Genomic DNA, 71,302 nt, shown 5'->3' on the forward strand with positions numbered 1-71,302 from the left:
TACAACGTGAGGCAGCCAGATTACTAACGGGTGCTGGGCACAGGGAGCACACCACTCCGCTGTTACACCAGCTCCAGTGGCTGCCAATTAGCTTCTGAGCACAATTCAAAGTGCTGGTGTTAACCTATAAAGCTCTAAACAACTCCGGCCCGGTTTACCTCTCCGAACATATTCTCCCCTACGAACCATCAAGATTACTAAGATCGTCTGGAGGGGCCCTGCTCTCAGTCCCGCCGGCCTCACAAGCGCGGCTGGTGGGGACGAGGGACAGGGCCTTCTCGGTAGTGGCCCTGCGACTCTGGAACTCTCTCCCACAAGAGGTCAGAACCGCCCCAACAATCCTGACATTCAGGAAACAGGTGAAGTCGTGGTTATGGAGACAGGCTTTTGAAGAATGAGACAATGATCTGGATGGAAGACGGTGTATATTCAATTTTAGTATGACGACTGACCACTGTAGTTTTAAATATATGTGCTTTTTAAATGTTTTATTGTAATGTGTATTTTGATATTTTACCGATTATATGTGTTTTTATGGTTGGAAACCGGGCTGAGTCCCTCTTATAAGGTGAAAAGCTCGGTATATAAAACTTTGAAATAAATAAATAAATAAATAAATAAAAGGCAATTAAGGTTTTCCCAGCATTCGAAAGGTAAACAAAAGGATGTCAACTATTAGACTGATAGCGTCTCCATGAGAATGGATTCGGTTTCTTAAGTTAGCCTCTTGAGTTGTTCAGTGTGAGAGCAACGTTGAAGTTTCTTCTTTAAAAAAATTATACATAACCATAATCACCATACTTTTTTCCTTTTTCATTCGCTTCTCCCTCCCCACACCCACCCCTCTCCCTTCCATTTTGATAACTTAGAGCAGTAGACAGCTGCTTTATTGTGGAAACTTCTGCAATAAAAGGGGGCTGTCCAGACAACGTTTTGGGCAACCTGCAATTAATTCTCTACAAACCAGGAAAACCCTGGTTTGTGGCAAATTAGTTTGATAGTGGGTTTATTCTGTGCCTTCTTGGAATACTGCAGTCTAGACAGTATTCCCACAGTTTTCCCGGCTAAATTAGCCCAAAAAAACTGTGGGAATACCAACCCCTTCCCCCAAAGCCAAACTGAGTAAAAAAGGAAAAGAACTCATCCGGCCTCCTTAGGAGGGGAAATCGCTCCTGTCCCTCCTTCTCCTGTCACGTCATTTGTACATGCCAGGAGATCTCCGGCAGCCATCCCATGGAAGCCAAGTGAGTTCTTTTCCTTCTTTACTCAGTTTAGGGAGGCTTTATGGGAGGCGGTTAAGTGTCCCAGTGTTGTACTGGGAAGTCCCAGTACAACATCAGCACACCCACCCCAGAAAGCGCATGCTTTTTGGGGTGAGTGTACATGGGCCCCCAGGAACATCCGTGTTTCTTAAATGCAGATGCTCTTGGGATAACGGCCCGTCTGGAAAGGCCCTTCTTCCTTTTGTTTCCCGTTACATGAGTCTTCCTTCCATTCTATCCATTTTTTTCCTTCCAGCTTTCATCATTTGGGTTAACAACCTGTAACCATTTGTTAAATGGAGTCCACGTTTCTTTCGTTTTCTTCTGTTTGTCTGACCATGTTTTTTTTTTTTTGCTGCTTCTAATATTCTTAATATCCAGTTGTATTTGTACCCACACGTCTTCATACCATTTTTCAAGTGTCCATTTATTTTTATCTTTCTACTTCAAGCATATTACTATGTGTGTTGCTCTAAATATCATTATTAATTCTTGATCTTGGTCCTTAATTCTTCTATCATCATATATCCTTTTAACAAAATTTGCATATTTATATCAAATTTTATTTCAATATGTAATTCAATCTGGTTTAGAATTTGATTCCAGAATTTTTATCTCTTCACACTCCCACCATAGATGTGAATACCATGCTTCCCAACTCCCTCAATGCCAACATTTGGGATTTAATTCCAGAATCATTTATGTCTGCTGAATTGGTGTTTGTAATGATTCCTACCTCTTAGGCCGCAACTGAAGCCTCCGAAGTCAGTAAGCCAGCCTCTATGTTAGTAAGGAAATACTGTGTGGCAGACATATTAGGAGAGGCAGATCAGTAGAGGGGAGGAGTCCAGCTATCTCCTGATTGGTTAAGACCCGGTGGGAGGAGCTATCATTATTCCATATATTTTATTGTCCTTTTTTGCCTCTAAATCTCTCTTCTAATATCTTGTCTATTATATTTTATCTCTTACTACTTTCTTACTTTTTAATTTGTTCCCAAATTCCTCTTGGTGTTAACCAATTTATCCCGCCCTCTAATGTTTCCGACTGTTTCCATTCCATTAATTCCTTGTTTTCATTATATAAATCTTTAATTTTACTATATCTTTTAAATTTCAATTTTTAATGATGCTCTTATCCTCATTTCGTAAACTACCTATCAGAGCCTTCTTTGATAAATCTATTTCTCTTTCCATTTCTCCCATCTTTCCATTTCTCCCATATTTTTAATGCTGTTTTCTTTGGGCCTATTTTTTTCTATTCCCTCTTTTAAATTATTTGTAAATATTCCATAGTCTCCTTGATCTTTATTTGCTTCATTCTCTGTTCTTGTCCACTTCTCTTGCTTCTTCTCTACCACTTCCAAAATTGCTTTCAATTGAAATGCTTCATAATATTTGTGTAACTTTGGTATTTCCTTTCCTATTTTTTTTATTTGACATATATAGTTCTTTTTTTACTTATTACTTGACTTTTCCCCTCCAAATATCCACTTCCTTATTTCTCCATCCCAATTTTTAATTTTTTGTTGTGTAATCTCTAGTGGTAGAGTTTGAAACAGATACAATAATTTAGGAAGTATGCACATTTTAATTGATCTAATTCTCATTGAAGTACTTAAATTCTTATCCTTCCAATTATTCATTTGTACCTGTATCCTTTCCCATGTTTTGTTATAGTTATAATCCCAGTACCTCATTGGCTTATTAGTTAAGTAAAATCCCAAATATTTAATTTTATTTTTTACTAGCTTGGGGACCCGGCGGTGCCCGGGTTATTTGAAAAAGGCATTGTTTGTCTGTGTTGCAGTTTTAGTCTAGATCCAATGTCATCTGGGTTCAGTGGGTGTGGGTGAACTACAATTCCCATATGCAAGTCCCATCTTCCATGGTCTATCCTCCTCCAAACTGCACCAGGATGTGGTGTGAGTCATGGGGGCTCTGTATGCCAAGTCTGGTTTTGATCAGTCATTGCATGTGGGTTGCAGTGGTCTCAGGAAATGAGTGAAGGTACTGCAAGTCCCATCATCCATGGTCTGCCCCCTTCCAAACTGCACCAGGATGTAGAGTAGGTCATGGGGGCTCTTTGTGCCAAGTTTGGTGTTTATCGGTCACTGGATGAGGATGGTAGTGGTCTCAGGAAGTGAGTGAAGGTACTTCAAGTCCCATCATCCATGGTCCATCCTCCTTCAAACTGCACCAGGATGTAGAGTGGGTCTTGGAGGCTCTGTGTGCCAAAAGCTGACTTTTTTGGGTCAATGTTGAAAAGGGAAGATGCCATCCTATTTTGGGGCCTAGCAGTGGCCTATGAATGTGGTAGCCAATCAGAAAAACCCTCACTCCTCTGCCTCCCTCGGCCAATCACCTCCCATATGCAAATTTCCCCTCTACCTCACAATCCCCCCTTGGCAAATTTTGCATATTTCCCTACCTCCCAGGGGCCCCTCCTTCCTCCCTCTCCTTTGGCCAATCACCTCCCATATGCAAATTTTCCCTCTACCTCACAATCCCCCCTGCCAAACTTTGCATATCCCCCCTCCCTCCCAGGGGCCCCTCCTTCCTCCCTCTCCTTCGGCCAATCACCTCCCATATGCAAATTTCCCCTTACCTCACAATCCCCCCTTGCCAAATTTTGCATATCTCCCTCCCTCCCAGGGGCCCCTCCCTCCTCTCTCTCCCTCGGCCAATCACCTCCCATATGCAAATGTCCCCTCACCTCACATTCCCCCCTTGCCAAACTTTGCATATCCCCCTCCCTCCCAGGGGCCCCTCCTTCCTCCCTCTCCTTTGGCCAATCACCTCCCATATGCAAATTTCCCCTCACCTCACAATCCCCCCTTGCCAAACTTTGCATATCCTCCTACCTCCCAGGGGCCCTTCCCTCTTCTGCCTCCCTTGGCCAATCACCTCCCATATGCAAATTACCCCTCTACCTCACAATCCCCCCTGCCAAACGTTGCATATCTCCCTCCCTCCCAGGGGCCCCTCCTTCCTCCCTCTCCTTTGGCCAATCACCTCCCATATGCAAATTTCCCCTCTAACTCACAATCCCCCCTTGTCAAATTTTGCATATCCCCTTACCTCCCAGGGGCCCCTCCTTCCTCCCTCTCCTTTGGCCAATCACCTCCCATATGCAAATTTCCCCTCTACCTCACAATCCCCCCTGCCAAACTTTTCATATCTCCCTCTCTCCCAGGGGCCCCTCCTTCCTCCCTCTCCTTTGGCCAATCACCTCCCATATGAAAATTTCCCATCACCTCACAATCCCCCCTTGCCAAACTTTGCATATCCTCCTACCTCCCAGGGGCCCTTCCCTCTTCTGCCTCCCTTGGCCAATAACCTCCCATATGCAAATTTCCCCTCACCTCACAATCCCCCGTTGCCAAATTTTGCATATCTCCCTCCCTCCCAGGGGCCCCTCCCTCCTCTCTCTCTCTCGGCCAATCACCTCGCATATGCAAATTTTCCCTCTACCTCACAATCCCCCCTTGGCAAATTTTGCATATCTCCCTGCCTCCCAGGGGCCCCTCCTTCCTCCCTCTCCTTTGGCCAATCACCTCCCATATGCAAATTTCCCCTCACCTCACAATCCCCCATTGTCCAATTTTACATATCTCCCTCCCTCCCAGGGGCCCCTCCTTCCTCCCTCTCCTTTGGCCAATCACCTCCCATATGCAAATTTCCCCTCTAACTCACAATCCCCCCTAGCCAAACTTTGCATATCTCCCTCCCTCCCAGCGGCCCCTCCTTCCTCCCTCTCCTTTGGCCAATCACCTCCCATATGCAAATTTCCCCTCTACCTCACAATCCCACCTTGTCAAATTTTGCATATCTCCCTCCCTCCCAGGGGCCCCTCCTTCCTCCCTCTCCTTTGGCCAATCACCTCCCATATGCAAATTTCCCCTCTACCTCACAATCCCCCCTGCCAAACTTTGCATATCTCCCTCTCTCCCAGGGGCCCCTCCTTCCTCCCTGTCCTTTGGCCAATCACCTCCCATATGCAAATTTCCCCTCTACCTTACAATCCCACCTTGTCAAATTTTGCATATCTCCCTCCCTCCCAGGGGCCCCTCCTTCCTCCCTCTCCTTTGGCCAATCACCTCCCATATGCAAATTTCCCCTCTACCTCACAATCCCCCCTGCCAAACTTTGCATATCTCCCTCCCTCCCAGGGGCCCCTCCTTCCTCCCTCTCCTTTGGCCAATCACCTCCCATATGCAAATTTCCCCTCTACCTCACAATCCCCCCTTGCCAAACTTTGCATATCTCCCTCCCTCCCAGCGGCCCCTCCTTCCTCCCTCTCCTTTGGCCAATCACCTCCCATATGCAAATTTCCCCTCTACCTCACAATCCCCCCTGCCAAACTTTGCATATCTCCCTCCCTCCCAGGGGCCCCTCCTTCCTCCCTCTCCTTTGGCCAATCACCTCCCATATGCAAATTTCCCCTCTACCTCACAATCCCCCCTTGCCAAACTTTGCATATCTCCCTCCCTTCCAGCGGCCCCTCCTTCCTCCCTCTCCTTTGGCCAATCACCTCCCATATGCAAATTTCCCCTCTAACTCACAATCCCCCCTAGCCAAACTTTGCATATCTCCCTCCCTCCCAGCGGCCCCTCCTTCCTCCCTCTCCTTTGGCCAATCACCTCCCATATGCAAATTTCCCCTATACCTCACAATCCCCCCTTGTCAAACTTTGCATATCTCCCTCCCTCCCAGGGGCCCCTCCTTCCTCCCTCTCCTTTGGCCAATCACCTCCCATATGCAAATTGCCCCTCTACCTCACAATCCCCCCTTGTCAAATTTTGCATTTCTCCCTCCCTCCCATGGGCCCCTCCTTCCTCCCTCTCCTTTGGCCAATCACCTCTCATATGCAAATTTCCCCTCTACCTCACAATCCCCCCTTGCCAAACTTTGCATATCTCCCTCTCTCCCAGGGGCCCCTCCTTCCTCCCTCTCCTTTGGCCAATCACCTCCCATATGCAAATTTCCCCTCTACCTCACAATCCCCCCTTGCCAAACTTTGCATATCTCCCTCCCTCCCAGGGGCCCCTCCTTCCTCCCTCTCCTTTGGCCAATCACCTCCCATATGCAAATTTCCCCTCTACCTCACAATCCCACCTTGTCAAATTTTGCATATCTCCCTCCCTCCCAGGGGCCCCTCCTTCCTCCCTCTCCTTTGGCCAATCACCTCCCATATGCAAATTTCCCCTCTACCTCACAATCCCCCCTGCCAAACTTTGCATATCTCCCTCCCTCCCAGGGGCCCCTCCTTCCTCCCTCTCCTTTGGCCAATCACCTCCCATATGCAAATTTCCCCTCTACCTCACAATCCCCCCTGCCAAACTTTGCATATCTCCCTCCCTCCCAGGGGCCCTTCCTTCCTCCCTCTCCTTTGGCAAATCACCTCCCATATGCAAATTTCCCCTCTAACTCACAATCCCCCCTAGCCAAACTTTGCATATCTCCCTCCCTCCCAGCGGCCCCTCCTTCCTCCCTCTCCTTTGGCCAATCACCTCCCATATGCCAATTTCCCCTATACCTCACAATCCCCCCTTGTCAAATTATGCATATCCCCCTACCTCCCAGGGGCCCCTCCTTCCTCCCTCTCCTTTGGCCAATCACCTCCCATATGCAAATTTCCCCTCTACCTCACAATCCCCCCTGCCAAACTTTGCATATCTCCCTCCCTCCCAGGGGCCCCTCCTTCCTCCCTCTCCTTTGGCCAATCACCTCCCATATGCAAATTTCCCCTCTACCTCACAATCCCCCCTTGCCAAACTTTGCATATCTCCCTCCCTCCCAGCGGCCCCTCCTTCCTCCCTCTCCTTTGGCCAATCACCTCCCATATGCAAATTTCCCCTCTACCTCACAATCCCCCCTGCCAAACTTTGCATATCTCCCTCCCTCCCAGGGGCCCCTCCTTCCTCCCTCTCCTTTGGCCAATCACCTCCCATATGCAAATTTCCCCTCTACCTCACAATCCCCCCTTGCCAAACTTTGCATATCTCCCTTCCTTCCAGCGGCCCCTCCTTCCTCCCTCTCCTTTGGCCAATCACCTCCCATATGCAAATTTCCCCTCTACCTCACAATCCCCCCTGCCAAACTTTGCATATCTCCCTCCCTCCCAGGGGCCCCTCCTTCCTCCCTCTCCTTTGGCCAATCACCTCCCATATGCAAATTTCCCCTCTACCTCACAATCCCCCCTGCCAAACTTTGCATATCTCCCTCCTTCCCAGGGGCCCCTCCTTCCTCCCTCTCCTTTGGCCAATCACCTCCCATATGCAAATTTCCCCTCTAACTCACAATCCCCCTTAGCCAAACTTTGCATATCTCCCTCCCTCCCAGCGGCCCCTCCTTCCTCCCTCTCCTTTGGCCAATCACCTCCCATATGCAAATTTCCCCTCTACCTCACAATCCCCCCTTGTCAAATTTTGCATATCTCCCTCCCTCCCAGGGGCCCCTCCTTCCTCCCTCTCCTTTGGCCAATCACCTCCCATATGCAAATTTCCCCTCTACCTCACAATCCCCACTTGTCAAATTTTGTATATCTCCCTCCCTCCCAGAGGCCCCTCCTTCCTCCCTCTCCTTTGGCCAATCACCTCCCATATGCAAATTTCCCCTCTACCTCACAATCCCCCCTGCCAAACTTTGCATATCTCCCTCCCTCCCAGGGGCCCCTCCTTCCTCCCTCTCCTTTGGCCAATCACCTCCCATATGCAAATTTCCCCTCTACCTCACAATCCCCCCTGCCAAACTTTGCATATCTCCCTCCCTCCCAGGGGCCCCTCCTTCCTCCCCCTCCTTTGGCCAATCACCTCCCATATGCAAATTTCCCCTCTACCTCACAATCCCCCCTTGCCAAACTTTGCATATCTCCCTCCCTCCCAGCGGCCCCTCCTTCCTCCCTCTCCTTTGGCCAATCACCTCCCATATGCAAATTTCCCCTCTACCTCACAATCCCCCCTGCCAAACTTTGCATATCTCCCTCCCTCCCAGGGGCCCCTCCTTCCTCCCTCTCCTTTGGCCAATCACCTCCCATATGCAAATTTCCCCTCTACCTCACAATCCCCCCTTGCCAAACTTTGCATATCTCCCTCCCTTCCAGCGGCCCCTCCTTCCTCCCTCTCCTTTGGCCAATCACCTCCCATATGCAAATTTCCCCTCTACCTCACAATCCCCCCTGCCAAACTTTGCATATCTCCCTCCCTCCCAGGGGCCCCTCCTTCCTCCCTCTCCTTTGGCCAATCACCTCCCATATGCAAATTTCCCCTCTACCTCACAATCCCCCCTGCCAAACTTTGCATATCTCCCTCCTTCCCAGGGGCCCCTCCTTCCTCCCTCTCCTTTGGCCAATCACCTCCCATATGCAAATTTCCCCTCTAACTCACAATCCCCCCTAGCCAAACTTTGCATATCTCCCTCCCTCCCAGCGGCCCCTCCTTCCTCCCTCTCCTTTGGCCAATCACCTCCCATATGCAAATTTCCCCTCTACCTCACAATCCCCCCTGCCAAACTTTGCATATCTCCCTCCCTCCCAGCGGCCCCTCCTTCCTCCCTCTCCTTTCGCCAATCACCTCCCATATGCAAATTTCCCCTCTACCTCACAATCCCCCCTTGTCAAATTTTGCATTTCTCCCTCCCTCCCAGGGGCCCCTCCTTCCTCCCTCTCCTTTGGCCAATCAACTCCCATATGCAAATTTCCCCTCTACCTCACAATCCCCCCTGCCAAACTTTGCATATCTCCCTCCTTCCCAGGGGCCCCTCTTTCCTCCCTCTCCTTTGGCCAATCACCTCCCATATGCAAATTTCCCCTCTACCTCACAATCCCCCCTGCCAAACTTTGCATATCTCCCTCCCTCCCAGGGGCCCCTCCTTCCTCCCTCTCCTTTGGCCAATCACCTCCCATATGCAAATTTCCCCTCTACCTCACAATCCCCCCTGCCAAACTTTGCATATCTCCCTCCCTCCCAGGGGCCCCTCCTTCCTCCCTCTCCTTTCGCCAATCACCTCCCATATGCAAATTTCCCCTATACCTCACAATCCCCCCTTGTCAAATTTTGCATATCTCCCTCCCTCCCAGGGGCCCCTCCTTCTTCTCCCTCCCTTGGCCAATCACCTCCCATATGCAAATTTCCACTCACCTCACAATCTCTCCTTGCCAAATTTTGCATATCTCCCTCCCTCCCAGGGGCCCCTCCCTCCTCTCCCACCCTTAGCCAATCACCTCCCATATGCAAATTTCCACTCACCTCACAATCTCTCCTTGCCAAATTTTGCATATCTCCCCTCCCGCCCAGGGGCCCCTCCCTCCTCTCCTTCCCCTGGCCAATCCCCACCCACATACCAATTCTCTCTACCCGCAAAGGGACTCCCTGAGAGTGGACTTGGGACCCAAAGGGAGAAGGCAGGCTGCTCCTCTCCTGGGGACCCTTTCCCTCTTGGGCCAGGTCTTCTCTTGGGGGGAGAGAGGGGGACCCCTGGAGGGAATTGGGCGCCCAGGGCTTACCTTGGAGGAGCCACAGGAACATCCTCTGTGTTTTCGGGGCCCACACGGCGATGTGGGTGCCTCGTCCTGACCCTCTGCAAAAGCAAAGGGAGGCCATGAAGGGGGCCCTTGGCGCCAGAACAGGGCTGTCCCCAAAGGGGCCCCAAGGGGTGCGGGAGGGGAGTGTGGCCCTTACCCTGAACCATGACGTGTGCGAGGCCATCCTGAGGGGGGCGCGCGGAGGGTCCTGGGCTGGAGCGTCCTCTGTGGGGGGCGGCCCCTGCTGGAGCTGCCTGGAGAGCCCTCTGCCCATCTTGGCGTCCAGGAAGGCAATGGCAGGGCCAACTGACGTGAGGTCCCTTCAAACCCCTGGTCTCCATGGCAACCAGGTAAACAATTCCGACCTGGAACCTGGAACCTTTTCAAATGAAAACAACCACCAGCCTGGAGCAGGAAGGAAGGAAGGAAGGAAGGAAGGAAGGAAGGAAGGGAGGGAGGGAGGGAGGGAGGAAGGAAGGCAGGCAGGGAGGGAGGGAGGAAGGAAAGAAGGAAGGAGGGAAGGAAGGAAGGAAGGAAGGAAAGAAAGAAGGAAGGAGGGAAGGAAGGAAAGAAGGAAGGAGGGAAGGAAGGAAAGAAGGAAGGAAGGAAGGAAGGAAGGAAGGAAGGAAGGAAGAAAGGAAGGGTGGCCCTGCACGTCTTCCCTTTTCCGCTCCTCCGCCTTGGAAGGCCGGACTCAGGGGCCACGGGGCCCTCTAACCTTCCTAATGCCGTGACCCCTTAATACAGTTCACAACATGTTGTGGGGACCCCCAAACATAACATTATTTGTGTTGCTACTTCATAACTGTAATTTGGCTACTGTTATGAAACATAATGAAAATATCTGCTCTGCAGGATATCACTGGACCAAATTGGGCACAAATACCCGATACACCCAAAGTTGAATACTGGGGTTGATTTTGTCATTTGGGAGTTGCAGTTGCTGGGAATTATAGTATAGCTACAATCAAAGAGCACCCTGAACTACAATAACGATGGAATTGACCCAAACTTGGCACACAGAACTCCCACGACCAAAAGAAAATAGTGGATGGGTTTGGTGGGCTTTGACCCTGAGTTTTGGAGTTGTAGTTCACCTACATCCAAAGAACACTGTGTACTCAAACAATGATAGATCTGGACCAAACTTGACATTTGGGAGTTGCAGTTACTGGGATTTATAGTTCACCTACACTCAAAGAGCATTCTGAACCCCACCAAAGATAGGATTGGGACAAACTTCCCACACAGGACCCTCATGCCTTGAAGGGACTTGCTGATGCGAGCCTCCCTCCTGCCTCACACGCTCTCCCACACATGCACACCGCGCTGCCATGTGCCAAGCATGCCTGCTCTCCCCTCCCCTGCTTGAAATCTCAGAAACAGCCCTCCCTTTGGCTGAGAAGCTGGACAACCACAGTGGAGGAGGGCCTTTGGTGGGAGGATTCGTGGACAACAATTTAAACATGAGCCAACAATGTGATGTGGCGGCAAAAAAAGCCAATGGGATGTTGGCCTGCATCAATAGGAGCATAGTGTCTAGATCTAGGGAAGTAATGCTACCCCTCTATTCTGCTTTGGTTAGACCACATCTGGAATATTGTGTCCAATTCTGGGCACCACAATTCAAGAGAGATATTGACAAGCTGGAATGTGTCCAGAGGAGGGCGACTAAAATGATCAAGGGTCTGGAGAACAAGCCCTATGAGGAGCGGCTTAGGGAACTGGGCATGTTTAGCCTGAAGAAGAGAAGGCTGAGAGGAGATGTGATAGCCATGTATAAATATGTGAGAGGAAGCCACAGGGAGGAGGGAGCAAGCTTGTTTTCTGCTTCCTTGGAGACTAGGACGCGGAACAATGGCTTCAAACTACAAGAGAGGAGATTCCATCTGAACATTAGGAAGAACTTCCTGACTGTGAGAGTCGTTCAGCAGTGGAACTCTCTGCCCCAGAGTGTGGTGGAGGCTCCTTCTTTGGAAGCTTTTAAGCAGAGGCTGGGTGGCCATTTGTCAGGGGTGATTTGAATGCAATATTCCTGCTTCTTGGCAGGGGGTTGGACTGGATGGCCCATGAGGTCTCTTCCAACTCTTTGATTCTATGATTCTATGATTCTATGATTAAATGTCCTTTGACCTTTGACCACTTGGAGTGCCTCTGGTGTTGCTGCAAGAAGGTCCTCCATTGTGCATGTGGCAGGGCTCAGGTTGCATCGCAGCAGGTGGTCAGTGGTTTGCTCCTCTCCACACTCGAATGTTGAGGATTCGACTTTGTAGCCCCATTTCTGAAGGTTGGCTCTGCATCTCGTGGTGTCAGAGCGCAGTCTGTTCAGCGCCTTCCAAGTCGCCCAGTCCTCTGTGTTCCAGGGGGGAGTCTCTCATTTGGTATCATCAGTTGGTTGAGGTTTTGGGTTTGAGCCTGCCACTTTTGGACTCTTGATTGCTGAGGTGTTCCAGCGAGTGTCTCTGTACATCTTAGAAAACTATTTCTAGATTTAAGTCGTTGACGTGCTGGCTGATACCCAAACAGTGGATGAGCTGGAGATGTCTCTGCCTTGGTCCTTTCACTATTGGCTGCTACTTCCCGGCAGATGTCAGGTGGTGCAATACCGGCTAAGCAGTGTAATTTCTCCAGTGGTGTAGGGCGCAGACATACATGTATAGCAACTATAAATGACTAGTTGGTTTTAAAATGTGGTCCTCTATGATGCTATTTATTTATCGTGTCAGGAGCAAGCCAAACAGTTGTATTGCATTTTTTAACAAACAAACAAACAAACCACAAAGTTTGCAAGCTTGGTAGTTGATTAAATGTTCTTTGACCAGTAGCGGGCCACTTGGAATGCCTCTGGTGTTGCTGCAAGAAGGTTCTCCATTGTGAGAGTTGAAGTAGGAAAACCATTTCCTCTGTTTCACTGATTATTCCCCCTTCCCACTTCCCATATCATAAACTAGGGTTGTTTCCAGGACGGGGACATGGATGGGGAAAAACACAGGGAAATGGTTTCCACCTTCCACTCACTTCCACCCCCACAAAATGGACTATTCTTCTCTCTCTAGTGTCCCCAGTGGCCTCTGCTCGAATAATGAAACAGAGCTGCAGGCTTATTCTCAGCTGCCTCGGGGAGTAGGACCAGGTCTAATGGTGTTAAGTTACAGGAGGATAGGTTTTGATCAAATATTAGAAGGGCAATCTTAACAGTAGCAATGGAACCACTCACCTAGAGAGGTGGCCCGGGGCTCCTTTGGACGTCAACTGAAAGAGAGAGACATCCACCTGTTGGGGATGTTCCTGCTGGAGATTCAGCTGGGGGCTCAACTCAATGGTCCATAAGGCCCTCTTCCAACTCTTATGTTCCAGAAAGTACTGAAAATCAGCAGTTTTTTAAATAAAGCATGTAATAAAGCATGGAAGGGGATGGGTCTCTGCAATAAAGAGACCCATCCCCTCAATTAAAAACAATAGAAACAGGCATCCAGAAACTTCCAGGTGTGACTTTCTTCCTATTTCACCCATTTCATAGAATCATAGAGTTGGAAGAGACCTCATGGGCCATCCAGTCCAACCCCCTGCCAAGAAGCAGGAATATTGCATTCAAAGCACCCCTGACAGATGGCCATCCAGCCTCTGTTTCAAAGCTTCCAAAGAAGGAACCTCCGCCACACTCCGGGGCAGAGAGTTCCACTGCTGAACAGATTTCACAGGAAGTTCTTCCTAATGTTCAGATGGAATCACCTTTCTTGTAGTTTGAAGCCATTGTTCCAGGGAAGCAGAAAACAAGCTTGCTCCCTCCTCCCTGTGACTGCCTCTCACATATTTATACATGGCTATCATATCTCCTCTCAGCCTTCTCTTCTTGAGGCTAAACATGTCCAGCTCCTTAAGCCGCTCGTCATAGGACTTGTTCTCCAAACCCTTGATCATTTTAATCGCCCTCCTCTGGACACATTCCAGCTTGTCAATATCTCCCTTCAATTGTGGTGCCCAGAATTGGACACAATATTCCAGGTGTGGTCTAACCAAAGCGGAATAGAGGGGTAGCATTACTTCCCTAGATCTAGACACTAGGCTCCTATTGATGCAGGCCAAAATCCCATTGGCTTTTTTGCCGCTACATGACATTGTTGTCTCATGTTTAACTTGTTTACGAGGACTCCAAGATCTTTTTCACACGTACTGCTCTCGAGCCAGGCGTCCCCCATTCTGTATCTGCATTTTGTTTTTTCTGACTTAAGTGGAGTATCTTGCATTTTGAGTTATGGTGTAGCTTAGGGTGAGCACCGAAGGTAGAAGCATGTGGCCTCAGATCTACCAGAATTACTCCTGAAATATGGCACTCATCTCACTTATTGTTGAAGGTACAAAGTGCTTAGGAGGAAAAAGTTACTTGTATAAAGCATGTATGTATGGGAGAAGAAGCACTACCTACTTACTACTCAACAGAAACACATGAGTAATTTTGATGTAAGGAACTGGCTTATATAATTGCACATGATCACAAGCAATAGGCACTGGTATAGCATTTATGTACAGTGATTACACTATATCAATAGTAATTATACGAGTATGCCCAGCAATGCCAATCAGTATATGTCCAAACTTCCTGTTGTGTTTCCTTAACAGTCAAAGTGCCAAAATCTACTGGTGGGCAGTAGGTTGGTCACAAAATCAAGAAGTGATAATCACGTTGTGACGGCGCGTGTGGCGCCACATATATTTAGAACTGTTAGTTGCAGGATTTTAAACTGCCATTTTATTTCTGTCTACCTTGTACATGTATAGTTAAATTTCATTGGTTACTATAGCTGTCAATTTATTGTTGTTGTACGCCAATTGGCTTGTTTCCCCAGTTCAGTTGTTTAGGCTCCGCCCCTTCCAAGGGAGAAAGGGAAGGTTTCTCCCTCACCTTTTTTACCTCAGAAAAAGACTCATTGGATGGACGTGTCCAAAAGCTTGGCCCAAAAGCCCCTGGTCAAGGCATTTCTTACTACCAGTTCTTAGGTTTTGACCCCTGAGTCTTATTCTTTATGTTCAAACCTCCTGAACGAAATTGTGAAGACCTCAGGCGCCTTCATTCCAGTTCTTTGGCACCATAGGAAGGTCTTGTCCTTCAATTTAGGCCACTGAACTGGGGTTGTGGTTTGCTCCGGCATCCATAGCCATTGAGAGAGAGGGAACAGGAAAAGCTTCTCAGCTTATTACTCCTAGGACCCTGGGCTTTAGAGTTTAGAAAGTGTTTTTCCCTGTTGAAACATAAAGTGTGTGCCTAAGAAAGAAAACAAATTATCATCAATAAACACCACTTTGAGTCAATTGTTGTGTTCTGGTCCTTGGGAGTTCCAGTTTCCCTAAAGGAGGGCAAGAAGCAATCCCCTGGGGAAAGCAGTCACGTCCATGCCTCTTTCTCGATAGCCCCAGGCGCGACGGCATACACGTTTCTCAGAAACTTTTCACGGGATGTGTTGAAAAGGAAAGAAGTTGGGAATTTGTATTTAGCCACTCTTTAAATGAAGCAAACGGAGGGCTATTAGGGACATGAAACAACATCTGGAGGTGTTTCCTCAACATTTCTAAGGTCCCCAGCTCCTTTTATCCTGGACCTTTCTCCACACAGGCTCATATGACACAGTCCCAACATCTGGAAGGTTACAGCTTCCCCATCCCTGCTTCACACATTCAAATTGAACCCGGCATCTGTCTCATTCCTCCAGGACACATATTTGGGAATATGTTGCTTTCACATGAATACAAATCACTGTTCTAAAGAAGAAGAGGTTCTGAAACTCTTGTTGCTTGTACCTTATGTGTATTTTTTCTGGAGTGGGATGTTTAGACACTCAGCATTATTCAGATTAACTGTATTTGTATAAATATTCAGCAAATTTTGGGAATGCAATCCATTCCTATTCATTTTTGCAGTGCTTGGTAAGTCATCTTGGCAGCCACCTCTCCACCAAAGTCAACATTGACACTAAAATACAACACCGCCTGAGCTCTGCGAGCGCAGCATTTTTCCGAATGAAGCAGAGAGTGTTTGAGGACCGGGACATCCGTAGGGATACCAAGGTGCTTGTTTATAGAGCTATTGTCCTCCCAACCCTGCTATACGCCTGTGAGACGTGGACTGTCTACAGACGTCACATGCAACTCCTGGAACGATTCCATCAGCGCTGCCTCCGGAAAATCCTGCAAATCTCTTGGGAAGACAGGCGGACAAACGTCAGCGTGCTGGAAGAAGCAACGACCACTAGCATTGAAGCAATGGTCCTCCGCCACCAGCTCCGCTGGACCAGCCACGTTGTCCGGATGCCCGACCACCGTCTCCCAAAGCAGTTGCTCTACTCCGAACTCAAGAACGGAAAACGGAATGTTGATGGGCAGGAAATGAGATTTAAAGATGGGCTCAAAGCCAACCTTAAAAACTCTGGCATAGACACTGAGAACTGGGAAGGCCTGGCCCTTGAGTGCTCCAGCTAGAGGTCAGCTGTGACCAGCAGTGCTGCAGAATTTGAAGAGACACGAATTGAGGGCGAAAGGGAGAAATGTGCCAAGAGGAAGGCGCGTCAAGCCAACCCCAACCGAGACCGCCTTCCACCTGGAAACCAATGCCCTCACTGCGAGAGAAGATGCAGAGCAAGAATAGGGCTCCACAGCCACATACGGACCCACAAGATTATTGGAAGACAATCATCCTCGTCCAACGAGGGATCGCCTAAGTAAAGTAAGTCATCTGGCATGGTATTGAAAAAAGTAACTTGCTTTGCTTGTTCTTTTAACAGAGAGAAAAAACAATAAGAGAATGCATGGAAAATTGAAAAAAAAACTGTTAAAATGCCTTTAAATACTGTTGAGATATAAATAGAAAATAGTACTTGTTAAACTAAAAAGTACTTTTCCTTTTAAGTTTTCTCCTATTTCCAAAGTGTGACTTTGAAGCATTTTAATTATATTTTCTGAATTTTAGACTTTTTTCTAATACTATATTTTTCAACAGAAAATTTTCCATAACATATATACAGAGAGAGAGAAAGTGTGCACGATGTATCCATAGTTGTCTGGGCTGTTGTGCCACAATCAATAAATATAAATATAAATTAGAGTCAGCTAGTTCTTCTAAGGAAAAAAGCTTTGACAGACCTTGGAGCTCAGAGGAATGAATGAATGAATGAATGGACACACCACAAAGTGTGTTTTTATTTTGCAAAATCTCTCAGTCACAAGTACATCAAGATGTTTACCGCAGACTTACATCATCCTTTCTTGAGACTGAATATTTAACTAGTACAGAAATAGTTTCTCCCAACTTGAAACGGAAATGAGAAGTAGAGCAGAACAAGTGAATGCAGGTCATACAGTTTTATTTCAATACAAGAATGTTGAGCTATTGATATAAGGTAAGCAGTATTAAATGGGACACATTTTCAGTGAAAATGCAAATAATAAACAATAATAACGCAATTACATAAAACAAAGACAACATAGCAATATAAAATTGCAATAATCACAATCACAATAACATGGGCGAGCTACATGTAATGGATAAAAGAAAGCTGGGTAGAAACCCAGGCGAGATAAACACGAGATAAACAAGGACAGATGATTTGCAGAGGAGAGCTCGTCTTAATGGCGGTCGCGAAGCAAAGCTTTCCTATAGGGGTGAATGCACTCCAGTAACAGAAACCGTTAAAACTAAGCACTAGTATGAGGATGTAAATCCAGGCATGTAGCCGGGGAAGGGGGGGGGGGCTCGGCGGGCTTCAGCCCCCCCCGAAATTTTCATGGTGGTTCGCGAAAAGGCCTTACTGGTGCATTATTTAAACTGTTATGTTTATTCATATCATGATCTGATCACCATACTCGATATATCCCATATGCATGGGGGTATTGGGGTAATGATACAAAAGGTTTGCTAGGCTAGACCCTCTTTCACTCAGACTCAGCCCCCCCCCCGAAACTCAGCCCCCCCGAAACCCCCCCTGAAAATCTTTTTAGCCCCCCCCCCCCCCGAAACGAAATCCTGGCTACGGGCCTGTGTAAATCTATTCATCAAATGCGCAGCGGAAGAGCCAGGTTTTGAGGTTCTTTTTAAAGGTTTCTAGGGTAGGGGCTTTCCTAATCTCTCCAGGAAGTGAGTTCCAGAGTCGGGGAGCCTCAGAGGAAAAAGCTCTCTCCCTTGTATTCACCAGACGAGTCTGGGAGACTGGCAGGGGCGAGAGAAGGGCCTCCCCAGAAGAATGGAGGGCCCGAGATGGTTCATGGAGAGAGATATGGTCACGAAGGTAGGCGGGTCCCAAACCGTTTAGGGCTTTATAGGTGATAACCCGCACCTTGAATTGGGACCGGAAAATAAATGGCAGCCAGTGGAGTTCCTTAAACAGGGGGGTTGACCGCTCCCTGTAGGTTGCCCCAATTATTAGTCTGGCTGCTGAACGTTGGACAAGTTGTAATTTCCGGGCCGTCTTCAAGGGTAGCCCCACGTAGAGAACATTACAGTAGTCCAATCTAGAGGTAACTAAGGCATGGACCACCATGGTCAAGTCAGACTTCATGAGGTACGGTTGCAGTTGGCGCACAAGTTTTAATTGCGCAAAGGCCCTCCTGGCCACCGCCGACACCTGCGCATCAAGCATCAGCGCTGAGTCTAGGAGGACCCCCAAACTGCGTGCCTGTGATTTCAGGGGGAGTGCAACCCCATCCAGCACAGGTTGCCACCCAATACCCTGGTCAGCCAAACGACTGACCTGGAGGACCTCTTGTCTTGTCAGGATTGATCCTCAGCTTGTTCTTCCTCATCCAGGTCACCACAGCAGTCAGGCACTGGTCCAGTATCCTCGGGGCTTCACTGGAGTCAGATGGAAAAAAGTAGTGGAGCTGGGTGTCATCTGCGTAGAGATGGCACTGTACTCCAAAACTCCGGATGACCTCTCCCAGCAGTTTCATGTAGATGTTAAGTAGCATGGGGGACAGAATAGAACCTTGCAGGACCCCACAGGTCAATGGCCAGGGGTCCGAGCAGGAGTCCCCCAGCTTCACCCTCTGGGAACGGCCCTCCAGGAAGGACCAGAGCCACAGTAAAACTCTGCCCCCGAATCCCATCCCAGAAAGCCTCCCCAGAAGGATACCATGGTCGATGGTATCGAAAGCCGCTGAGATATCCAAGAGAACCAGCAGGGTCACACTCCCCCTGTCAAGCTCTCTTCGGAGGTCATCGGTACTGTGCCCAGGCCTAAAGCCAGACTGCGAGCGATCCAGAAAATCGGTGTCATCGAGGAATCCCTGAAGCTGCGAGGCAACCACCCGCTCCAGGACCTTGCCCAGAAATGGGAGGTTGGAGATTGGTCTGTAGTTGTTGCATACAGTTGGGTCAAGGGAGGTCTTCTTTATCAAAGGTTTTACCACCGCTTGCAGGTCGGGAATTTACCCTGGCCCAGTGAGGCATTTATTATTGCCACAAACCATTCCAACAACCCATCTCTGGCCAGCTTCACTAGCCAGGAAGGACAAGGATCCGGAGTGCAAGTGGTCGCCCTCAGAGTCCCAAGAAATTGTTTATATCACACTTGGATCCCAAAAGGTGTGCTTATGTAGAGCTTTCTACAAGATATTTGAGGCTTTGTGGGAATTGGAAGGTCTACCTATGTGGGCCATGAGCGAAGTGCGCGCAGCAGCCAATAGATGATACAAAAGGAGCAGTCAGGTGATGTTCCCTTGGGATAAACATCTATTTGCCAATTACACTGATGAACTGAATTAGTAGGAAGGGAATGTCTGAACTAGGTAGGACTATACACATTCTAATTCTCAAAGTGAGGTCGAATTTAGGACTGCGGATACGGAGGGTCTGTGCCTGGCGAGTGTTTATACTAAAGCCAAAAGTTCCCCAGTTGAAGAACACAACAGGTGAAGACAGCCACAGATTGCATATTAGCAATCTGGCCAGAAACGATGCCAAGTATGGCGAATGCCAAAAATGTACAAGCATGCATGAAATACAGAGGCATGAGGATTTATACAGCTGCCAGCCATTCAAACTTCCCGCTCTGCCTGCTCTCTCCTGATTGGAGACCGCATTTCTGTCTACGAACCTACATGATCTCTTCGATCTTCTGGAGAGGCCCTTCTCTCGCTCCCGTCCCCATCGCAAGAGCAAGTTGTGGGGACGAAGGAGAGGGCCTTCTCTGTAGTGCCCCCCCCCCCCCCGGCTCTGTGTTTACTCCCCAATGCAGTCGCCTCCTGAAACACACTTTCCAAAGGAAGCATCCTATTCCTCTGTTGAGCGGCTCTTACTGCCAATCATTTTCTCTGATTCTTCAGGTGGAATCTCTTTTCCTGCCATTTGAATCCCTTGCTCTGTTGTGTCCCAGTCTCCTCAGTGGGGCCTCCCTTAGTATGTTGAAACATGGCTCCAATGACCCTTCTCTCGGCCTCCTCTTCTTCATCGGCTCCTCAGAGGGATTCATGACTTCTGGACCTTTGACCCTTTTGGTGGCCCTTCCTTCTCTGGACCCTTCCGCCTGTCCCTCTCCTTCTTGGATTGTGGTCTCCAGAAATGGACACAGGATAATCCCATGTGAGTTTCTGACCAAAGCGGGACAGAAGGAGGCTGTGACTCCCCTCCATCGAGACACCAGACTGTGACTGATGCAACCTAGAATCACATTGGCCTCTTTTGCTGCAGCTTCACACTCTTGACACATTTTCCGCTTGCAGACTACTAAGAACAGGGTTCGCTACTATCCACACTTTTGGATTTCCACAAGGAGCAGATCCCCCAGGAAAGCATTTGAAAACACACAAACACACACTCACACAAATAGTTGTTCTTGAAGAAATATAACAAATTTTATTGTCACAGCCATGCCATCATAGTCACAATATGATCTTAACTAGACACACACATTTGCACCAACTATGGTCCCTTCCACACTGCCCCTTATCCTAGGATATGATCCCAGATTATCTTCTTATCCTGGATTATCTGGCAGTGTAGACTCATATAATCCAGTTTTTAAAGCAGAAAATCTGGGACCAGATCCTGGGATAGAGGGCAGTGTAGATCCAGTCTACATGGCAGCATTGTCACCATCTCTCACTTCTTCCTCTTAGGCCCCGTCTACACTGCCACAGAATCCATTTTGAAGTGCAGTTAATCAGAATTCTGGAACTGGATTATATGGCAGTGCAAAGGAGGTTTATGGCTCCATCTCACACTGCCCATTTCATGCCGTTTGAACTGGATTATATGGTCAGTGCAGAGAAATGTGGATGAGCCTGCACTCACCATACAATGTAGTTCTACCTGCACAAAAGGATCCGTGCGGATGATGCCTGAGTTGCGGGTCCTGGGCGGTTTGGGTCTCCCTCCCCAAAGGAATGCAAGGAAAGCGCCAAATTCAAATGAAAGGGGGACATTTATTCTAAACACAGATGTTTAAACCTGTAGAGCCGATATTATACACTTGGTTACAAAACAGACTATAGAAGAATACAATATGAAATCACAATTTACATCAGTGTTGCCCAACACGACAACCCTGGTTTAAAAGCCTATACAACAGAGAGGACTATGGCTCCATCTACACTGCCATAGAATCTAGTTTGAACCACAGTTAAAATGCATTCTGAAACTGGATTATATGGCAGTGTAATACATACTTCATCACACTAGAGAATGAATCCACTTTAAATCTGGTTGCTGCCTCCTGCAGAATTCTGGGCTTTGTAGTTTAGAGAGAAGACTTTAACAGCCTCACTAAACTATAAACCCCAGAATTTTGTAGGAGGCAAAAACTGGATTTTAAGTGGATTCATTCTCTAGTGTGACGAGGATAGCCTGATCTACACTGTGCATTTCATGCAGGTTGAACTGTATTATGTGATCAATGCAGACCTGTGTTGGATCTACATTGCCAGATTATCTGGCTGTGTAGACGCATATAATCCATTTTGAGGAAGATAATCCGGGATCAGATCCTGGAATAGAGGCCAGTGTAGACCCAGCCTCCATGGCAGCATTATCATCTTCTCCCACTTCTTCCTCTTAGGCCTCGTCTACACTGTCATATAATCCAGTATGAATCCCAGTTAATATGGGATGGAGGGCAGGATAGACCCAGCCTCATCTGCAGTTCAACCTGCACGAAAGGGTCAGTGTGGATGAGGCCTGAGTGGCAAGCCCTGGGTGGCTTGGGTCTCCCTCCCCAAAGGAATCCAAGGAAAGCGGCCAATTAAAAATAAAGAGGTACATTTATTCTAATCAGATATTATTAAACAAGACCATTTTGGATTAGACAATTATATCATATTAAATTACAATAAACTGAGAGTGGGGGGGCTTCTCCAATCGCACTGTTCAAGGGCGGTTCTTCCCCTCCGGCACTAGGCTGTGGGTCCTGGGGTTTGCAGAGGAGGGAGGGGGCCCTTGGAAACCCCCCATCCGCCAGAGTGGCCTGGGCCTCCCTCCACGGCCAGCCCCGGATCCACAGGAGGCAGCCAGAGCAGCCAAAGGGGAAGAGCAGCGCTTTCACAGTGGAGTGGGATCCTCTCCTGCACAACAACACAATTACAATATACGAAATAACAACAAAGCAAAAAAACCCCAAATCTATGGAAGTCCTGTCTTCTCTCTCCTATTCTTGCAGGTGCCAGTCAGGGTCTCTCGAGGTTAATGTCCCTCGGTGGTCAGGTTCCTTCACTCTTAAGCGTCCTTTGCCGGTCAGGGTCCCTCGGTGGTCAAGCTCCCTTGAGGTTAATGTCCCTCGATGGTCAGGGTCCTTCGTCCTTAAGGGTCCCTCGGCGGTCAGGGTCCCTCGGTGGTCACTGTCCCTCGGATCCTCCATCCAGAGCGGCCCTGCAAGAACGGCAGAGCAGCGTCAGTGGGGAGCGCTGCCCCTCTTCCTCCTCTTCCTCCTCCGTGGCCCCAGCAGCCAGGCCTCCGTCAAGATGAGCCCAGGTGAGGGAGGGGGCAGGTGGGGGGGCAAGGGTCCCCAAGGAGGCCCTTGGCCCATTGCCAGGGGGGGAGGAATGGCCACCTGCTTCATAGGTTTGTAAAGGCCACTGACAGCCGCAAAGGGACAGAGGGAGGGATGATGGAGATGTTGGGGGGGGGCAGGAGGAGGGAGGCGTGGCAGTGCCTGGAGGGGGAGGGGGAGGAGAGGAGGGGCAGGACCCCTGGGTGGGCAAGAGGGAGGGAGGTGCCCTTGTGGAGATGCCACCTTGGGGACGAGGAGGCGGTGGTGGCATCCCAGGCCGAAAGGGAGGGGTCGGGGGAGGGGGCAGAAGTCAAAGGAGGCGGAGCCCAGCCCAAGTGGAGGAAGGAAGGCCCAGGGAGCAGGTGGTGGTCCCTCCCCTCCAGGCCCCCAAATCCCCCACAGAACAGAACAGAGCACAACGTTGAGCGATATTCGAGAAGACAAAAACCCGAAAGGAACAAAAATTAAAAAGAACATTTTAAAACAGAAGCTCTTGCTGATGATCTTATTTGCCCAATTGAAGACTTTGTGGAAAATATCCGAAAAAGGATCTAACAATGTTTATTTGGCAAGGAAAGAGAGCGAGGATTAAATGTATGAACTTAACGGGTGAAAAGAACAGAGGAGGCTTAGGACTCCCTGGTGTAAAATCATATTATGAGCCATGTGTATGAGTTTGGAGAAAGGATTGGACGACTCTCCAAAAAGCAAGAATCCTGACACTAGAGGGATTCGACCTCAGGCAAGGCTGGCACGCATGGAATGGATGAATGGGAGGATTATAAACTGAAATACACTTATTCATACGAATTAAAAGAATATCGGTAAAAAATGATGTACCAGCAATACATCACCCCCGACAAACTAGAAAAATGTTATAAAAATTTAGACACAAAGTGCTGGAAATGGGAATCAGAACAAGGCACCTTCTTCCACATGTGGTGGAATTGCAAAAAAACAAAAGAAAATTCTGGAAAGCAATTCACGCCAGAAGATATTACAGGAACAAATTAAACTTAGGTTGTTGTAGGTTTTTTCGGGCCATATGTCCATGTTCTAGAGGCATTCTCTCCTGACGTTTCACCTGCATCTATGGCAATCATCCTCAGAGGTGATAGATGCAGGCGAAACGTCAGGAGAGAATGCCTCTAGAACATGGTCATATAGCCCGAAAAAACCTACAACAACCCAGTAATTCTGGCCATGAAAGCCTTCGACAAGAAATTAAACTTAAATTGGAACACTTTTTATTGGGAATTACAGATGAAAAATTAGAGAAGAATAAAGATGTCTTCTTTAACTATCTAATTTTCCCCAGCCCTTGCCTTCCCTCACTCCTTCTCCTTCTCCCCACTTCCCCACACCTCACGCAGTTCCCCCACCACATCCCTAACTACTTTCCCTTTCTTCCCTGTTTTACCTAATTGGGAAATTTCCATAAAAATTGATGTTAGCAATGAAACCAGAGAGGGGCCAGAGGGGCCCAGGCAGTCTTCCTGCTCTGCTCTGTCCTGCTCTGCTCTGTTCCCAGGGCCCCTGGTGGCAATGGGGCCCAGAGCGGGGGCGGGGCTTCTGCAGGGGGCGGGGCTTCCCTGGGCCAGGGCTGGGCAGACTCCCGCCCACTGGACGCTACTTCCCTTTGGGGCTGCGGCACAGCTGGAGCGCAGGTCTTCCTGCTGGGCGCGCACGCGGGGGATCGTGGTGTTCCTGCAAAGGGCAGAGAAAGCAGGTCTTGGGTCTCCTTCCATGGGGGCCTCTCTTAGGGCCTGCGCTGAAGGAGACCCCAAGGCGGACCCTCCTCGGCTGACGTGGACCCCTCGCTTGTCTCCTCGTCTGCTCTTTCTGCCCTGTGACTCCAACCGCCTGGGGTTCTCTGTGTGCTTGGAGGGAGTCTCTACGCTCTGGAACTGATCAGGCTAACCACTGTTGTTTTGTTTTCCTTCCATCCCAAAGCTCTTTACAAACCTCCCTCCCTCCTTCCCTTTCTCCCTCCCTCCTTCTTGCCTTCTCTCTCTTTTCTACCCCTTCTTCCCTTCCTCCTTCTCATCTTCCTTCCTTCCACCTCCCTCGCTTCCTCACTCAGCCCTCCCTCCCTTCCCTCCCTTCTTCTTTTCGCTCCTTCCCTCCCCTCCTTCTCCCCCCCTATTCCTCTTTCAACCCTTCTTGCCTACTCCCTCCCTCCTATCTTCCATCCCTTCCTCCTTCCCTCCTCCCTCTATCCTTCCTTGCTTTGTCTTTTCCCTCTCTCCCTCCATTTCCTCCCTCCTTTCTCCTGGTTCTCATCTTCCTCCCTCCCTAGCTTCCTCCTTTCCATTTCTCCTTTCCTCACTCAGTCCTCCTTCCCCCTCCCATCTTCCATCCCTTCCTCCTTCCCTCCCTCCCTCCCTCACTTCTTCCTTTCCCTTCCTCCCTTCCTCTCTCAGTTCTCCCATCTTCCACCCCTTATTTCTTCCCTCCTCCCTTCCTCCCTCTATCCTTCCTTGCTTTCTCTTTTCCCTGCCTCCATTTCCTCCCTTCCTCCCTCTCATCTTCCTCCCTCCCTCCCACCTCCCTCACTTCCTGCTTTCCCTTTCTACATTCCTCTCTCAGTCCTCCTTCCCCCCATCTTCCATCCCTTCCTCCTCCCCTCCCTCCCCTCCCTTCCTTCTTCTTTTCCCTCCCTCCCTCCCTCCCTTCTCCCCCTCTATTCCTCCTTCAAGCCTTCTTGCCTACTCCCTCCCTCCCATCTTCCATCCCTTCCTCCTTTACCTCCTTCCCCCCTCCCTCCCTCTTATCCTCCCTTGCTTTCTTTTCCCCTCCCTTCTTTCTTTCTTCCTCCTCCCTCTTTTCTCCCTCCCACCTCCCTCACTTCCTGCTTTCCCTTTCTACATTCCTCTCAATCCTCCTTCCTCCCCATCTTCCATCCCTTCCTCCTTTACCTCCTCCCTCCTTCCCTCTATCATCCCTTGCTTTCTTTTTCCCCTCCCTTCTTCCTTTCTTCCTCCTCCCTCTTTTCCCCCTCCCTTCCTCCCTCCCTCTCATATTCCTCCCTCCCTCCCTCCCTCACTTCCTGCTTTTCCTTTCTACATTCCTCTCTGTCCTTCCCCTTTCCCCCTTCCCTCCCTCCCTTTGTCCCTCCCTCCCTTTCCTCCCTCGCTTCTTAATTTCCCTTCCTCCCTTCCTCTCTCAGTTCTCCCTTCCCACCTTCCATCCCTTCCTCCTTTCCCTCCTTCCTCCCTTCACCCCTCCCTTGCTCTCTCTTCGCTTCCTTTCTCTTTTCCTTCCCTCTTCCTTTTCCTCCTGCCTCCCTCCATTTCTTCCTCCTTACTTTCCTCCCTCTATCCTTTCTTTCCTCCTCCTCCTTTTCCTCCCTCTTTTCTCCCTCCCTCCCACCTCCCTCACTTCCTCCTTTCCCTTTCTCCCTTCCCTTCTCAGTCCTCCTTTCCCCCTCCCATCTTCCTCTCAGTTCTCCCTTCCCTCCCATCTTCCATCCCTTCCTCCTTTCCCTCCTTCGTCCCTCCTTCGCTCTCTCTTCACTTCCTTTCTCTTTTCCCTCCCTCTTCCCTTTCTTCCTCCCTCCCCCCATTTCTTCCTCCCTCCTTTCCTCCCTCTATCCTTTCTTCCTCCCTCTTTTTCTCCTTCCCTCCCCCCTCCCTCCCTCTTTCTTTCCTCCTCCCTCCCTTCCTCCCTCCCTCCCTTCCTTACCTGTCCATCAGATGGGTGGGTCCTTGGCGTACTCTGGCGGGTACCTCTGTCGCCTGCTGGCCGCCACCAAGCGCCGAAGAGCAGCTTGCAGTCCGTGCCGGGAGTGGAGGGCGGAGGTCCTGGCGAGGATGGCCTTGGTCTCCCAGCCAACTCGCCTGACTTCAGGGTCATGGTCGGCAAGGAGGAAGATCAGCCCTGGAAGGGAGAGAGGGAGGGAGGAGAAAAGGTGAGGGAGGGCACACGGACTCCCCAGGGAGCCTCTCCCCCCAGGCCCAGGCCCTCTCAGGCCCCACTTACAGGCCTCGAAGGTGCAGACGTTACTCTGGGTCGCGATGCTGCCGATCTTGTGAAGCAGGTGACCTGGAAGGGAAGGCAGGCAACAAAGAAGAGAGGGATGATCTCCTTGAGCAAAGAGTGCCCTGGAGTTCCCCAGGAGGGGCTCCAAGGACTGTTCTGCAATGGGGCTGGGGGGGTCCCTCTGGGGAAAAGGCCCCTCCTGCTGCCCCAATGGCTGACCTGGAAGCCAGGGGTGGGCACGAAGGGGGCCAAGACCCTCCCGGTCCCTTACCCAGCAACATGGCTGCCGTCTTCTTTGCTGATGGATGTTGGCTCTTAAAGAAAAGCAGGAAGCCATACACCTTCTCCTCCAACTCCCACCTGGAGCTGCAGTGCTGGATCTGGAGGAGAGAGCGGGGTCAAAAGAGGCCAGGCAGAAGGGCCCTTGACTGCCAGGCCTTAGGGCGACCACTGACCAGGCGCTTGCAGATCTTGTGCAGCAGCTCCTGCAGGCTGAAGGTGTCCCGCGCCAGAACGCTCTCCTCCAGGTGCCATCCGAGGACCTTCGCCGGCTCCCGGAGGGTCTCCCTCGCAGCCTTCCAAGAGGAGAAGGAAGAGGGAAGCTGAGCCAGGGTCCCCTGGAGGGCAAGGGCCCCCTCCCTCCTCCGTGAGCCCCAAGGCCTTGTGGGGCCAGAGCTGGGCTTCCCTCCTACCTTGGCAACCTCCTCATCCTCATCTTCCACATGCACCAGCACCGCCAGGAGGCCATGGATGGTCTGGCGCTCCTGATTGGGATCTTCTGGGCGCCAGAGTATATGTTGGAAGCATTCCAGGGCTGCCTTCCGGATCTTGGCCGCCTCCTAAAAGGGGGAGTGAAAAGAAAGCCATCTTTCCCCCGTTTCCTTCCCTGAAGGCCCTTCTCAGGGCATGGGGAGAGGGAAAAGCCAGCTCCCTCCCTCCCTCCCCAAGGAGGAGGCCCAGGGGCCAAGACTCACGTGGTGGAAGAGAAGGCGGTAGACGGCAGCCAGGTGAACCTTCGCGGGGCCCCGGTCTTCTTCCTCAAGCAAGGGCTCCAGCCGGCCAGCCAGGTCCAGGAACTCCAAGGTGACGTTGTGGTGGGGGGATTGCAGCCCCGCAGTGACCCCGACCAGGAGCTCCTTAAGGCCCATGGTCTGCAAAGAGAGAGGAAGGAGGGCCAAGTCAAAGCGCAGCCCTGCGTAAGATGTACCCTGCAGAGGATGCCGGACCACAGGCCTCCCCCCTTCCTTGAGAAAGGAACCTTCCAGGATCTTCTTGCTACGACCTCAAGAGCAAGGCCTGCTGCGTGGAGCCTGGGCTGTGCTTGACTTACCTCCCTGTAGGTCTTGCAGAGCAGGAGAAGGCCCTGCCTGCTCTGATGTTGGACAGCCAGGCTGCGATGTTGGAGCCAGGCTGTGAGCAGCGTCCAGGTCTTCTCCGGGGAGTGAGGGCGCTGGCCGATGTGCAGTAGCTGAAAGAGAAGAGGAGAAGCGTGAGGGGCTAGAGCCAGGAAGGGAAGCACTGCCTCTCCTCGCCTCGCCAGCCCTGCCCTAAGGCCCTTTCCAACCCCAAAACCCAGGCCGACCAACCCTCCTCACCTGAATATAGAAGGCCACCACGCCGGCTGAATGCTCCAGCGGCGCTTCTTCCTCCCAGGTGGAACTCAGGTGCCGGAGAAGGGAAGAAGAGGACTTGAGGAGGCTCCTGCAAGACAAAAGAGACCCCCTGAGGAAACCCAGCCAGAGAGAACAAGCCGGGCCTCCTCCCTGAACCTCCTCCAGCCCTTGCTCCTTACTGTAACTGGAGGGCCATCCCCTCGGGGCAGACGCTGGGATCTTCGAACATCTTTTCGGAGGTCTCGTTGTGGGACACCCAGGCCACCCTCTTCACTAGCACGGAGACGATCTTCGCCAATTCTCTGCAGAAGAAAAAGGAAAGAAAAAGGCTTACTTCCCAGTGGAGGGTCTGAGTCCCCCATCAGGCCCCCCAAAAGGGTTGGGAGTCCCGCTGACCCTTCCTCCCCACCCTCTCCTTACCCTGGAGGAATGTAGCCACTGCTCCGGTTCCTGCTGGGTGCCTCCAACCCAGGCCTTGTGACCTCGATGAAGTTGGTCACCAAGGCGAGCAGAAGCTCCAGGAACCACCCCTCCAGGCGACAGCTCTCCTTGATGTGCTTCACGATCCCGCCGATGGCCCGCGTCGCTCTTGCCTGTGGAGAGAAAGGAGGAGGTTTGAACCTCAACAGAAGGAGGGCTCCTGGTCAAGGCTGGGAAAGAGGGGGTCCCATTCTCCTTCCCCTTACCGTGGCCGCATCCCAAGCAGGGCCGCCCTGTTCCTCGCCCTCCTGGGCCAGCCAAGGGCCCTCCTTCACCTTGGCCAGGAACAGGTCCAGCGCCGCCTCCAGGCAACAATACTGTGAATTTAGTACGGCGCATACTAATTCACCACAAGGCCTGTGAATGAAGAGAGGGAAGAGGGAGCCATGGTCAGGGCCAGCCTTGTCTCCGACCCCATGGGGAGACCGCTAGGGCCCCATTGGGACAGGGATGGGGCACCCCCAGGCCCAGCTCTCTTACCTCCCATTGGACTCCAGAAAGTGGTCCGTGGCCATCTTGAGGTGTTTTCGGGCCACGTAGTCCACTGCTTGCATGGCCTCTGCAGAGGAGGGACTGCAGACAAGCATGCAAAGACGATGCAGGTGTTCTTTCGCCTGAAAGCAAAGAAAGGAGGGAAGAAACAATGGCACCCGGCAGCCATAGAAAGGCCCCTGGGGCCAAAAGTGGAGGGAGAGAGTTGACAGGTGAAGTGTGGAGAATGCCTGCTGAGGGTAACTGGGTATTGGGCTCCCAACATACCTTTCCAGTGGCCAGAGAGACCACCAGGTGACGAACGGGAGCCGAGAAGAGCAGCCTACCTGAAGGCCGGATTTCTCTGAGACGAACCTGTCATCCGGAAGGTCTCTGCAGGAGGCCCCTCTTCATCTCCTGAAGAAGGCATTGGGCGATGCCTCTTGGGTGGTGGTCCCAGGCCTGGCCGGGGGGAACTCTGGGCCTTACCTGCTCTGGGTCCAGGGAGGACCACCTCCGAGGATGAAGGGCCATGTCTACGGCTTCCTCGTGGCTCAGGGAACTGGAAGAGAGAGAGGCACAAGGAGGTGAGGCCTGGCAGGGCAGGGACGGAGGACAAGGAGCAGGGCTGTGGTCATCCCTCCCGGGCAATAGCAACGCACCTGCTCGAACTGGGGGGAGGGTCCCACACCTCATCCTCTATGCTGGCGATGTCTGCCAGCGTTGCCTCATCAGAGTCCTGCAAAAGACAATTGGGCAGAGGAGTGAAAAAGGGGCCAAAAGAGAAGGAATGGGAAGGCAGCCCAGGGGAGGACTAGAGTGGGAGGAAGGAGGTGAAAGGAGGGGCAGGGAGAGGAAAAGAGGTGGGGGGTAGAGAGGAAGGCGCCCACCCCTCTTTTACCGTCCCCTTCCCTTCCTTACCATCTTCTGAGAGAGCTCGTTGAGACTGCAAGGAGAGAGAGACAAGAAGGCAAGGTCAGAAGAAGTCCTCCCCTCTCTTCTCTCTGGTGGAGCCCCCCAAGCCCCCATGGAATAAGAGTGCAGGCTGAGGCCCCCTTGGCCTCAATTGGGAGAGGGAGGGAGGAGACCTCTGCCTGCCATGTTCCCCTGAAACTGGGAAGGAGGTACCTCTCTGTATTGAGGTCCAGGGCCACCCACTCCGGCAGGAACAACTCAGAAGGGATCCCAACTTCCTTTGAGCCCTGTTGAGAGGGAAGAAGGGGGAAGAAGAGGGAAGTTCGTGCTGTGCCTTTTGCCACACCCTCCCTCACTCTTTCCCAGGTGAATTCGTACTGCTAATCCTGGAGAGGGTTGGACTGCAACCCCCAGATCTCCTCCCCAATGACCACGCTGCCTGGGGCTGATGGGACTTTAGAGTTGCCGGATTCCCACCGCAAGGGAGGCCTCTTCAGCCAAGGGCCACCTTGAACTCAAGGGGTCTTGTGGTGGCCCTGAGCCAGCTCCCCCTTTCCAGCCCCCCTCTTTCACTCACCAAGTCTTTGGGTAGTTTGTTCTGCGGCGGAGTTGGGCTCTTCTCCGAGAGGAAGCTGCTGGAAGGGCAAGGGACAGAAGAAGAGCTCAGCTTGGGATCCCCTCCAATCTCCCAAGGTCCCCAAGGCCAGCCCCACCCCAAGGACCTTCCAGCCCCTGGGAGGAAGGCAACGTTCTGGGAGGCCCCAAACCCCCAGACCGCAGCCTGCCCTACACTCCCCCCCCCTCAAAAAAAATCATGGGCAGGAGGTACCTCTCTGCTCTCTCGGAGGACGTCAGGCTCCCCCTCTGCACTTCCAGGCTGCTGTCCGCCCAGGGGAGCTCCTCTCTCCCCAGAAACTGTAGGAAAAGGAAGGGAAACTCAGGGCTCCAACAAAGAAGGGCTTCTCCTTCCGCTACAACCTCTCTCCCTCCAGTCATGTTTGGACTGCCACCCTCAGCATTCCTCTCAGTTGACCACACTGTCAGAGGCTGCTGGGATTTGCAGTCCAACGACACATGAGGGCTGTAGGATCTCCTCCGCTCTTCAGCAGAGGCCCACCTGGGAACCAAAGCGGAATTGCCCTCCTTTCTTGGATGCTGACCGCTGCCTTGGCCCAGCTTCTGTGAGGGACAGGGAATGAACGGGATGGAGGAACCCAAGGGGAAAGGACAGCTATCTTGCTCCAGGGGTCACCAGGGGACACTCAACCCACCACTCATCTCCTGTCCCTAAAGCTCTGTCTCCCTCTGAAGGCGGGCATCTCTTCTGCTTTGGTCAGACCCTGCCTGGAATAGGACTGTGTCCAGTTCTGGGCACCAACGGTCAGAACAGACAGGGACAAACTAGATTGTGTTTAGAGAAGAGTGACCAAAAGGGTGAAAGGTCTGAGAACGATGACTCCCTTTGAGGACTGGGTGAGGGAGCCGGGAATATTTGCATTGGAAAAGAGAAGGCAGAGAGGGGATATGAGGGCCATGTTTAAATATTTGGAAGGGTGTCCCATTTGGGGGTGGGGGGTGGGGGGGAGCTTGATTCCTGTGTCTACAGCTGCTGATGGAGACTAGATTCACACATTCATAGAATAAGAGTTGGCAGATATCCCCAAAGGCCATCTAGTCCAGCCCAGTTCTGCCATTCAGTAGAAGGAAGCCCTACTGGACTCCAAGGCAGGAAAAGCCCTCTATCAAACAGCATTTTCTGTCAGGAATCTCTTCCTCATGTTTAGGCAGAATCTCTTCTCCTGCAGTTGGAAACCATTGCTCCTTGAGGCCCTTGTCTCTGGAGCAGCTGAAAACAAGCTTCCCTCTCCTCAATGGGACATCTCTTCTGATATTCAAACTTGGCTCTCATGCCCCTCTCGGCCTTCTTTTCTCCAAGCTAAACACACTCTGCTCCCAGAGCGGCTCCTCATAGGAATGCATGTCATTCAGTTCCTTAGCAAGCTTCTTAAGCGACCAATGTCCAATGTGGCAAATTGCAAGTCCAGAGTTTTCAGACCCATGGAAATGATCTGCCAGGAATCATTTCTAGAGTTTTTGTTTTATTGCTCTACCCCACCAACTGGCCAGACCACCAAGTTTGGAGGATTGATCCCAGCATTCACTTGAGGGTCAATCCAAGCTAATTCTCCATGATTTGAGAAGCTGATGGATTTCACCCCACAGGGGACACAAGGCGGCTTACAAAATCCGGCAAGACTTTAATGCCGTAACACACACTTTACAATAAAAGAAATATAACCAACATAACCAAGGCTGGAGTTAAACATGAACAGTAGGCTTGGGCAATCCATGGTTCTAAATGGTTCTAAAGTACTTACAAAACTAAAGTTCTGGTGGTGAAAATTTCAGAACTCTAACAAAACTTTCAAAATTTAATTATTATTTCATTATTGGTGATTTTAATGACAGAACCAATTAGGAACTGCCATTTATTATGAAATTTTGAGAGTTTTCTTAGAGTTCTGAAATTTTCACCACCAGAACTTTAGTTTTGTAAGTACTTTAGAACCATTTAGAACCATGGATTGCCCAAGCCTAATGAACAACCTTAGATATGCAGATGATACCACTTTGAGGGCTGAAAGGGAGGAGGAGCTAAGGAGCCTTCTAACCAAGGTGAAAGAAGAAAGGGCAAAAGCTGGGTTGCAGTTAAACATAAAAAAAACAAGATGATGGCAACCAGACTGATTGATAACTGGCAAATAGAAGGAGAAAACGTGGAGGCCGTGACAGACTTTGTATTTCTAGGTGTGAAGATGACTGTAGACACAGACTGCGGCCAGGAAATCAGAAGACGTTTCCTTCTTGGGAAGAGAGCAAGGACCAATCTCGATCAAATAGTGAAGAGTAGAGACATCACACTGGCAATGAATGGTCGCATAGTTAAAGCAGTGGTATTCCCCGTGGTAACTTATGGATGCAAGAGCTGGACCATAAGGAAGGCTGAGTGAAGGAAGATAGATGCTTTTGAACTGTGGAGTTGGAGGAAAATTCTGAGAGTGCCTTAAACCGCAAGAAGATCCAACCAGTCCATACTTCAGGTATGAATGCCCAGCTGCTCACTGGAGGGAAAGATATTAGAGGCAAAGATGAAGTCCTTTGGCCACATCATGAGAAGACAGGAACGCTTGGAGAAGAGAATGATGCTGGGGAAAATGGAAGGAAAAAGGAAGAGGGGCCGACCAAGGGGAAGGTGGATGGATGGTATCCTTGAAGTGACTGGCTTGACCTTGAAGGAGCTCAGGGTGGCCATGGCCAACAGGGAGCTCTGGCCTGGGCTGGTCCATGAGGGCACCAAGAGTCGGAAGCAACTGAACAAATACACAACAACAAAAACCATAACACATACCCTATCAACTATAAAACAATGAAAACATATAAGCCACTAAAAACACACAAGACAATGAAGCAGATTAAAACATATAACATATTCAAAGCATAAAGTGCTGAGTCGTGAGTTTATACTGAGTAATTCGTCCATAGTCATGGTCAAAACTTTTGAACTCGAATTACGTATTGGCATATTCTCTGAACGCCTGCGTACAAAGCCAGGTCTTTAGTTTTACCTGAAGACCAGGAGGGATGGGGCCTGCCTGATGTCACTAGGGAGGGAGTTCCACAACCGAGGGGCCATCACTGAGAAGGAAGGCCCTGTCTCATGTCCCCACCAATCATGCTTGCGAAGAGGGTGGGACGGAGAGCAGGACCTCCCCAGCAGATCTCAAAACTCTAGTTGGCTCATAAAGGGAGTTAAGTTCGAACAGGAAGTTGGACCAGAACCATTTCTAGTAAATTACTAGAAATCTTGGACATCTGCGCCCAGTCCCACAGTTTATCCCTCCAACTTTTGATGCTTTTTTTTTCACCTTTCCAATCTTTGACAATTGTTATACATGCACAACGAAGCTGTAATGACAAATTTCTCTTTCCAGGCACATCCCTGGATTTTTTAAAACTTGGTTATGGAACATTATATTTGTTACCTTGATCATTTTTTTCCAATAAGCCTGCACCAATTCACAAGACCATCACACATGGAAGAAGGTCCCTTTCTTTATTTTATACCTCCAACAGAATCCTGATTGGAAATTATCTATTTTGGTGAGGAGAGCTGTGGTTGCATAACACCTCTTCCTCTTTCACGGGCACGACTTGTGGGAACGAGGGAGAGAGCCTTCTCCGTTGTGGCCCCCCGGCTATGGAACTCGCTACCTGGTGAGATTAGGCAAGCCCCCACCCTGGCAGCCTTTAAGAAAGACCTAAAGACATGGCTTTTTCTGATGTGCCTTTGAAGAGTGACCATATATTCCAGTCCTGTTGTTTCACCTACACTGCTTCCCTCATATTGCACTTTCCCCCACCTTATTGAAAGTCAGTCCCCTATGAGATCCTCCCCCACAAATGTACCTTTTCATTGCTATCTCATCCAGTGTTTTATCATTTTATGTCGTGCATTTGGCCCGCCCATTGTGTTTTATTTTCCACTATGTTATTTTGTACTGTTTATTTTACTTAATTGGTTTATTTATTTTATTGTGATGTTATTTTGTTGTTTATATTTTATGTTGCTGTAATGTATCGCTGGGATTGGCCTCATTTAAGCCGCTCTGAGTCCCCTTAGGGGAGACGGTGGCACTGTAGACATAAAGATTATTATTATTATTATTATTATTATTATTATTATTATTATTATTATTACTGCATAACACCTATAGAACACTTTATATCAATTGTCTGTAACTGAAGCCGCCACTCTGAATTTGAAACCTTTATTCCACAGGTATTCCCAATGATCAAGATCTATGTTTCTCCCCAGATGTTTTGCCCATGAAATCATGGAGGATTTTACTTAGTTGTCTTCCAGGTTATAACATAGGATGTATAACATAGGACACATCTCCCCTTATGAACCAGCTAGGACAGGGGTCCTCAAACTAAGGCCCGGGGGCCGAATGCGGCCCTCCAAGGTCATTTACCCGGCCCTCGCTCAGGGTCAACCTAAGTCTGAAACGACTTGAAAGCACACAACAACAACAACAACAACAACAACAACAATCCTATCTCATCAGCCAAAAGCAGACCCACACTTCCCATTGAAATACTAATAAGTTTATATTTGTTAAAATTGTTCGTCATTTTATTTATTGTATTGTTTTTAAGTGTTTTTTTGCACTACAAATAAAATATGTGCAGTGTGCATAGGAAATCATTCATTTTTTTAAAATTATAATCTGGCCCTCCAACAGTTTGAGGGGCTGTGACCTGGCCCTCTGTTTAAAAAGTTTGAGGACCCCTGAGCTAGGACCTTAAGATCATCTGGGGAGGCCCTGTTCTCGATCCTGCCTGTGTCACAAATACGTTTGGCGGGGATGAGAGACAGGGCCTTCTCAGTGGTGGCCCCTTGGCTATGGAATGCCCTTCCTGGGGACATTAGATTGGCACCCTCCCTTTTAACATTCCGGAAAAAAGGTCAAGACTTGGCTGTTTGAGCAAGCGTTTGAAAATGCAGTGTGACAGACATATGGAACGGCTGGATGATGAGATTGGACAACGTTTTTAACTAAGAGACGTAAATGATTTATAATTTATTGATCTTGTTATGGTTTTGTATTATATGTTAATGTTTTTAAATTTTTATGGTGTTGTTGGGAATTGAATTGTTGCCTCTGTAAACCTCCCTGAGTCGCCTGTGGGCTGAGAAGGGCGGTATACAAATAGAATAAACAAACAAACAAATAAATATGTACAATTTTGGCTATTAAAGCAAGTAAAAAAGAAAACACAATTAGAGCCCTGGCAGACCGTGCAAAAAGAATCTGCGAAGCCCACCTCCTCCAAGGTGAACTGAACCACCTCAAGTGGGCTTTTCAGACCAATGGAGACTCCACCACAGACATCAGAAGAGCTGCTAGACCGAGAACAAGGCATGAGAGTCAAGACAGAGATCCACTCCGAAGAAAAGTGTTCTTGCCATCCATCAAGGGAACTACCGACTGCATAGGGAAGCTGATGAAAAAGCACAACCTTCAAACTATCGACAGACCCACTAAGAGAATCCAACAAATGCTCCGTTCGGCAAAGGACAAGAGGGATCCTCTCACCTCTGCAGGAGTCTACTGTATTCCATGAAGCTGTGGACAAGTCTACATAGAGACCACCACAAGCAGCCCAAAAAAAAAGCAAGGAACACGAAAGGCACTGCAGATTACTTCAACCAGAGAAGTCAGCCATAGCAGAGCACCTGATGAACCAACCTGAACACAGAATATTATTTGAGAACACAGAAATGCTGGACCACTCTAACAACTACCATGTCAGACTACACAGAGAAGCCATTGAAATCCACAACCATGTGGACAATTTTAACAGAAAAGAAGAAACTATGAAAATGAACAAAATCTGGCTGCCAGTATTTAAAAAAACTCTAAAATAAAAAAAACAACACTGAAAAACAGAGGCATTCCAGACAAAACAATCACCTCCCAACAAAGGATTCTCCCAGGCAGGAAGAAGCCAGACCTTAAAATTGCTATGCCATTAAATACTAATCAAGGTGACCAATTGAAACATTCACACCTACCTCCAACAGACAAGAGTTCTTTCCCCCGTCCTGGACATTCCACAGATATATAAACCTCACTTGCCTAGTTTCAATCAGACCTCACAACCTCTGAGGATGCCTGCCACAGATACAGGCAAAAAATCAGGAGAGAATGCTTCTGGAACATAGCCATATAGCCCGAAAAACTCACAAGAACCCAAACTTTTTCTTCTTTTTCTAAGATAGTTTCAAATTCTGGTTTTTTGTTGTTGTTTTTTTAATCTGCTGCTGCATCCCACTCTTGACTCATGTTCAGTTTGCGGTCTATTAGGGCTCCTAAGTCCTTTTCACATGGACTGTTTTCAAGTCCAGGGTCACCCATTTCATTTTTGTTGCCAAAGTCTCGTATGGTAGAGTTCTCCCTGCTAAAATCCATCTTGTAACTCTTGGCCCACCTTTATAATCTCTTACGGTCCCTTTGGTCCCTTTTGAGATGAAATTTTAAATTTTATTGCATAGCAGTAATAAACAAAACACAAAAACAAAGAACAAATACTGAAATAACGAACGAAAACTGTACAGTTCCAACATCGTTCCAGGCCTGTTCCCTCCACCCCCATCCTCATGAACCCACCGCCTACGATTTCTGTCACTACTCACTGTGACTCTATACAATATATAAGCAAATGGAAGAGAAATATATGGAGTTACAGAATAGATATGATAAAAAAACTAAAAAAGAAATAGATATGTTGAAAGAAGAGCTGAAGGAAATTGATAAGTTTATATATAGAAAAAATAATTAATCGTTAAAATACGACCTAGCAAAATTTCTTGCTGCACAGTTACAAAGCCATATTGGGCTCACTACACACTACATCAAGGACTCAGCCCACTTCATAGAAAAAATCAGCAATCTCAAGCTAAATACCAACGACAAAGTGATCAGCTACGATGTGGTATCTCTATTTACCATGGTCCTGGTAGCAGACACCATGGCACTCATCAACCAGAGGTTCCCAGAAGACATCACGGCTCTGTTTCACCATTGCCTCACCACCAGTTACTTTCAGTGGGACAATGAATTCTACGAACAGAAAGATGGAGTAGCTATGGGGAGCCCTCTCAGCCCAGTCATAGCTAACTTTTACATTGAACACTTTGAAAAACAAGCTCTTGAAACAGCAACCAAAAAGCCCACGATATGGTTCAGATATGTGGATGACACCTTCACCATTTGGAGCCATGGAGAAGAAGAACTCAACAAGTTCCTGGACCATCTTAACAGCATCCACCCAAAAATCCAGTTCACCATGGAAAAAGAAAATGAAGGAAGACTGCCTTTTCTAGATGTCCTAGTCATCCGCAAACCAGATCAACAATTGGGTCACACCGTCTACAGAAAACCCACACACACGGATAGATATCTACATAAAAACTCCAACCATCACCCAAGTCAAAAAAGAAGCACCATCAAAGCCTTGGCAGACCGTGCAAAAAGAATCTGCGAACCCCACCTCCTCCAAGATGAACTGAACCACCTCAACTGGGCTCTACAGGCCAAAGGATACTCCACCTCAGGCATCAGAAGAGCTGCAAGACCAAGAACAAGCCACGAGAGTTAAGATGAAGATCCACCCAGAGGAAAAGTGTTCCTGCCATACATCAAGGGAACCACTGACCGCATAGGGAAGCTGATGAGGAAACACAACATACAAACAATCTACAAACCCACCAAGAAAATCCAACAAATGCTACGTTCAGCAAAGGACAAGAGGGATCCTCTCACCTCTGCAGGAGTCTACCGTGTACCATGCAGCTGTGGACAAGTCTACATAGGGACCACCAAATGCAGCGCCCAGACACGCATCAAGGAACATGAAAGGCACTGCAGACTACTTCAACCAGAGAAGTCAGCCATAGCAGAGCACCTGATGAACCAGCCTGGACACAGCATATTATTTGAGAACACAGAAATGCTGGACCACACCAACAACCACCATGTCAGACTACACAGAGAAGCCATTGAAATCCACAAGCATGTGGACAATTTCAACAGAAAGGAGGAGACCATGAAAATGAACAAAATCTGGCTACCAGTATTAAAAAACTCTAAAATTACAACAGCAAAACAACAGAGAGGAAACAACCAGGCACAGATTAACACCTCCCAGCAAGAGATTTTCCCAGGCTCAGGCAGGCCTTCAAATGCTAATGAAGGTGGTCAGTTGAAACATTCACACCTAGCTCCAGCAGAGAAGAGCTCTTTGCCCCACCCCAGCCATTCCACAGATATATAAACCCATTGTCCTAATTCCAACAGACCTCACTACCTCTGAGGATGCTTGCCATAGATGCAGGCGAAACGTCAGGAGAAATGCCTCTAGAACATGGCTCTATAGCCCAAAAAAACCCCCACAAGAACCTAAGATTACAAAATAGTTGCGTAAAATTTAGCAAATAGATTAAAGGATATATTACCAGAAGTGATATGGGATGATCAATACGGCTTTATTACGGGAAGAAATATAAGCCACCCACTGAGGAATTTGATCAACATTATCACCCAGAAAAGTAAAAAAAGTTACGCATTTATCAAATTGGATGTATACAAAGCATTTGATACAGTTAACCACAATTTCTTATTTAAAAGAATGGAAAATTTTGGAATAGGCAAGGAATTTATTGAAGTCATAAAAGAAATATATAAAAAGGGGAAGGCAAAAGGGAAAGTAAATGGGGGATATTTACCTACTTTACTTACTTACTTACTTTATTTCTATACCGCTTTTCTCAGCCCTCAGGCAACTCAAAGCGGTGAACAACATCAGTACAAAACATCACAAAACAAGTATAGGCAATTAAAAACAACTGTAACATAAATAATTAACATCAGTATAACAATCATTAGCGCCTGAACAGTAAAATCAGACTCCAGTCTCGTCATCCATTATTCCGTATTCCTATGTTCAATTACACTGTTTAATCAAATGCTTGTTCGAACAGCCAAGTCTTCACTTTCCTCCGAAACACCAGCAGGGAGGGGGCTAATCTGATATCTGCAGGCAGGGCGTTCCACAGCCGAGGGGCTACCACTGAGAAGGCCCTGTCTCTCATCCCCGCCAAGCGCGCCTGTGATGCAGGTGGGACAGAGACAGGGCCTCCCCAGATGATCTTACTGTCCTAGCTGGTTCATAGGAGGAGATGCGTTCGGAGAGGTAAGTAGGGCCAGAACCATTTAGGGCTTTATAGGCTAATGCCAGCACTTTGAATTGTGCCCGGTAGCAAACTGGCAGCCAGTGGAGCTGGCGCAACAGAGGAGTAGTATGCTCCCTGAGTGCCGCTCCTGTTAGCAACCTGGCTGCTGAACGCTGGACCATTTGAAGCTTCCGAGCAGTCTTCAAAGGCAACCCTGCGTAGAGAGCATTGCAGTAGTCTATACGGGATGTAACCAGAGCGTGGACTACCGTGGCCAAGTCAGACTTCTCAAGGTACGGGCGCAGCTGGCACACAAATTTTAACTGTGCGAATGCTCCCCTGGTCACCGCTGAAACCTGGGCTTCCAGGCTCAGCGACGAGTCCAAGATCACACCCAAGCAACGAGTCCAAGATCTGGATTATATGGCAGTGTAGAAGGATCAAGTAGGATATCTTATCAAGTATCACTCTGATCTGCCGGAACAAAAAGGGGCAAGTGAGACAGGGCTTGAAACTCAGCATGGAAAAGCTAGCTTCCCAACATCCTAGCAACTGTCAGGATGGGGTAAGGAACCATTGAGTAGAGAAGCAAGACAAATGTGCAGGAAGGCATTCAGTAGAGCCCAGCTACCAAGAAAGATAGGTTGCTGCTAAATGATTGGACAAAGGGTCTTCTAAATGTGATGGCTGGGGCAGTTGATGCTACTAAGTTCATCAAAAGACAAGGATTCAGAGTTTGCAGACGACACCAAATTGGGAGGGATAGCCAATACTCTAGAAGACAGCAGAATTCAAAACAATCTTGACAGATTAGACAGATGGGCCAATACTAACAAAATGAAGTTCAACAGTGACAAATGCAAGATACTCCACTTTGGTAGGAAAAATGAAATGCAAAGATACAGAATGGGGGACAATGCCTGGCTTGAGAGCAGTACGTGTGAAAAAGACCTTGGAGTCTTCGTGGACAACAAGTTAAACATGAGCCAACAATGTGATGTGGTGGCAAAAAAAAAAGCCAATAGGACTTTGGCCTGCATCAATAGGAGTCTAATATCTAGATCCAGGGAAGTCATGCTACCCCTCTATTCTGCCTTGGTTAGGACCACACCTGGAATATTGTGCCCAATTCTGGGCATCACAATTGAAGAGAGATATTGACAAGCTGGAATGTGTCCAGAAGAGGGTGACTAAAATAATCAAGGGTCTGGAGAACAAGCCCTATGAGGAGTGGCTTAAAGAGCCGGGCATGTTTAGCCTGAAGAAGAGAAGGCTGAGAGGAGATATGATAGCCATGTATAAATATGTGAGGGGAAGTCACAGGGAGGAGGGAGCGAACTTGTTTTCTGCTTCCTTGGAGACTAGGATGCAGAACAATGGCTTCAAACTACAAGAAATGAGATTCCACCTGAACATGAGGAAGAACTTCCTGACTGAGATTTGTTCAGCAATGGACCTCTCTGCCCCGAAGCGTGGTGATGGAGGCTCCTTCTTTGGAGGCTTTTAAACAGAGGCTCGATGGCCATCTGTCAGGGGTGCTTTGAATGCAATTTTCCTGCTTCTTTGCAGGGGGTTGGACTGGATGGCCCTTGAGGTCTCTTCCAACTCTATGATTCTAAAAGAAGAGTCTATTGAATGTCCACCCCAAGTAAACCATGGACAGCCTGGTACTCACACCTATGGTGGGAATGTAAGGAGACACAAAAGTTCTGGAATCAAATCTTCGTGAAAATTGAATTATATACAAAAATGAAAAATGATTTTAATACGGAGATTCTCTTAAAAGGGATTTGCGGGGACAGTAAAATAAAAGCACATGAACAAAAATGAGTTATGATGATGTTTAGAGCAGCACATGCTGTGATTGCCTGGGGATGGAAAGGAAAAAAGAAATGGACCCTGGGAAAATGGTATGAATCTGTGTGGGAACAAGTACAATGGGAAATTATGGACATTATAAGAAATGAAAAACTATGGAAGCAGAAGGAAATCAAAGAAATATGGTCACCCTTTGAAAATTGGATACAAGAAGCGAAACCAGAGGACGATCATTGGGGGGGAAAAACTAGAGAGATGCAACGATGGCTCGAATGAAGGAAGAAGGACCAACTTGTCAATGGGGGGGAGGGGGAGGGTTAAGGGGTGGAAAGAAAAAATGTATTGAAACCAAAGCAATGTAAAGGAAAGATAAATGTACTACAAATAGTTGTTAACAATACAAGAAAGATTTTTTTTTAAAAAAAAAAACGACTCACTGTGAGTCTCATACCTATTCTACCTGACTTTCTTCATGTGGACCCTTCATTGCTTCCTCCCCGAATACCATTGGATCGCTAGGCCATTTGATCAGAGTCTAATAGTTTTTCTTTCCAGTCCTTTGTTAGTATTTCCTTTTCCCCCTTCCAAGATTTCGCTATTGTTAATCTAGCACAGCGTTTCTCAACATGGAGGTCGGGACCCCTGGGAGGGGTCGCCAGGGGGTTTCAGAGGGGTCACTAAAGACCATCAGAAAACACAGTATTTTCTGTTGGTCATGGGAGTTCTGTGTGGAAAATTTGGTCCAATTCTGTCATTGGCAGGGTTCAGGATGCTCTTTGTTTGTAGGTAAACTATAAATCCCAGCAACTACAACTCCCAAATGTCACGGTCTGTTTTCCTCAAACTCCACCAGTATTCACATTTGGGCATATTGAGTATTTGTGCCAAGTTTGGTCCAGATCCATCATTATTTGAATCTACAGTGCTCTCTGGATGTAGGTGAACTACAACTCCAAAACTCAAGGTCAATACCCACCAAAGCCTTCCAGTATTTTCTGTTGGTCAAGGGTGTTATATGTGCCAAGTCTGGTTTAATTCCATCATTGCTGGAGTTCAAAATGCTCTTTGCTTGTAGATGAACTATAAATCCCAGCAACTACAACTCCCAAATGACAAAATCAACCCCCACCCCCCACCCCGCTCCAACCCCACCAGTATTCAAATTTGGGCATATCGGGGGTGTTTGTGTCAAGTTTGATCCAGTGAATGAAAATACATCCTGCTTATCCGGTATTTACATTACTATTCATAACAATAGCAAAATTACCGGGCATTCCCTGGGCATCATCCTTGCAGACAGCCAATTCTCTCACACCAGAAGCAACTTGCAGTTTCTCAAGTTGCTTCTGACATGATTTTTTAAAAGTAGCAACAAAAATAATGTTATGGTTGAGGGTCATCACAACATGAGGAACTGTATTAAAGGGTCACAGCAATCGGAAGGATGAGTAACACTGCTCTTGTTGTTGTTCATTCGTTCAGTCGCTTCCGACTCTGTGATCTCCTGGACACTGTTCTAGCAGCAACAAATCTATATTGACATATTTCTTCATCTCCTTTGCTAATTCTCTCTCTAAATCGCCCTAAAAGACACCTTTCTGGGTTTTTCTTAACCTTATTAGTCATAATTTTGCTTGTTTCTTTAATCACATTTTCCCAAAGATCTTGTACCATCTTACAAGTTCACCAAATATGGGAAGAGTGCTTTTCTGCGTCTTGCACCTCCAGCATTCCCTTTGGTGAAATTGATCTATTTTGGCCCCTTCATCTCTGGGTTTATAAAACAGGTGATGGAGGTGGAGGATGAGGAGAAAGAGTTGTCCTCCCTGTCCCTGGGGCAGAGGCCCAGAAGAAGGGGAGTGTGCTGGCCAGAAGCAGATGAGCCTCGTGGCAGTGGAGGACAAGGCGCAAACCAGTAAAAGGCTCTGCCCCGGACTGGTGCTAATGAGCACAACTTCCTGGGCATGGCCGTGGACCAGACAAGGTGCCGAGTGTGAAACACTCCCACCTCCCGGCACCAACCCCCCTGATTTTGTTCCTTGACAAAATTGAAGGAAAAGTTGATAAGGAGAAGACCTGGTTATGGCTCACGAATGGAACCCTGAAGGAGATAGAAGACCTGATTTCTAAAAGGTTCCTGGGAGGGAGAGGCCTCCTTCCTTACCTTCGACGCTGGCCTCACTTCAATGATGTACGACGGTAGAGAGGGCTCCTCCGCGCAGGTTCCTTGAGGCTTGATGTGCGTCTGGAGAGAGGGCTCCTCCGCACATGTTCCTTGTGGCTTGATGTGCGTCTGGAGAGAGGGCCCCTCTGCACAGGTTCCTTGTGGCTTGATGTGCGTCTGGAGAGAGGGCTCCTCCGCACAGCTTTCTTGTGGCTTGATGTGCGGCTGGAGAGAGGACACCTCCGCGCAGGTTCCTTGTGGCTCGGGAGGTCTGGAAAGGGGCAAGAGAAGGGCACAAAGCATGAGAGACTGGGGCATCCCACCCCCTGGATGGGGCCAAGGGTCCTGCAGCCCCCCTGGCTCCCTCCTTCCCTCCAATGGATGGTCCTGGAAGCCCATGGGGCCCCATGAGGGCATCCCTCTTCTCCACTCCAAGGGGCTTAACAAGAGATTGACCCCTGGAACTGGCTGCCACTGGGAGAGAGGGAGAGCTCTGGCAAGGCAACTAGGGGTCTGCCTGAGGAATGAGTGGCAGGAGTTTGGGATTGAGAGGAGGAGAGGGATTTACATGTGGCTGGTGACTGGCTGGCCCTTTCCACGCTCACCAATCCGCACCCACATGCAAATTCCCTCTCTGCATAGAAACCTCTCCATCCTAAGGGCCCCTCTCGCTACTTCCTCCACCAGCCAATCAGCACCCATATGCAAATTCCCTCTCACCTCTCACCCCTGCATACACATGCCTGCCTCCCTGAGGCCCCTCCCTCCTGCCCTCCCACAGCTAAGCCCCGCCCACAAACTTTTTTCCCTGCTGCCTAGACTAGTGCTAGCTCCCAATCTGTTGCATGGAACCCTATTATTCCACAAAAGCACGCTTAGGGATTCCATGGAAAATCTTAAAAATCAAATTTGAACAGGATTTTAAAATCAATTCAAACAGGTCTACGTATTGGATTGTCTCTAATGAGAAGGAAGAGTCTGGTTTTAGCCCTGGCTACAGGACAGAGATGGCTTTGGTTGCCTTGGGAGATGATGTACGAGGAGAACTAGACAGGGGAGTGTGTCCCTGGTGGTTCTCTTGGACCTCTTAGCGGCTTTCAGAGCCATCCCCTTGAAGGCGCAGGTTCGCAGCTTGGGTGTGATCCGGGACTCATCGCTGAGCCTGGAGCCCCAGGTCTCGGCGGTGATCAGGGGAGCATTTGCACAGCTTAGGCTTGTGCGCCAGCTGCGCCCGTACCTTGGGAAGTCTGACTTGGCCATGGTAGTCCACGCTCTGGTTACATCCTGCTTAGATTACTGCAACGCTGTCTATGTGGGGTTGCCCTTGAAGACGGCCCGGAAGCTTCAATTGGTCCAACGTGCAGCAGCCATGTTACTAACAGGAGCGGGACACAGGGAGCACACAACGCCTTTGTTGTACCAGATCCACTGGCTGCCGATTTGCTACCGGGCTCAATTCAAGGTGCTGGCGTTGGCCTATAAAGCCCTAAACGGTTCCGGCCCAAGATACCTAACTGACCTCCTCTCGGCCTATGAGCCCACGAGGACTTTGACATCGTCCGGGGAGGCCCTGCTCTCGATCCCGCCTGCCTCACAGGCGTGCCTGGCGGGGACGAGAGACAGGGCCTTCTCGGTGGTGGCTCCTCGGCTGTGGAACACCCTTCCCGTGGACATCAGACTGGCTCCTTCCCTGATGATATTCCGCAGGAAATTAAAGACCTGGCTGTTCAAGAAGGCGTTCGAACAAGAAGTGCAATAATTGCTAATGACGACAGGAATGGAACAACGGAAAATGACACTGGATTGTGGTTCAAACGATGAGACGACGTGAATGGCTGTTTGTATTATTGATATTGTTGATGTTTTTGATAATCATGTTTTTGGTTACTGCTAAATTGATATTTTAGATTGTGTCTTGAATTCTGAACCTTGTTTTTCTATGTTGTACACCGCTGTGAGTCGCCCCCGGGCTGAGAACAGCGGTATATAAGCAAAGTAAATAAATAAATAAATAAATAAATCAACCATGGTATCCTTCTGGGTCGCCTGGCTGGGATGGGACTCGGGGGCACTGTTTTACAGTGACACCGGTCTTTCCTGGAAGGGCGGACCCAGAAGGTGGCACTAGGGGATGCCTGATCGACCCTATGGCCATTGTCCTGTGGGGTCCTGCATCATCCGGAGTTTTGGAGTTCAGTGCGATCTGTACACAGATGACACCCAACGCTACTGCTCATTTCAACCGAAAGCGAAGGATGCCACTCAGACCCTGAACCAATGCAGCTGTAATGGACTGGATGAGGACAAACAAATTGAAATTGAAACCAAACAGTATCAGTCGTAAGGCAGATTAAGGTATAGGAGGCAAACTGTGTTAGATGGGGATACACTCCCCTTGAAACATCAGGTCTGCAGTATGGGGGTCTTTCTGAACTTATCACTACGCCTGGAAGCCTAGGTGTCGGTGGTGGCCAGGAGGGCCTTTGCACAATTAAAACTTGTGCGCCAGCTACACCCGTACCTTGAGAAGCCAGACTTGGCCATGGTGGTCCACACCTTAGTTACATCCCACCTAGACTACTGTGACAGGTTCTATGTGGGGCTGCCCCTGAAGAGTGCCCGGAAACCCAATTAGTCCAAAGAGCTGCAGCCCAGGGAGCACACAACTCCTCTGCTACAGCACCTGCACTGGCAGCCAATTTCTTTCCAAGCCTGATTTAAGGTGCTAGTTTTAACCCTTACATCCCTAAATGGTTGAGGTCCAACTTACTTATCTGCCCACACCTCCTCATACCAACCAGTTCGCTCTTTAAGATCTTCAGGGGAAGCTCTACTCTCACTTCCACCACAGTCGCAAATGTGGCTGACAGCAATGAGGGAGAGTGCATTCTCGGTGGCCTTCCCGAGCCAGTGGAACACCCTCCCGAAAGAAATTAAAACAGTGCCCTCCTTTCTTCTTTTAAGAACCAATTAAAAACTTTCCTGTTTAGACAGACTTTTAGTGAAGGAAATTAATCTGGAGTTACTGACTGGAGTAGAGTGCAATACAGTGTTTTGTATAGATGCTTGTAAGGACTTCATTGCATTAAGGTAATTAAACGGATGAAAAGATTCAGCTGTGTAGAGCTCCCCTTTCCTATAAAATGGGAGAACTGTTTACCCTCATCACACTACCATGCAACTCAGTATGTATCCGCATTCTTTGAGTTAATTTCTCATCACATTACAGTTCTGGGCTTATTCTCAAGGCTTTTTTTTATTGTTTTGGCAAAGACCTACTTTCTCGGTGAGGAAAAGGTAATGGCGGTGACGGAACTTTTACTAACCGCCCAGTCTTCTGTATGCCTGGGAGGGAGTCTCCCACAACTTCCCTGCCCACATTTTAAACTGGGAGCAACAAATGCCACTACGTTACAGGAAAGGTCAAACTTCCCAATGATTCCAAAAAATCAATTTCCTCACCAGACCTCAACAGACCTCACTACCTCTGAGGATGCTTGCCATAGATGCAGGCGAAACGTCAAGAGAAAATGCCTCTAGAACATGGCCATATAGCCCAAAAAAACCTACAACAACCTAATTTCCTCACCACCTCCTGACATGTTGAAAAAGACTGCTGCCCCCCACACTTAAAAACTACACAAAGACTGCACTCTCCTAAACTTGAGGCCAAATGAATGTGGTGGGATCAGAGGCTTCCTGAATTTTAAATGAAGTGGTTAGATGTTTTTATTTATATTTTTAACATGACTGAGCTTTGGAGAGCTTCTGTTCAACCATCTCAAAGCTCCCTGCTTGAGCGGTGATGGCATGATCATCAGCACAATTGAAACTCCCTGTCCCTTCTTACACAAATGATCAACAGTGGCTGATCATTTGTGTAAATGTTGAACATTGATGGAGCAAGCACGCTCCCTTGAGGCAGACTGTTCTTCTATGATTCTGTTTTCACCATCTACTTCTCTGGCCCTGGAATTCAACAAAAAGAGCTCCTGTTTTGTAGCAGATTTCCTATGAAGCGGGTGAGGTGATAGTCCTTTGTGATATTATAATTTTTCCTCAGGAGAAGGAGGTTATTTACAGTGTCATAGGCTGCTGACAGGTCTATGAAGACAGCTCCTGTAATTTGCTGCTTTTCAAAGCCGTCCTCTATGTACTGAGTCAGGTTCAACACTTGTGATGTGTAGCTTTTGCCTTTCCTGAAGCCAGCTTGCTGTGGGATCAGAAATGGGTCTACTTTTTCCATGATTCTATGCAGAATAAGTCTCTACAGAACTTTGTAAAGATGGCACAGCAAAGCGATTGGTCTATAGCTTTTTGGATCATTGCGGTCTTTGCCTGGTTTCAAGATGGCCATGACTCTTGTTTTCCTCCAGATTTTGGGGATCTGACAGGATGCAATGCAGTTGTTCATCGGCTTTAACAGCCAGCACCTTGCTTTTGAGCCAAAGTTCTTAATTTGTTTCATCCCTAGATCTTCCAGGCCAGCTGCTTTGAAATTTTTGCATCTATTGAAGGCCATGTCCAATTCAGTAGATGTAAAGGGTTCATGAAGGTTGTTGTTCTCAGTTTCGGGTTGTCTGACTATTGGTTTCCTTCCTACTTTGGTGGCAAGGTTGGGTTTCCCATTCTTCAGAAGTTGATGCGCTATCTGATCTCCCTTTATGTTGACATGAGTATTAGTTTGTGAGGAATCATTGCTCAACTGTCTTAGCAGCCTCCACGCTTTCTGACTGCTCCTTCCCATGTCGACTTCAGTTCTTTCTTGGCTTCAGAGATGGAGGACAAAATGCTCTGCACTGCCTGAAGTTTGCTCACTAAATGGGTCTTTGTTGTGGAGCCTGTAATAGTCTTCCAGCAAGGCAGCTGTTTCAGGAGTAATGCCCCGAAGGAAGTGTGTTCTGCAGCCTCTCAGTGTAGAGGCTCGTGAGCAGGTTTTTACTATTTCAATAAAGTGCTTGTATTCCTCGGGGATTGGGGTGACCGATATGATCTTGTCATCTAACATGCCTGAGAATTTAGTCCAATCTGCCTTTCTGAAGTTGAATCTTTTTTAAAATCGGACTTTCTGAGGCCTTATAGTTGGGAACAATTGGCGTACTATTGGTCAGTGCTGTGTGTTTGGTATTGGTGGTCCCACTGATTTAGTGCATTGCTGCACAATGCTGTCGCTCACAAACAAGAGGTCTGGGTTGTATCCTCGGTGCCATCTCCCACTGTTGTAGGATGGTGGGAGTCTACTATCATGAATAAGTGATGGTTTGTGCAGTTCAGCCCAGGAGAGGAAAGCCTCTCCATTGTTATCCTCCTGGGCATAGCATCATACATGGCTATGGCTGTTAAAGTCACCAATTACAACCTCCCTTTGGTGCTTAACAAAGTTCTCAGGAGAGGAGAAACAAAACTCTTCATTTGGGGGTTTGTACACAGAGGTAAATGTGATGTTATTAAGCTCTACTCTATAACCTTTATATTGTTTTCTTCAGTGTTATGGGCACTGTTGACTTGGAGGCCTGCTTTTACAAAGACAGTGCTTCCATATTGTGCATGTGGTCTTTTTCCTACTAAGATCATTCCTGGAACTTTTGGTTGCTTCTGTTGTTTCTTGGACACACAGCACGTCCCATTTCTTATCTCGACACAGTTCATAGGGCAGCTGTTCTTTGGCCGCTGACATGGGTGAACTACAACTCCCATATGCAAGTCCTATCTTCCATTGTCCATCCTCCTCCAAACTGCACCAGGATGTGGTGTGGGTCATGGTGGCTCTATGTGCCAAGTCTGGTTTTGATCAGTCATTGGATGTGGGTTGCAATGGTCTCAGGAAGTGAATGAAGGTACTGCAAGTCCCATCATCAGTGGTCCACCCTCCTCCAAACTGCACCAGGATGTAGAGTGGGTCATGGGGCGCTGTGTATCAAGTTTGGTGTTTAGCAGTCATTGGATGAGGGTCGCAGTGGTCTCAGGAAATGAGTGAAAGTACTGCAAGTCCCATCATCCATGGTCTGCCCTCCTTCAAACTGCACCAGGATGTAGAGTGGGTCATGGGGGCTCTTTGTGCCAAGTTTGGTGTTTATTGGTCATTGGATGAGGATCGTAGTGGTCTCAGGAAGTGAGTGAAGGTACTTCAAGTCCCATCATGCATGGTCCATCCTCCTTCAAACTGCACCAGGGTGTAGAGTGGGTCTTGGAAGCTCTGTGTGCCAAAAGCTGACTTCTTTGGATCAATGTTGAAAAGGGAAAATGGCATCCTCTTTTGGGGCCTAGCAGTGGCCTATGAATGTGGTAGCCAATCAGAAAGCTGTGGATGTATCAGCCAATCAGAACGCTGCCACATACATACATACACTGCCCTCCCTCCTGCTGCATACAAACACTAACTTTTATTATATACATAAATTCAATATTTTATTTTTTTACAATCTTTCCTTCTCCAAATCCCTTCCCCAGGTTAAACCCCATCAGCTCTGATTTCAAAGTCACCTTTTCATGTGCTTGTGGGCTTGTTTTCATGTCATTTTTTCTTGTTTGGAATTGGGGAATCACGTTTTGGATAGAATTCTTTGGAGATTTTTGGCTTTACTTTCAGTATTGGGCTCTGCTGTTTGCTGCATCAAGAAGATTATTGCTGTAACCTATATTTTGGAATGATTTTTGAAGCCAGTATTTAGATGTACTTCTGCTTTTACCTTTCATGTATTTCTTGGAAATACTTTGCTATTCTGTACTCCGGAGTGTACCATTGAAGTAGCTTTTCTATAGAACACCATTTTCTTTAAGAAAGTTTCAATCAGTTGATCGACTCCTGTTGACTGAACTATATTTGAACTAATTAGTTCTTTGTTTTGGGAGAAAAGGCCTCACATAGGTTGGTGGGATGCCAGACAATCCCCACTTATATCTGTGAATTTGCAATTGTGTTTGTAACTATAACTGTATTTGTAATTGAAACCAAAGAAGAAAGAAAAACTTTGAAGACATATCGCAGTTGGTTTTGTAACTATAATGATTTAGAAAATATAAATGTTGCAAACGTAAATACTGCAGAACAAAGTCTGTCTCATTTGATTGTAACTGTTAGTAGATGTGTTTGTAGTACGTATTTATTATAATAAAAACTACCTATATAAAAAATGCTTCTACCTACTTGGCAAACTTTGCATATCCCCCTCCCTCCCTCCTCTCTCTCCCTTGGCCAATCACCTCCCATACGCAAATTTCCCCTCTACCTCACAATCCCCCCTTGCCAAACTTTGCATATCCCCCTACCTCTCAGAGGCCCCTCCTCCCTCCCTCTCCTTCGGTCAATCACCTCCCATATGCAAATTTCCATTCACCTCACAATCGTCCCTTGCAAAGTTTTGCATATCTCCCTCCCTCCCAGGGCCCCCTCCCACCTCTCTCTCCCTTGGCCAATCACCTCCCATATGCAAATTTCCCCTCTACCTCACAATCCTCCCTTGCCAAACTTTGCATATCCCCCTACCTCCCAGGGGCCCCTCCTTCCTCTCCCTCCCTTGGCCAATCACCTCTCATATGCAAATTTCCCCTCACCTCACAATACTCCCTTGCTAAACTTTGCATATCCCCCTACCCCCCAGGGGCCCCTCCCTCCTCTACCTCCCTTGGCCAATCACCTCCCCTATGCAAATTTCCATTCACCTCACAATCCCCCCTTGCCAAATTTTGCATATCTCCCTCCATCCTAGGGCCCCCTCCTTCCTCTCCCTCCCTTGGCCAATCACCTCCCATATGCAAATTTCCATTCACCTCACAATCCCCCCTTGCCAAATTTTGCATATCTCCCTCCCTCCCAGGGCCCCGTCCCTCCTCTCTCTCCCTTGGCCAATCACCTCCCATATGCAAATTTCCCCTCACCTCACAATCCTCCCTTGCCAAACTTTGCATATCCCCCTACCTCCCAGGGGCCCCGTCCCTCCTCTCTCTCCCTTGGCCAATCACCTCCCATATGCAAATTTCCCCTCACCTCACAATCCTCCCTTGCTAAACTTTGCATATCTCCCTCCCTCCCAGGGCCTCCTCCCTCCTCTCTCTCGCTTAGCCAATCACCTCCCATATGCAAATTTTCCATCTACCTCACAATCCTCCCTTGCCAAACTTTGCATATCCCCCTACCTCCCAGGGGCCCCTCACTCCTCTCTCTCCCTTGGCCAATCACCTCCCCTATGCAAATTTCCATTCACCTCACAATCCCCCCTTGCCAAATTTTGCTTATCTCCCTCCCTCCCAGGGCTCCCTCCCTCCTCTCTCTCCTTCGGCCAATCACCTCCCATATGCAAATTTCCCCTCTACCTCACAATCCCCCCTTGCCAAACTTTGCATATCCCCCTCCCTCCCAGGGCTCCCTCCCTCCTCTCTCTCCTTCAGCCAATCACCTCCCATATGCAAATTTCCCCTCTACCTCACAATCCCCCCTTGCCAAACTTTACATATCCCCCTACCTCCCAGAGGCCCCTCCTCCCTCCCTCTCCTTCGGCCAATCACCTCATATATTGCAAATTTCCATTCACCTCACAATCCCCCCTTGCCAAATTTTGCATATCTCCCTCCCTCCCAGGGCCCCCTCCCTCCTCTCTCTCCCTTGGCCAATCACCTCCCATATGCAAATTTCCCCTCCACCTCACAATCCTCCCTTGCCAAACTTTGCATTTCCCCCTACCTCCCAGGGGCCCCTCCTTCCTCTCCCTCCCTTGGCCAATCACCTCCCATATGCAAATTTCCCCTCAACTCACAATCCTCCCTTGCTAAAATTTGCATATCCCCCTACCTCCCAGGGGCCCCTCCTTCCTCTCCCTCCCTTGGCCAATCACCTCCCATATGCAAATTTCCCCTCTACCTCACAATCCCCCCTTGCCAAACTTTGCATATCCCCCTACCTCCCAGGGGCCCCTCCCTCCTCTCTCTCCCTCGGCCAATCACCTCCCATATGCAAATTTCCCCTCTACCTCACAATCCCCCCTTGCCAAACTTTGCATATCCCCCTACCTCCCAGGGGCCCCTCCTCCCTCCCTCTCCTTCGGCCAATCACCTCATATATTGCAAATTTCCATTCACCTCACAATCCCCCCTTGCCAAACTTTGCATATCTCCCTCCCTCCCAGGGCCCCCTCCTTCCTCTCTCTCCTTTGGCCATTCACCTCCCATATGCAAATTTCCCCTCTACCTCACAATCCCCCCTTGCCAAATTTTGCATATCCCCCTACCTCCCAGGGGCCCCTCCTTCCTCCCTCTCCTTCGGCCAATCACCTCCCATGTGCAATTTCCCCTCACCTCATAATCCTCCCTTGCCAAACTTTGCATATCTCCTTCCCTCCCAGGGGCCCCTCACTCCTCTCCCTCCCTTGACAAATCACCTCCCATATGCAAATTTCCATTCACCTCACAATCTCCCCTTGCCAAATTTTGCATATCTCCCCCCTCCCAGGGCCCCCTCCCTCCTCTCTCTCCCTTGGACAATCACCTCCCATATGCAAATTTCCCCTCACCTCACAATCCCCCCTTGCCAAATTTTGCATATCTCCCTCCCTCCCAGGGCCCCTCCCTCCTCTCTCTCCCTTGGCCAATCACCTCCCATATGCAAATTTCCCCCCTACCTCAAAATCCCCCCTTGCCAAATTTTGCATATCCCCCTACCTCAAAGGGGCCCCTCCTTCCTCTACCCCCCTTGGCCAATCACCTCCCATATGCAAATTTCCCCTCGCCTCATAATCCTCCCTTGCCAAACTTTGCATATCCCCCTACCTCCCAGGGCACCCTCTTTCCTCTCTCTCCTTCAGCCAATCACCTCCCATATGCCATTTCGCCTCACCTCATAATCCTCACTTGCCAAACTTTGCATATCTCCCTCCTTCCCAGTGGCCCCTCCTTCCTCCCTCTCCTTCAGCCAATCACCTCCCATATGCAAACTTCCCCTCACCTCTCAATCCCTCCTTGCCAAACTTTGCATATCCCCCTACCTCCCAGGGGCCCCTCCTTCCTCCCCCTCCTTCAGCCAATCACCTCCCATATGCAAATTTCCCATCACCTCACAATCCCCCCTTGCAAAATTTTGCATATCTCCTTCCCTCCCAGGGCCCCCTCCCTCCTCTACCTCCCTTGACAAATCACTTCCCATATGCAAATTTCCATTCACCTCACAATCCTACCTTGCCAAATTTTGCATATCTCCCTCCCTCCTAGGGCCCCCTCCCTCCTCTCTCTCCCTTGGCCAATCACCTCCCATATGCAAATTTCCCCTCACCACACAATCCCCCCTTGCCAAATTTTGCATATTTCCCTCCCTCCCAGGGCCCCCTCCCTCCTCTCTCTCCCTTGGCCAATCACCTCCCATATGCAAATTTCCCCTCTACCTCAAAATCCCCCCTTGCCAAATTTTGCATATCTCCCTCCCTCCCAGGGCCCAATCCCTCCTCTCTCTCCCTTGGCCAATCACATCCCATATGCAAATTTTCCCTCACCTCATAATCCTCCCTTGCCAAACTTTGCATATCTCCCTCCCTCCCAGGGGCCCCTCACTCCTCTACCTCCCTTGGCCAATCACCTCCCCTATGCAAATTTCCATTCCCCTCACAATCCCCCCTTGCCAAATTTTGCATATCTCCCTCCCTCCCAGGGCCCCCTCCCTCCTCCCTCTCCTTCAGCCAATCACCTCCCATATGCAAACTTCCCCTCACCTCACAATCCCCCCTTGCCAAATTTTGCATATCTCCCTCCCTCCAAGGGCCCCCTCCCTCCTCTCTCTCCCTTGGCCAATCACCTCCCATATGCAAATTTCCCCTCTACCTCAAAATCCCTCCTTGCCAAATTTTGCATATCCCCCTACCTCAAAGAGGCCCCTCCTTCCTCTCCCCCCCTTAGCCAATCACCTCCCATATGCAAATTTCCCCTCACCTCATAATCCTCCCTTGCCAAACTTTGTATATCCCCCTACCTCCCAGGGGCCCCTCCTTCCTCCCTCTCCTTCAGCCAATCATCTCCCATATGCAAATTTCCCATCACCTCACAATCCCCCCATGCCAAATTTTGCATATCTCCCTCCCTCCCAGGGCCCCTCCCTCCTCCCTCTCCTTTGGCAAATCACCTCCCATATGCAAATTTCCCTTCACCTCATAATCCTCCCTTCCCAAACTTTGCATATCTCCTTCCCTCCCAGGGGCCCCTCACTCCTCTCCCTCCCTTGACAAATCACCTCCCATTTGCAAATTTCCATTCACCTCACAATCCCCCCTTGCCAAATTTTGCATATCTCCCCCCTCCCAGGGCCCCCTCCCTCCTCTCTCTCCCTTGGCCAATCACCTCCCATATGCAAATTTTCCCTCACCTCACAATCCCCCCTTGCCAAATTTTGCATATCTCCCTCCCTCCCAGGGGCCCCTCCTTCCTCCCTCTCCTTCAGCCAATCACCTCCCATATGCAAATTTCCCATCACCTCATAATCCTCCCTTGCCAAACTTTGCATATCCCCCTATCTCCCAGGGGCCCCTCCTTCCTCCCTCTCCTTCAGCCAATCACCTCCCATATGCAAATTTCCCATCACCTCATAATCCTCTCTTGCCAAACTTTGCATATCTCCTTCCCTCCCAGGGCCCCCTCCCTCCTCTCTCTCCCTTGGCCAATCACCTCCCATATGCAAATTTCCCCCCTACCTCAAAATCCCCCCTTGCCAAATTTTGCATATCCCCCTACCTCAAAGGGGCCCCTCCTTCCTCTCCCCCCCTTGGCCAATCACCTCCCATATGCAAATTTCCCCTCGCCTCATAATCCTCCCTTGCCAAACTTTGCATATCTCCCTCCCTCCCAGGGCCCCCTCCTTCCTCTCTCTCCTTTGGCCAATCACCTCCCATATGCAAATTTCCCCTCTACCTCACAATCCCTCCTTGCCAAACTTTGCATATCCCCCTACCTCCCAGGGGCCCCTCCTTCCTCCATCTCCTTCAGCCAATCACCTCCCATATGCAATTTCCCCTCACCTCAAAATCCTCCCTTGCCAAACTTTGCATATCTCCCTCCCTCCCAGGGGCCCCTCCTTCCTCCCTCTCCTTCAGCCAATCACCTCCCATATGCAAACTTCCCCTCACCTCACAATCCCCCCTTGCCAAACTTTGCATATCTCCCTCCCTCCCAGGGCCCCCTCCCTCCTCTCCCTCCCTTGGCCAATCACCTCCCATATGCAAATTTCCCCTCTAACTCACAATCCCCCCTTGCCAAACTTTGCATATCCCCCTACCTCCCAGGGGCCCTCCTTCCTCCCTCTCCTTCGCCCAATCACCTCCCATATGCAAATTTTCCCTCACCTCACAATCCCCCCTTGCCAAATTTTGCATATCTCCTTCCCTCCCAGGGGCCCCTCCTTCCTCCCTCTCCTTCAGCCAATCACCTCCCATATGCAAACTTCCCCTCACCTCACAATCCCTCCTTGCCAAACTTTGCATATCCCCCTACCTCCCAGGGGCCCCTCCTTCCTCCCTCTCGTTCAGCCAATCACCTCCCATATGCAAATTTCCATTCACCTCACAATCCCCCCTTGCCAAAATTTGCATATCTCCCCCCTCCCAGGGCCCCCTCCCTCCTCTCTCTCCCTTGGCCAATCACCTCCCATATGCAAATTTCCCCCCTACCTCAAAATCCCCCCTTGCCAAATTTTGCATATCCCCCTACCTCCCAGGGGCCCCTCCTTCCTCCCTCTCCTTCGGCCTATCACCTCCCATATGCAAATTTCCCCTCACCTCACAATTCCCCCTTGCCAAACTTTGCATATCCCCCTACCTCCCAGGGGCCCCTCCTTCCTCCCTCTCCTTCAGCCAATCACCTCCCATATGCAATTTCCCCTCACCTCATAATCCTCCCTTGCCAAACTTTGCATATCTCCCTCCCTCCCAGGGGCCCCTCACTCCTCTCCCTCCCTTGACAAATCACTTCCCATATGCAAATTTCCATTCACCTCACAATCCTCCCTTGCCAAATTTTGCATATCTCCCTCCCTCCTAGGGCCCCCTCCCTCCTCTCTCTCCCTTGGCCAATCACCTCCCATATGCAAATTTCCCCTCACCTCACAATCCCCCCTTGCCAAATTTTGCATATTTCCCTCCCTCCCAGGGCCCCCTCCCTCCTCTCTCTCCCCTGGCCAATCACCTCCCATATGCAAATTTCCCCTCTACCTCAAAATCCCCCCTTGCCAAATTTTGCATATCCCCCTACCTCAAAGGGGCCCCTCCTTCCTCTCCCCCCTTGGCCAATCACCTCCCATATGCAAACTTCCCCTCACCTCACAATCCCCCCTTGCCAAACTTTGCATATCTCCCTCCCTCCCCGGGCCCTCTCCCTCCTCTCCCTCCCTTGGCCAATCACCTCTTATATGCAAATTTCCCCTCTACCTCACAATCCCCCCTTGCCAAACTTTGCATATCCCCCTACCTCCCAGGGGCCCCTCCTTCCTCCCTCTCCTTCGCCCAATCACCTCCCATATGCAATTTTTCCCTCACCTCACAATCCCCCCTTGCCAAATTTTGCATATCTCCCTCCCTCCCAGGGGCCCCTCCTTCCTCTCTCTCCTTCAGCCAATCACCTCCCATATGCAAACTTCCCCTCACCTCACAATCCCTCCTTGCCAAACTTTGCATATCCCCCTACCTCCCAGGGGCCCCTCCTTCCTCCCTCTCCTTCAGCCAATCACCTCCCATATGCAAATTTCCCATCACCTCACAATCCCCCCTTGCCAAACTTTGCATATCCCCCTACCTCCCAGGGGCCCCTCCTTCCTCTCCCTCCCTTGGCCAATCACCTCCCATATGCAAATTTCCCCCCACCTCACAATCCCCCCTTGCCAAATTTTGCATATCCCCCTCCCTCCCAGGGCCCCCTCACTCCTCTCCCTCCCTTGGCCAATCACCTCCCATATGCAAATTTCCCCTCTAACTCACAATCCCCCCTTGCCAAACTTTGCATATCCCCCTACCTCCCAGGGGCCCTCCTTCCTCCCTCTCCTTTGCCCAATCACCTCCCATATGCAAACTTCCCCTCACCTCACAATCCCTCCTTGCCAAACTTTGCATATCCCCCTACCTCCCAGGGGCCCCTCCTTCCTCCCTCTCCTTCAGCCAATCACCTCCCATATGCAAATTTCCCATCACCTCACAATCCCCCCTTGCCAAATTTTGCATATCTCCTTCCCTCCCAGGGGCCCCTCACTCCTCTCCCTCCCTTGACAAATCACCTCCCATATGCAAATTTCCATTCACCTCACAATCCCCCCTTGCCAAAATTTGCATATCTCCCCCCTCCCAGGGCCCCCTCCCTCCTCTCTCTCCCTTGGCCAATCACCTCCCATATGCAAATTTCCCCCCTACCTCAAAATCCCCCCTTGCCAAATTTTGCATATCCCCCTACCTCCCAGGGGCCCCTCCTTCCTCCCTCTCCTTCGGCCAATCACCTCCCATATGCAAATTTCCCCTCACCCCACAATCCCTCCTTGCCAAACTTTGCATATCCCCCTACCTCCCAGGGGCCCCTCCTTCCTCCCTCTCCTTCGGCCAATCACCTCCCATATGCAATTTCCCCTCACCTCATAATTCTCCCTTGCCAAACTTTGCATATCTCCCTCCCTCCCAGGGGCCCCTCACTCCTCTCCCTCCCTTGACAAATCACTTCCCATATGCAAATTTCCATTCACCTCACAATCCTCCCTTGCCAAATTTTGCATATCTCCCTCCCTCCTAGGGCCCCCTCCCTCCTCTCTCTCCCTTGGCCAATCACCTCCCATATGCAAATTTCCCCTCACCTCACAATCCCCCCTTGCCAAATTTTGCATATTTCCCTCCCTCCCAGGGCCCCCTCCCTCCTCTCTCTCCCCTGGCCAATCACCTCCCATATGCAAATTTCCCCTCTACCTCAAAATCCCCCCTTGCCAAACTTTGCATATCCCCCTACCTCCCAGGTGCCCCTCCTTCCTCCCTCTCCTTCGCCCAATCACCTCCCATATGCAAATTTTCCCTCACCTCACAATCCCCCCTTGCCAAATTTTGCATATCTCCCTCCCTCCCAGGGGCCCCTCCTTCCTCTCTCTCCTTCAGCCAATCACCTCCCATATGCAAACTTCCCCTCACCTCACAATCCCTCCTTGCCAAACTTTGCATATCCCCCTACCTCCCAGGGGCCCCTCCTTCCTCCCTCTTCTTCAGCCAATCACCTCCCATATGCAAATTTCCCATCACCTCACAATCCCCCCTTGCCAAACTTTGCATATCTCCCTCCCTCCCAGGGGCCCCTCCTTCCTCTCCCTCCCTTGGCCAATCACCTCCCATATGCAAATTTCCCATCACCTCACAATCCCCCCTTGCCAAATTTTGCATATCCCCCTACCTCCCAGGGGCCCCTCCTTCCTCTCCCTCCCTTGGCCAATCATCTCCCATATGCAAATTTCCCCTCACTTCACAATCCCCCCTTGCCAAATTTTGCATATCCCCCTCCCTCCCAAGGCCCCCTCACTCCTCTCCCTCCCTTGGCCAATCACCTCCCATATGCAAATTTCCCATCACCTCACAATCCCCCCTTGCCAAATTTTGCATATCCCCCTACCTCCCAGGGGCCCCTCCTTCCTCTCCCTCCCTTGGCCAATCATCTCCCATATGCAAATTTCCCCTCACTTCACAATCCCCCCTTGCCAAATTTTGCATATCCCCCTACCTCCCAGGGGCCCCTCACTCCTCTCCCTCCCTTGGCCAATCACCTCCCATATGCAAATTTCCCCCCACCTCACAATCCCCCCTTGTCAAATTTTGCATATCCCCCTCCCTCCCAAGGCCCCCTCACTCCTCTCCCTCCCTTGGCCAATCACCTCCCATATGCAAATTTCCACTCTCCTCACAATCCCTCCTTGCCAAACTTTGCATATCCCCCTCCCCTCCAGGGGCCCCTCCCTCCTCTCCCTCCCTTGGCCAATCACCTCCCATATGCAAATTTCCACTCACCTCACAATCGCCCCTTGCCAAATTTTGCATATCTCCCCTCCCGCCCAGGGGCCCCTCCCTCCTCTCCTTCCCCTGGCCAATCCCCGCCCACATACAAATTCTCCCTACCCGCAAAGGGACTCCCTGAGAGTGGACTTGGGACCCAAAGGGAGAAGGCAGGCTGCTCCTCTCCTGGGGACCCTTTCCCTCTTGGGCCAGGTCTTCTCTTGGGGGGAGAGAGGGGGGCCCCTGGTGGGAATTGGGGGCCCAGGGCTTACCTTGGAGGAGCCACAGGAACATCCTCTGTGTTTTCGGGGCCCACACGGCGATGTGGGTGCCTCGTCCTGACCCTCTGCAAAAGCAAAGAGAGGCAATGAAGAGGGCCCTTGGCGCCAGAACAGGGCTGGCCCCAAACGGGCCCCAAGGGGAGCGGGAGGGGCGTGTGGCCCTTACCCTGAACCATGACGTGTGCAGGGCCATCCTGAGGGGGGTGCGCGGAGGGTCCTGGGCTGGAGCGTCCTCTGTGGGGGGCGGCCCCTGCTGGAGCTGCCTGGAGAGCCCTCTGCCCATCTTGGCGTCCAGGAAGGCAATGGCAGGGCCAACTGACGTGAGGTCCCTTCAAACCCCTGGTCTCCATGGCAACCAGGTAAACAATTCCGACCTGGAACCTGGAACCTTTTCAAATGAAAACAACCACCAGCCTGGAGCAGGAAGGAAGGAAGGAAGGAGGGAGGGAGGGAGGGAGGGAGGGAGGGAGGGAGGAAGGAAGGAAGGAAGGAAGGAAGGAAGGAAGGAAGGAAGGAAGGAAGGAAAGGTGGCCTTGCACGTCTTCCCTTTTCCGCTCCTCCGCCTTGGAAGGCCGGACTCAGGGGCCACGGGGCCCTCTAACCTTCCTAATACCGTGACCCCTTAATACAGTTCACAACATGTTGTGGGGACCCCCAAACATAACATTATTTGTGTTGCTACTTCATAACTGTAATTTGGCTACTGTTATGAAACATAATGAAAATATCTGCTCTGCAGGATATCACTGGACCAAATTTGGCACAAATACCCGATACACCCAAAGTTGAATACTGGGGTTGATTTTGTCATTTGGGAGTTGCAGTTGCTGGGAATTATAGTATACCTACAATCAAAGAGCACTCTGAACTACAATAACGATGGAATTGAACCAAACTTGGCACACAGAACTCCCACGACCAAAAGAAATAGTGGACGGTTTTGGTGGGCATTGACCTTGAGTTTTGGAGTTGTAGTTCACCTACATCCAAAGAACACTGTGGACTCAAACAATGATATATCTGGACCAAACTTGACATTTGGGAGTTGTAGTTACTGGGATTTATAGTTCACCTACATTCAAAGAGCATCCTGAACCCCACGAACGACAGAATCGGGGCAAACTTCCCACACAGAACCCCCATGACCACCAGAAAATACTTAAGGCCATCCAGTCCAATTCTCTTCATCAGGACAAGAAAACATAATCAAAGTCCTCCTGACAAAGAGCGATCTAGCCATAGATAGAGATAGATAGATAGATAGATAGATAGATAGATATGATTCACACACAGAGAGATATAGTATCATAGATTTGAAAGGGACCCTTAAAGAAAGACAATTATATGTTGCATGTTCCAGAGTAGGCAAACCAGACAATCTCCACATCAACACTGACAAAGAAAGAGCAAGAAGTACTGTTTACCCACAAGCATTAAGAAATTACATATATTAGAAACCAACACTTTCTCATTACTTTATTTTCCAGATCGACAGACTGGGCCACAGCAACGCATGGCAGGGGACAGCTAGTGTATATATGTGTGCGTGTGGGTAATGTTCGTTTGTGGGATTAACATAACTCAAAAACTACTGGACAAATTGACACCAAATTTGGACACAAATTAACCCACTGTGCCACTGGGGGCTTCGGCATAACTATATGTGTATTTATGCATAAGCACATATACACAAATACATACATACATATAGACATATACACACACATAAAACATATATACTCAGACTGGGCCACAGCAACGTGTGGCAGGAGATGGCTAGTATGTATGTGTGTATATATATGTATATGTGTGTGTGTGTATATATACACACACACACACCAACACATTGAATACAAACAAGACAAGCTGTCTCCATCTCCATTATGGCCTGGAATTTGTTCCGTAACATTTCAAACAAATATTTTAAAATACCATATAGAAGCATGAGAAGGGAAAGAGTTCAGCCTCTCCTAACATATTTGTTTTCCATACAGGGAATTAGCATGGAGGAGGACTTCATCCACTCTTTACCGTGGTCCTGCTTAGACAGACATTTCCCACTTCCTTTGGCAAATAAAAACATAAAATATCATATAAATGTTGGTTTTCATCTATGCTAATTTTAGAATTAAACAGATGTGAATTCAAAGAAAAGCTCATAACAGCAATGCTACTGGAGATACAGCAGAAAGAAATATCTAAAACATTTCTACTATTTTTAACAATACTATCTTTGTACTCATTGAAATTTTTCAGCAAAACTGCTTCTGCCTTTGCATTTCTACTATAATACTGAGAGCTTCTTCAAGATTAAACCGTTTAATTTCTTGTTCATCCTTTCCCCTTTCAGTTTCCTGTGAATAAATATTATTGATTATTTATTTATTTAAAACATTTATATTCCACCCTTCTCTCCCCGAAGGGGACTCAGCATATACACGGCAAACATTCAATGCCGGGAAACAGATTCACATACAATACATAACCATTAAAAACATTTATCAAAACATTTATCCAACAGACCTCACTACCTCTGAGGATGCTTGCCATAGATGCAGGAGAAACGTCAGGAGAAATGCCTCTAGAACATTGCCGTATAGCCCGAAAAAACCTACAACAATCCATTTATTAAAATATTAGAATACACAATTTAAAACCGTCCTAGTCATCCGCATCAAGTCTCATTGGCCTGGTCATCTTTCCTATTGCCGCTTTATTGCCCTGTCCCGAAAGCTTGGTCCCACAGCCAAATTTTTACCATCCTTCTAAAGGACAGGAGGGAGGGGACCGACCTGATCTCACAAGGAAGGGAGTTCCATAGCCGGGGAGCAGTCACCAGGAAGGCCCTGTCTCTCGTCCCCACCATGCCTGTGACAATGGCGGGATGGAAACCAGGGCCTCCTCAGAGGATCTTAATCTCTGCGATGGTTCATAGAATCATAGAATCAAAGAGTTGGAAGAGACCTCATGGGCCATCCAGTCCAAACCCCTGCCAAGAAGCAGGAATATTGCATTCAAATCACCCCTGACAGATGGCCATCCAGCCTTTGTTTAAAAGCTTCCAAAGGAGGAGCCTCCACCACACTCCGGGGCAGAGAGTTCCACTGCTAAACGGCTCTCACAGTCAGGAAGTTCTTCCTCATGTTCAGATGGAATCTCCTCTCTTGTAGTTTGAAGCCTTTGTTCCGCGTCCTAGTCTCCAGGGAAGCAGAAAACAAGCTTGCTCCCTCCTCCCTGTGGCTTCCTCTTACATATTTATACATGGCTATCATATCTCCTCTCAGCCTTCTCTTCTTCAGGCTAAACATGCCCAGCTCCTTAAGCCGCTCCTCATAGGGCTTGCTCTCTAGACCCTTGATCATTTTAGTCGCCCTCCTCTGGACACATTCCAGCTTGCAAAATCTCTCTTGAATTGTGGTGCCCAGAATTGGACACAATATTCCAGGTGCGGTCTAACCAAGGCAGAATAGAGGGGTAGCATTACTTCCTTAGATCTAGACACTATGCTCCTATTGATGCAGGCCCAAATCCCATTGGCTTTTTTTTGTCGCCACATCACATTGTTGGCTCATGTTTAACTTGTTGTCCACGAGGACTCCAAAATCTTTTTCACACGTACTGCTCTTGAGCCAGGCCTTGTCCCCCATTCTGTATCTTTGCATTTCGTTTTTCCTGCCAAAGTGGAGTATCTTGCATTTGTCCCTGTTGAACTTCATGTTGTTAGTTTTGGCCAATCATCTCTCTAGTCTGTCAAGATCGTTTTGAATCCTGCTCCTGTCCTCTGGAGTATTGGCTATCCCTCCCAATTTGGTGTTGTCTGCAAACTTGATGAGCGTGCCTTCTAGCCCTTCATCTAAGTCATTAATAAAAATGTTGAACAGGACCGGGCCCAGGACAGGACTCTGCTTGTGGCACTCCGCTCGTCACTTCTTTCCAGGATGAAGAGGAAGCATTGGGGAGAATCACCCTCTGGGTTCATCCATTTAACCAATTGCAGATCCATCTCACCATGGATCAGTAATTACTGATCCACCTTATAGATTCACTAAAATGATCAAGGGTCTGGAGAACAAGCCCTATGAGGAGCGGCTTAGGGAACTGGGCATGTTTAGCCTGAAGAAGAGAAGGCTGAGAGGAGATATGATAGCCATGTATAAATATGTGAGAGGAAGCCACAGGGAGGAGGGAGCAAGCTTGTTTTCTGCTTCCCTGGAGACTAGGACGCGGAACAATGGCTTCAAGCTACAAGAGAGGAGATTCCATCTGAACATTAGGAAGAACTTCCTGACTGTGAGAGCCGTTCAGCAGTGGAACTCTCTGCCCCGGAGTGTGGTGGAGGCTCCTTCATTGGAAGCTTTTAAGCAGAGGCTGGATGGCCATTTGTCAGGGGTGATTTGAATGCAATATTCCTGCTTCTTGGCAGAATGGGGTTGGACTGGATGGCCCATGAGGTCTCTTCCAACTCTTTGATTCTATGATTCTATGATATATCTAAAAGGGTGTGTGTCTTCAAATTCCAGATGTATGTTATGCATTTTTGGTACTGGTGGTACTGAAATTAGGTTGCATTTTACAAATGATGGTGTCTTACAAGTGAAGAAATAAAGTATTCTGTTGGGGTTTTTTTGTTGTTTTTTTTTTGGTTTTTTTGTTTGTTTGTTTTGTATCAGGAGTGACTCGAGAAACTGCAAGTCGCTTCTGGTGTTCTGATGTTCTGGTGTATTCTGTTGTTAATATTATGCAAATACATGTACAAGCTCAAAAGAAGCAAAAAACAAACAAAACAAAACCAGGTGATCTCCATTCTAGTGTTATGTACTCATTATATGTCCTCCTGGAATTAAAGATGCTGTGCCAGAGAATTGGGACGCAGAAGCGTCAGTGATGCAGTTATTAGACTCATTCACCGGGAAGTCAAGTCTTTGGTGAGAGAAGCCGGCATTCACTGGTGTGGCAACCTGGAGCTTGGTCCAAAGATCTTTCTCTTTTACTCTTTTTAAGGATGGTTTTCCTCATGATCCGTATTTATCTTTCATTATGTATATTACTTCTGTATCATGTTGGTAAGTAGATGAACACATTATTTTAATTTCTTGACTTCTGTAGCCAAAATTAGAGGATTTTTGAAGTACACTAGTTAAAACTACATCTTTTACACACTAGCATTTTAGCTGTTTCTTTAAGCATGCCCCATTTTATTATTACTGTATATTGTGGGTTTTGTAATCAAAGTTAGTTGGAGCTCTCAGTAGTTTAGTAGTATGAAAGATGGGAAGGTCCAATTCTGTACAACATAACTTTGATAGTGGGTTGTTGTAGGTTTTTTCGGGCAATATGGCCATGGTCTAGAAGCATTTTCTCCTGACGTTCTGCCTGCATCTATGGCAAGCATCCTCAGAGGTAGTGAGGTCTGTTGGAACTAGGAAAGTGGGTTTATATATCTGTGGAATGACCAGGGTGGGACAAAGAACTCTTGTATGTTGGAACTAGGTGTGAATGTTTCAACTTTACATTTCCTTAGGTCTGCTCATATGCCCTTCCACAAACACCACAAATCACCTTTCGTCTATGTCCCAGCATTATTTCTAATTTTAACTCTACATTTGGCCTTCCCACTGTGTTTAATTGTGTGTTGTCTTATTGATAATGTTGTGTATTTTATTGTTTTTTAATTGCTTGTATTATTGTTATTATTGCTTGTATTGTTGTGTTTGGGCTCGGCCTCATGTAAGCAGACTGTGAGAGCCGTTCAGCAGTGGAACTCTCTGCCCCGGAGTGTGGTGGAGGCTCCTTCTTTGGAAGCTTTTAAGCAGAGGCTGGATGGCCATTTGTCAGGGGTGATTTGAATGCAATATTCCTGCTTCTTGGCAGAATGGGGTTGGACTGGATGGCCCATGAGGTCTCTTCCAACTCTTTGATTCTATGATTCTAAGTCGCACCGAGTCCCTTGGGGAGATGCTAGCGGGGTACAAATAAAGTGTTATTATTATTATTATTATTATTATTATTGACCACCTTGATTAGCATTTGATGGCCTGGTAGTGCCTGGGGCAATCTTTTGTTGAGAGATGATTAGATTTGCCTGATTGTTTTCCCTCAGTTGTTTTGCTGTTGTAATTTTAGAGTTTTTTAATACTGGTAGCCAGATTTTGTTCATTTTCATGGTTTCCTCCTTTCTGTTGAAATTGTCCACATGCTTGTGGATTTCAATGGCTTCTCTGTGTAGTCTGACATGGTGGTTGTGAGAGTGGTCCAGCATTTCTGTGTTCTCAAATGCTGTGTCCAGGTTGGTTCATCAGGTGCTCTGCTATGGCTGATTTCTCTGGTTGAAGTAGTCTGCAATGCCTTTCATGTTCCTTGATTTGTGTTTGGGCAATGCTGTGTTTGGCGGTCCCTGTGTAGACTTGTCCACAGCTGCATGGTATACGGTAGACTCCTGCAGAAGTGAGAGGATCCCTCTTGTCCTTTGCTGAACGTAGCAGTTGTTGGATTTTCTTGGTGGGTCTGTAGTTTGTATGTTGTGTTTCCTCATCAGCTTCCCTATGCAGTCAGTGGTTCCCTTGATGTATGGCAAGAACACTTTGATAATTTTGATTTCCACATAAAGTTATGGTGGGGCAGGTTGGGTGCACCATCACCCATCTCACCCACATTCCTTACGTTTACCTTTTGGGCATCACTGTATGTGAGGAAAGCCATGCACTTAAGATGAGAAGCAAGCAGCCCCATCTGCTTGCTTCCCATCCCCAGATGTTTCATAAAAGGAGGAAACTGTGCTAGAACAATATACAGTAATAATAAAATGGGATGTGCTTAATGTATATTGTTTAATAGGTTCTTGTGGGTTTTTTCGGGCTATAGAGCCATGGTCTAGAGGCATTTCTCCTGACGTTTCGCCTGCATCTATGGCAAGCATCCTCAGAGGTTGTGATGCTTGCCATAGATGCAGGCGAAACGTCAGGAGAAATGCCTCTAGAACATGGCTCTATAGCCTGAAAAAACCCACAAGAACCTAGTGATTCCAGCCATGAAAGCCTTCGACAATATATTGTTTAATTATTTTAATAAGTCAGTAAAATGGATCAGTATCCTGCTTCTTCAGAAGGATGTTGAGGAATAGGCAACTCCCAAGAAAACACAATTTGGGCCCCTCAAGGATGACGATCGTATTTTAATTGTTTTAACTCATGTCTTATGAAGATATTCAGAATCAAAATAATTTGAGTTTTAAAAAACTGGGAGAAAACAAAACTGACTGGTTGGTCCACCCAGGCTTTTGGAGCGTCACTTCAAAGTCCAGGTTAGGATTCCTGTGCATTCAGCCATGTTAAGTGTTGAATTAGTGTCACCACATGTTCTTTTGTGAGTGACTCCTTTGGTTTTATCACATACATTGCAGGAGGTTCAACATGTCCCCTCCCATCGGGAATAGATGTAGGACACTAAGATCATCTGGGGAGGCCCTGCTCTCTGTCCCGCCTGCATCACAGGCGCGCTTGGCAGGGATGAGAGACAGGGCCTTCTCAGTGGTGGCCCCTCGGCTGTGGAACGCCCTGCCTGCAGATATCAGATTGGCCCCCTCCCTGCTGGCGTTTCGGAGGAAAGTGAAGACCTGGCTGTTCGAACAAGCATTCGATTAAACAGTGTAATTGAACATAGGAATACGGAATAATGGATGATGAGACTGGATTCTGATTTTACTGTTGAGGCGCTAATGATTGATATACAGATGTTTAATGATTTATGTTGCAAATGTTTTTAATTGCCCTATACTTGTCTCGTGATGTTTTGTATTGATGTTGTTCACCGCTTTGAGTCGCCTGAGGGCTGAGAAAAGCGGCATATAAATAAAGTAAATAAATAAATAAATAACTTCCCCGTTCCAGTAATGGATGAAGAGTAGGGGTTGAAGGACACGGTCAGTCACTGAACTCATGGCAAAGGTTGTAGTCAAATGGCAGCTTGTTTGCTTCCTTCCACTACTGCAGTGATAGCTAACTATCCATTGGCTGTTTCATTGTATAGGTGCGATGGATGAATTCCGGGTACGTCCATTTGACAATATTTCTCTGCCCTGCTACTTTTCCTTTGTGGACAACACGGAAGGCTTGACCTTCACCTGGGAGAGGGAGGATATCAAGGAAGAACATGAAGTAGAAGATAAAGAATTTTATAAATTTTTTGTTGGACTCCAGGATTTTTACCAGTTTTACCCAAAGTTGATCTATAGCTTTAGCAACAACAAGGAAGAGCTAGAGGAACGTAATTCTCTGTATGAGGGAAGGGTCTGGGTAGATGAGGAGGAAATTCCCGAAGGCAGCCTTGCGCTCATATTGGAGCAAGTACAGTTTTCTGATGAGGCCATGTATATATGCAAGGCGGTAAATACAAAGGGCAGGGGACAAAGGAAAATGAAACTCGTTGTGGAAGGTAAGGAATTTTTTTTACTCACCAATTTTGTGCTCACATAGATTTTAAATGTGTGTTGTGCTATTGTTCAATGTTTATACTATTTATGTATGAGATTTATTTTAATTACTTTGTATTAATATTAGTATTTTGTTTTATATTGTGGTTGTATTGTTTGTATTGATGAACTGTGTGCTCGGCCTCATGTAAGACGCACCGAGTCCCTTGGGGAGATGGTAGAGGGGTATAAATAAAGTTATTATTATTATTATTATTATTATTATTTCTAATATCTCTGTTCTCTCACCAATAAACACAGCATGATGGCTCTTTTTTCCCTTTACACATTGCTGATAACTCTTTATGCCCTGCTGGTCACTATACAGTAACTATTTATAATAATAATAATAATAATAATAATTTATTTATATCCCGCTCCATCTCACCCAGGGGGACTAGGGGCGGCTTACATGAGGCCACGCCTCATGTAAGTACAATAAACACAATATTACACAAAAACATAACAAAACCAGAAAATAAAAAACATAAAATGCAAAAACCAATATAATAGACAACACAGCAATATAAAATGTTGATCATTTCTGCTACCTTGGCAGCCACCTCTCCACCAAAGTCAACATCAACACCAAAATACAACACCGCCTGAGCTCTGCGAGCGCAGCATTTTTCCAAATGAAGCAGAGAGTGTTTGAGGACATTCGTAGGGATATACCAAGGTGCTTGTTTATAAAGTTATTGTCCTCCCAACCCTGCTATATGCCTACGAGAGGTGGACTGTCTACAGATGTCACATGCAACTCCTGGAACAATTCCATCAGCGCTGCCTCCGGAAAATCCTGCAAATCTCTTGGGAAGACAGGCGGACAAACATCAGTGTGCTGGAAGAAGCAAAGACCACCAGTATTGAAGCGATGGTCCTCTGCCATCAACTCCGCTGGACCGGCCATGTTGTCCGGATGCCCGACCGCCGTCTCCCAAAGCAGTTGCTCTACTCCGAACTCAAGAACGGAAAACGGAATGTTGGAGGACAGGAAAAGAGATTGAAAGATGGCCTCAAAGCCAACCTTAAAAACTCTGGCATAGACAGCAATTTATTTCACAAATCTTGCATAGCAAATTTTCACTGCTTCAATGGTTGTATATTCATTAAGACTATTAATTGGATAAGCTGTTCTTGATGTAAAGGTTTGGGGATAGGGAAAATCCAAAAATTATAGAATCAGAGCTGGAAGAAATTCAAGTCCAACCACCTGTCATGCAAGAATACACAATCAGAACCAAAAAATCCCTATGTTTTTACATCAAATGTCACCATAGCAAATACATTATTTTAAAAAGCTCTACTCCTTCCTTAAGTAACACCGGTGCAATTATTATCCCAGCTGTAATTAGTTCATCTTTAATTGTCTTGTTTTTCCTTCATCACCTTTAGATGCTGAAGAGCCTCAGGTGCAGTTCAGCACAGTCAACGATACACTAGTGGCCAAATGCATCTCAGCAGGTTGGTACCACATGCCAAAAGTAACCTGGCGCAATCGCAAGCAAGAAGATTTGTCCAGCTACTCCACAACAGAAATCCTTGAGGAGAAACAAGATGGGTCCCATAGGGTAGTATCCATTTTGAAATTCCCGGTATTGCTCCATGAAATCTATACATGTCACATTGAAGAAGAAGACGTGCTTAACAGACCCGTTAGATCCATCCACAAAATCCCAAGTAAGTGATGTGTTGTTTTAGATCCCAACTAGTTCAAAGTGGCGGCAAGAAAAGCCAATGGGATTTTGGCTTGCATCAATAGGAGCATAGTGTATAGATTTAGTGAAGTAATTGGAAGTAATCGGTTCCACTTTGGTTAGACCACACCTGGAATATTGTGTCCAATTCTGGGCACCACAATTCAAGAGAGATATTGACAAGCTGGAATGTGTCCAGAGGAGGGCGACTAAAATGATCAAGGGTCTGGAGAACAAGCCCTATGAGGAGCGGCTTAAGGAGCTGGGCATGTTTAACCTGAAGAAGAGAAGGCTGAGAGGAGATATGATAGCCATGTATAAATATGTGAGAGGAAGCCACAGGAAGGAGGGAGCAAGTTTGTTTTCTGCTTCCTTGGAGACTAGGACGCGGAACAATGGCTTCAAACTACAAGAGAGGAGATTCCATCTGAACATGAGGAAGAACTTCCTGACTGTGAGAGCCGTTCAGCAGTGAAACTCTCTGCCCCGGAGTGTGGTGGAGGCTCTTTCTTTGGAAGCTTTTAAACAAAGGCTGGATGGCCATCTGTCGGGGGTGATTTGAATGCAATATTCCTGCTTCTTGGCAGGGGGTTGGACTAGATGGCCCATGAGGTCTCCTCCAACTCTTTGATTCTATGATTCTATGAAAGGCAAGTCTGGTGGGATAAGCCCTCTATTATCAAGGGAAGACGTGATGCTTTCTCTCACACATTTTGAAGGAGCCCCCGGTGGCGCAGTGGGTTAAACCCCTGTGCCGGCAGGCCTGAAGACCGACAGGTTGCAGGTTCAAATCCGGGGAGAGATGGATGAGCTCCCTCTATCAGCTCCAGCTCCTCGTGCAGGGACATGAGAAAAGCCTCCCACAAGGATGATAAAACATCAAAAATCATCT

General features: G+C 48.5%; 2 protein-coding genes across 2 annotated transcripts; both read right to left on the bottom strand.

The window, feature by feature from the left end:
• Window positions 1-26,444: 26,444 nt before the first annotated feature.
• On the bottom strand, window positions 26,445-30,038 carry LOC137096197 (uncharacterized). The gene is made up of 13 exons (XM_067464829.1): window positions 29,961-30,038; window positions 29,308-29,860; window positions 29,034-29,184; window positions 28,768-28,940; window positions 28,527-28,649; window positions 28,330-28,435; window positions 28,065-28,202; window positions 27,709-27,885; window positions 27,427-27,573; window positions 27,190-27,309; window positions 27,006-27,114; window positions 26,735-26,797; window positions 26,445-26,632 (listed from the first exon to the last, which is right to left on the bottom strand). The coding sequence occupies exons 2-13, from the start codon at window positions 29,412-29,414 to the stop codon at window positions 26,445-26,447; spliced, it is 1,602 nt and encodes a 533-aa protein (XP_067320930.1). The 5' UTR covers window positions 29,415-29,860; window positions 29,961-30,038.
• Window positions 29,677-60,529, bottom strand: LOC137096198 (uncharacterized). The gene is made up of 9 exons (XM_067464830.1): window positions 60,413-60,529; window positions 60,238-60,311; window positions 43,995-44,511; window positions 31,043-31,128; window positions 30,791-30,848; window positions 30,427-30,500; window positions 30,220-30,244; window positions 29,961-30,037; window positions 29,677-29,860 (listed from the first exon to the last, which is right to left on the bottom strand). Exons 1-9 carry the CDS (start codon window positions 60,527-60,529, stop codon window positions 29,677-29,679), a joined length of 1,212 nt encoding a protein of 403 aa, XP_067320931.1.
• Window positions 60,530-71,302: the final 10,773 nt, after the last annotated feature.

This window comes from Anolis sagrei, chromosome 2 (genome assembly GCF_037176765.1).
Source record: "Anolis sagrei isolate rAnoSag1 chromosome 2, rAnoSag1.mat, whole genome shotgun sequence".
NCBI classification, from domain to species: Eukaryota; Metazoa; Chordata; class Lepidosauria; order Squamata; family Dactyloidae; genus Anolis; species Anolis sagrei.

Bases quoted from the DNA above. Each gene is read 5' to 3' on its own strand.
- LOC137096198 (XM_067464830.1), bottom strand. From the start codon at position 60,529: ATGGGCAGAGGGCTCTCCAGGCAGCTCCAGCAGGGGCCGCCCCCCACA. The intron at 30,038-30,219 runs GTAAGGAAGGGA...TGTCTTTTGCAG, and splicing joins ACGAGCTCTCTCAGAAGATG to GACTCTGATGAGGCAACGCT. The intron at 29,861-29,960 runs GTGCGTTGCTAT...TCTCTCTTCCAG, and splicing joins CCTCCCCCCAGTTCGAGCAG to TTCCCTGAGCCACGAGGAAG.
- LOC137096197 (XM_067464829.1), bottom strand. From the start codon at position 29,414: ATGCTTGTCTGCAGTCCCTCCTCTGCAGAGGCCATGCAAGCAGTGGAC. The intron at 28,941-29,033 runs GTAAGGGGAAGG...TTCTCTCCACAG, and splicing joins CTGCTTGGGATGCGGCCACG to GCAAGAGCGACGCGGGCCAT. The intron at 28,436-28,526 runs GTAAGGAGCAAG...TTTGTCTTGCAG, and splicing joins GGGATGGCCCTCCAGTTACA to GAGCCTCCTCAAGTCCTCTT.